This window comes from Sphaeramia orbicularis, chromosome 16 (genome assembly GCF_902148855.1).
Source record: "Sphaeramia orbicularis chromosome 16, fSphaOr1.1, whole genome shotgun sequence".
Lineage (NCBI taxonomy): Eukaryota > Metazoa > Chordata > Actinopteri > Kurtiformes > Apogonidae > Sphaeramia > Sphaeramia orbicularis.
The window spans coordinates 5,728,273-5,785,361 of record NC_043972.1 but is presented as its reverse complement, the minus strand read 5'-3'; the positions used below and the strand labels follow the sequence as shown (position 1 = coordinate 5,785,361).

The 57,089-nt window shown below is 38.2% G+C and overlaps 1 protein-coding gene and 1 non-coding gene across 4 annotated transcripts; one reads left to right on the top strand and one right to left on the bottom strand.

The window, feature by feature from the left end:
* Window positions 1-2,761: 2,761 nt before the first annotated feature.
* On the top strand, window positions 2,762-56,319 carry cep192 (centrosomal protein 192). 3 transcript variants are annotated; one of them, XM_030159298.1, is made up of 52 exons: window positions 10,291-10,504; window positions 11,784-12,021; window positions 12,363-12,476; window positions 12,780-12,937; window positions 13,850-13,911; window positions 14,121-14,262; window positions 14,390-14,505; window positions 14,898-14,984; window positions 15,874-16,023; window positions 16,821-16,971; window positions 17,095-17,267; window positions 17,775-17,897; window positions 18,725-18,880; window positions 19,170-19,458; window positions 19,975-20,124; window positions 20,225-20,289; window positions 20,868-21,092; window positions 21,622-21,757; window positions 21,848-21,912; window positions 22,004-22,285; window positions 22,796-23,645; window positions 23,768-23,885; window positions 24,098-24,266; window positions 25,229-25,931; window positions 26,180-26,371; window positions 27,064-27,212; window positions 27,366-27,596; window positions 28,958-29,083; window positions 29,242-29,382; window positions 29,483-29,546; window positions 30,491-30,630; window positions 31,050-31,142; window positions 31,518-31,636; window positions 31,773-31,970; window positions 32,456-32,546; window positions 33,146-33,325; window positions 33,422-33,682; window positions 34,296-34,417; window positions 36,039-36,148; window positions 36,406-36,568; window positions 36,714-36,804; window positions 37,702-37,780; window positions 37,873-37,996; window positions 38,986-39,091; window positions 39,195-39,420; window positions 41,189-41,265; window positions 41,557-41,652; window positions 42,629-42,748; window positions 46,899-47,011; window positions 47,149-47,275; window positions 48,074-48,132; window positions 55,101-56,319. In XM_030159298.1, exons 2-52 carry the CDS (start codon window positions 11,849-11,851, stop codon window positions 55,231-55,233), a joined length of 8,388 nt encoding a protein of 2,795 aa, XP_030015158.1. In that variant the 5' UTR covers window positions 10,291-10,504; window positions 11,784-11,848; the 3' UTR covers window positions 55,234-56,319. The 3 variants fall into 3 exon arrangements, with proteins under 3 accessions (XP_030015160.1, XP_030015161.1, XP_030015158.1); XM_030159300.1 differs by lacking the exons at window positions 10,291-10,504; window positions 12,363-12,476; window positions 12,780-12,937; ... (46 more) ...; window positions 48,074-48,132; window positions 55,101-56,319 and adding exons at window positions 2,762-2,980; window positions 3,366-3,416; window positions 3,950-4,096; ... (3 more) ...; window positions 6,184-6,338; window positions 7,528-7,681 and having other exon boundaries at window positions 11,784-12,015; XM_030159301.1 differs by lacking the exons at window positions 10,291-10,504; window positions 11,784-12,021; window positions 12,363-12,476; ... (47 more) ...; window positions 48,074-48,132; window positions 55,101-56,319 and adding exons at window positions 2,762-2,980; window positions 3,366-3,416; window positions 3,950-4,096; ... (4 more) ...; window positions 7,528-7,681; window positions 9,006-9,539.
* Window positions 12,165-12,258, bottom strand: trnay-gua (transfer RNA tyrosine (anticodon GUA)). Its single transcript has 2 exons — window positions 12,222-12,258; window positions 12,165-12,200 (listed from the first exon to the last, which is right to left on the bottom strand). It is a non-coding gene; the product is annotated as a tRNA-Tyr (tRNA).
* Window positions 56,320-57,089: the final 770 nt, after the last annotated feature.

Sequence of the window (57,089 nt, the reverse complement as noted above, 5' to 3'; positions counted from 1 at the left end):
ACCACCGTCAGGTGTGCTGGAAGAGGGAAACATCTAAAACATGCAGGATAACCGACCCTTGAGGACCAGAGTTTGACACCTGTGCCCTAGGCTATTACTGTAATAGCCTATAAATAATGAGAACTCTAAAAATTTCTCTGGGTTTTAATGCAAAAAGTTTAAATTAAATATGAAAATATTTATATTTACAGCTATCCTTTCACAAAGAATGGGAATAACTTGACCAACCTGAAATATCCATCCATTATCTGAAATATCTTAAGAAAAATAAGTGCAATTTGAGCAATATTATGTCATTTATACATGCAAAATTTTGGAGTTTGAAACTAAAATGAATTTGACATCTTTGACTACATTTTGAATATCTTCAGTAGAATTTTTGCATTTTGCAAATTCATTTGTGGGCCAGATAAGAAACTTTGGTGGGCCAGTTTTGGCCTGTGAGCCTTTTGTTTGACACACCATGCTTTTATACTGCACCAGTAAATGATTTTGGCCAGTCTGTTTGTTGGACATATGTTGGTATGACAATATTTTGACATATCTGTTGATATGTGTGACTTTACATGTTTTTAGGACAGTAATTTTTATAGGGATTCAATGTTGCTAATACAATGAGTGAATTGATAATGTATTTGTAATTGTAAGAAAAATAGGAAGAGTTAAAAATTAGTAGTAAATCATGGTTTTTTTTATGAATAATTTCTTTTTCAAAAAAGTCTTTTAAGATCCCATTGAAAATCAGCCTAGAATGTTGGCACATGTACACAATGAACAAACACATAATTACACAAGTCTGAACCACATAATTACAAAAGAAGCTCTGTTTATGTTAGCAAACACATTCAGTAGCTCAAATTTGAAAGGGAGACACTTAACTATTAAACTATAAAAAGTCTGACATATTAACCATCTGAATAAAAAGAAAAAAATTAAAGTTTCAGATTCTGCCTAAATATAAAGATATTCATGTAAAACTGTAAATGAAGTTTAATCTTCAAATTAATTTAGTGGATACTTTTATTTAAAATTGCATGGTTATAAAGTCCTGCATACACACAGAGAGATTTTAGTAAACATACAGTACTTGGTAAAAGGTACACACAAGGACATAGCATACACACCAAACATATGTAGAAACTGCAGCTTTTTTTAATGACTGTGACATGATTAAAATTGTCTGAAAATCCTCACATAGCTGGCCAAATTGCAAATCAGTGTTGATTTTCTATCTTTAATAGCATCCAATTTGATGCAATTATAGAACAAGCAAATCAAATTTCTTGTTAATATATGATAATCATGACTAAATTGTGTATAAGTAAAGGTTGATGTGCCAAAAACAGTGATATTTATCTTTTCAGTGAATATTTAAGCGCTAGAAGACTGTGCATACTTCTGTATAGCAATACACATAATAGTACTTGTAGCAGCTATTTGTCATCAAAATTAAATCAATTTAAAAGTGACTGAACTTAAGACTTTAACATAACTCAAATAACCACTAGATGCACCATGGGTTTGTGGTTTACGCAGTCAAAACACAATGTCCATATCATAGATGTAGTTCAAATGGTTTATTTTCAAGATTTCGCAGGCAAACAACAACTAAGGCCTTTTGTCATGTCTCTCCTGCTCATCCTGTCTGATCTTCTGTGTGTCTGGTAAAAAACCATAGGCCCACCCAGGTGCATGCTGCTCTATCTTTGTGCTCCCTATTTATAGCCAGGTGCCCACGGTCTAAACCAATAAGAAAATACAAAACAAAAAGGTGCTAAATACCAAAGAATGAAAACAATAACCATAAAAATTAAAAAAATATATATATTCTAAATATTAAACAAACAAAAAATAAACAAAAACAATTAGCAAAAAAATACTAAGTTAGTAAACAAAAAAGGTAAATTAACTTTAAACAAAAAACTAAACTGACAAATAGCTCCTACAGTACTACTACTACTACTACTACTACTACTACTACTACTACTACTACTACTAATATATGGATTATTAACCCTTTCATGCACAAATTATGAGAACCTTAATCAAATTTTTTTTTCTGAGTGTTTTTATTCCTCTTTAGGCATGAAAAAAACGATGTGATTGAAAAAAAAAAAAAAAAAAAAAATTCTTATGAACCTATTTTTCATGAAGTTGCAAAAATGTCCAATCAGCTGGACACCACACGTTTAATTTTTGATGCACAGAAACATGTATTTACTGATAAATTGCGTGAAAACTTTGGGGAGGGCTTGTGATTCTGGGGGTTTATGCTCAGGAGACGTCTACATAATGTTACCAATTCATGTCAGAAAAGATATGTAGTGTCTTAAAACTTTAATAAAGTTATGTGTAAAAAACAACAACAACAACAACAGCAACAACAACAACGAAAAGAACAACAAAATCCATGAATATACAAGAAAACAGCTGTAGAATAGCTGTCCACTGTAGTGACCAGTATACATGAAAGGGTTAAACTATTTTGGGGGATCATTCTGTGCAGAAATTGACCAAAGTATTAAAAAAAATATTTAAATAGAAATGTAAAAATCCTGATTAATATAATTAACATAATAACTGTTATTTAACACCAATTATGAACAGTTCCCTCTTCCGTACTAATTATTTAGTAGTTAAATAACGTCCAGAAGAGGGCAACCAGCTGCCGTTACACGAAGAAGAGGAAACATTAGAAGAAGAAGCAGCAGCAGCAGAAGAAGAAGGTTCAATGTGACCGCGCCCCCTGTGGTCAACCGTGGTCATTACATTGACAGGACGGAGGCGCCAAACACGTTCACTCAGTGCACACATGATAGGCCTGCTAGCCGGCTGGAGGTAGTGTAGCCTGAGGACTGTGGTTTTAATCATGTTTGTAGCTCGCAGTATCGCAGCGGATCATAAAGATCTCATTCACGATGTGTCTTATGACTTTCACGGCCGGAGAATGGCAACTTGTTCCAGTGACCAAAGCGTTAAGGTGGGTTTAAGTGCAGTATTTGTAGCCATATTAGGATTAGCGGCATTAGCTAGCTAGTTAACCATATTATCATCAGTATTTAACTGTTTATTGACTTTCGTGTGCACAGTGGATTTCATTAGCATTTTCTGTCGATAACTGTGGCACATACACAGCTTTATCGTCTTTCATGTTACTAATTTTCCATATAGGCAAAGCTGTAGCATGCAAGCTAGCCTAGCTGCTGTAGCAATATTGGATGTAAACACTAAGATTTAGGACTTTAACACGGAAATGATCACGTTTCTCAAGATTAGGAACCCACTACTCTTTAATGTCTGAAACTACTTAACGCATATGTGAACAGATGCACTATGACTAAAGTATTTTTGATGTTTTTCCTCAGGTATGGGACAAAAGTGAGAATGGAGAGTGGCACTGCACAGCCAGCTGGAAGGTAACTTACCCCCCTGACCCTGTTTAATTACTTGAAGAGGAGTAGATAAATGATTTGTAGTGGTACTTGTTCAGTTGCATGCCTTAAAACTTAACAACAATGGCTTAAAACATGAAACTTAAAATTTAGGGTAAAATACAAACTCTGACTGGAATAAAGGCTTGATGTGATTGACAGAGATACCTGCACAGGGGACATTATATTTATGAATTTAAAAACAGGTAAAAATCATAGTTATTATGGTTGTTGAAGGGGTCAAACTTTGGAATAGTTTTAATTATTAATTAATAGAAACATATAGACATGTGGGGGCATGTTTCTTGTGTTTTACTTGTAGACAAGATGTAACTGGATGGCCAATCTGTTGTTTTTGCCTATAATTAATAGAAACTATCTAATGTTATTATAACAGAATGTATGATTTTGTTTGACTGCAACATGCTATTTCTTTCCTTATCTTTCACTCCTGTATAATTGTGATGCAGCTATAAGTCTTCAGTTTTAAGTTAATTAAATTTTTTTCCTCTGTGCAGACACACAGTGGATCAGTCTGGAGGGTGACCTGGGCTCATCCAGAATTTGGTCAGGTTTTGGCCTCCTGTTCCTTTGACAGAACAGCTGCCGTCTGGGAAGAGATTGTCGGGGAGTCAAATGACAAACAGAGAGGACTAAGTCACTGGGTTTGTCCACCTTTTAACATTCATTTAACATTTCCACGTTACATTAACAACAAACACCTATTCCTATTTGTTGAGTCGTGTGCATTTTATTAGCTGCCCTAACAATGTTCATATTCAGAGAAGTATTCAGTGTAATGGTCATTTCATTTGATCAGCTGTCATTGGTGTCATATTGCCTTTACTAATATAAATGTCAAGTGTTATCTGCAGCAGTTTGATTTTAATGCAGTGGCATCAATTTACATAACTTAATATAATATGAATACAAATAAAATTACATCTTCTGCTAACTTGAATTCTGTCAGATGTAATAATGAAAACAACTATGATTCCAGTCTTCTTCACAACATCACTGACTCCGAAGCCTTTTATTGTTACAATTCAGAGACAAATAGGGGCAGAAATAACATGCTCTGCATTTAAAGTAGCATCATCATCACACATTGCCTGAGCTAGTTAACCATTTGATTTGTTTTCAGAAGCCTCCTGTTTAACAGAGCAGTGGTCTGTTCTGTTTTAGATAAAAAGAACCACACTAGTGGACAGCAGAACGTCAGTGACAGATGTGAAATTTGCTCCTAAACACATGGGTCTGATGTTGACCACCTGTTCAGCGGATGGTGTTGTGAGGATCTACGAGGCTCCTGATGTGATGAACCTGAGTCAGTGGTCGCTGCAGCACGAGATCTCCTGCAAACTCAGCTGCAGCTGCATCTCTTGGAATCCCTCTAGGTGAGACCTCAACTCAACAGATCATACATCACTGTGCTGTAACGTATATGAATTAGACATAAGATAACTGCACTTTGAAGTACAATAATCAAAGGATATTTTCAAGTTTTACTGTAATGTTATGCATTAGTCGACATTAATGAGACTGCATGTACTTCTGTCCATCTTTGTCATATGATGGTTGTCCCTTCAATATGAGTTTTATTTGTATTTTGCACAAGAATGTCTCACTGCATGATTGGAAATCATATCAAAACTGAATTTGTTGTTGATTTGGTACTATAAGCAATAACAACAGCCAGACTGTGTCCCTGGTTCAGCTTTTAAGAAACAACACTTAAAAAAAATGGTGTGACAGAACAACATTAAAATCAGCACAAAAGTTTGCATAAAAGTGCATACATGTTGACACAGGTCTAGAAACAGTCAAACAATGCTGCAAGGTTAGGAAACAAAATTTAGTAATTTTCCTGATACTTTTTTTTTTTTTTTTGCCTGTTTTCTATAGTTTGGGGTGGGACGCAGACAAATTAATTTTCATATCAAACAAATATGATTCTAATGTGGCCTGATTTTGTAGACAGAAAACCTTTTTTGCAGACTGTTAACTTTACTACTTTAGGCAGTCTCAGTTGAATTTTAGCACAACTATGTTAAATTCAAGAAATGCTCTAATTGACCTCTCAAAAAACAACTTTATGTGAAGCTGAACTCAAAACCTGTGAACTCTGACCTCCTACAGACCTGTTAGATAATACAGATGTTTGAAGGTCTGACCATGTCGTCTTTGTTTCTCTGCTTTTCAGCTCTCGTGCCCACCCGCCAATGTTCGCAGTGGGGAGCGATGACAGTAATGTCGCGTATGGTGGGAAGGTTCAGATCTATGAGTACAATGAAAACACACGGTAGGACATGTAGAATCACTTTCAGAAATCTAGAAATATGAACAAATTCTAGTTGTGTTGTAAGACCTGTTTTATTATAGTTTTTAATTGGTTTCTTACTGTCATTAATTTAGGAAATATGCCAAAGCAGAGACTCTGATGACTGTCACTGATGCTGTTCATGACATTGCATTTGCGCCAAACCTGGGAAGATCTTTCCATGTGCTCGCTATCGCAACAAAAGACGTCAGGATATTTAAGCTTGCTCCTATGAGGTGACGAGTTCAATATTTTTATTATGTGAAAGTATCAGATGATAATGCATAATACCCACATAAAGGCTTAACAACTGAAATAGTTGAACACATCAGTAAATTCAGATACATTTAAAAAAAAAATACACAATGAATTTAAAGGATCAAATGTATGTCTAAACAGTTAAAGATTTCCTCTGTTTGGGATCTTTGACAGAAAGGAGAGCACCTCCACAGGACCAACCAAGTTTGAGGTTCAGATCGTGGCTCAGTTCGACAACCATAACTCTCAGGTGTGGCGTGTGAGCTGGAACATCACCAGTACTCTGCTGGCGTCGTCGGGGGATGATGGCTGTGTGCGACTCTGGAAAGGTGGGAGACTTATGACTGCTCATTTATCTTTTTATTTCAGTGACAGATGTATTGACTGAACAAAAGCTGTTGTAACATGGAACAGCTTCTCCATGAGATGAATGATGTCTTTGCCACTGTTTAATATATTGATCAAGGCATAGGACTATAGTAGCAACTTCCAAATTAAGTTTTCTGTACATTTAACCATTGCTAAGTAATTTATCACTATTCATTATATATTAGCCTCTGCATTTTTCACTGAAGATCAGGTATTCCATACTCTATTTGTTATTTTAGTGTAGATGTATGTATAAGCTCAGAGTAAATACAAAGGTTATTACATCAGTGTGTGTGTGTATATATATATATATATATATATATATATATATATATATATATATATATATATATATATATATATATATATATATATATTCAGATGAAATGCAGTTTTTCATCTTTCATAGTTGTTAGATATGACCCATCTGGATGTTCAGATGCTCCATAGTGAACGTGGAAACACTGTCATCTTCTACATTAATTCACCAGTAAAACCAATGGAGAGTAACAAATGGAAGCTCATTTCTAGGTTCACTTAATGATATATTTTGACTTTTTCTTAAATTTTTGCTGTTTGGCAGAAGAACCTTTGAATTTACTCTGAACATTTATGAACATCTACAGGATTCGTAAATTAAAAATAGGAAGATACTTGATTTTCGCTGAAAACATGCAAAACATCATAAATGATGATAAATCACTTAAGTCTGTAGGGAAATTGGGTCTCTGCATTTTACCCTTAAGATACACACAATAGCAATAGCATTAGCACATAGCACACACATTTTGGGCAGTGAGCTGTGGTCATGGTACTGACAGGAGATTTAACCTATATGTACCTGTTTTTAACATCAGGGGAAACCAGTGCAGTCGTAACATTATTTCAGTAAAGTTATGATTATAGGAGTATTCTCACAGTGTGGATCTAGTAGTCCTACATTTAAAGGATCTAAATTATTCTTCCACTCCTGTTACTAAATATTATGTAACTACCTCAGAGATTCAGACTAGTTCTGCAAAAACAGCCCTAGTAAAGATAAGAAAGAGCTGGAACAGACTGAGCCTTGGACTATCACTGTGAAATGTTGAGCTTCATAATGATGTTTCAGGCTGTGCTGTCACTTACTATTCTTGTATCCCCTCACAGCAAACTACATGGACAACTGGAAGTGTACAGGGATCCTGAAGGGCGACGGCAGCCCGTTGACCGGGTCGTCTGGTCAGCCCACCGCCATGAGCACTGTGGTGGGCTCCTCAGTCCAGGCGTCCCAGAGCGCCCTAAATGGGATGTCCGCAGGAAGGTAGGAGGTGTGGTGTGTCTGACGCCACTCACCCAGCCTGACCCAGAGCCAGTCAGAACTGACAACTCACTGTGCCTCACACTGACTGGGATGCTGCCGCAGCGCTCTGACAAACTCCTCCGCTCGAACTGACCCAAAAAGTGCACTCATGCAAAGAGCTTGGCTTCTGGTTTTCTGCATCAAACCTGTGGAACTGAAGGTGTTGTGGTGTTTAACATCTGAATGTGATAACTGTGGTTTCACATTTTCAGCATCAGGGCCAACATGTTTTTCTTACAAAAGTTGAATAAATCTGTAAATAAAAATGTGACTATTAATGCTATCTTTTTGGGAGGGGAAATTGTAAAAATTAATCTGATTAATTTCAGACTAAAATACTTTATTCATGACTTTTCCAATAAGATAAGAAGTTAAATGCCCTTGTCCTCATTACACTGTAATTTCAACGTGTCCCTAAAGAAGCATTGCCAACCTCTTTGCTGAGCTGAACGGCTTAAATGAACCTCATTAACCAACTCTTACAACAACAGAAGATTGTATTAATGAATGCAGACAGTAGGTAAAGTTGTGTTGTAAGCAGATAGATCAGTTTAATGAAATGTTGAGCAGAAATTTAAGGTGGTTTGTGTCTGTATGTGCGTTCTCTTTAACAACATCTGACCTAATGACGCTGCTGTCTTAACTTTTCTTTTGTTTTTTATACTAAACACGTGAGCCACTGCTAATCTGAGTAACAACACAAGCATGTGTTATCCAATGTGTTTGTAACGCAGTGTGAATTTTGTAATTAAATGTGTAAAAAGGACTTTGCATAAGGTTTTTCATGAGTTTCAGTTGGTGTGAAGTGGGGTTTGTGGGAGTAATGTGGTGTTGTACTGCTTGTTGCATGCAGGATTGGCAAGAGAGCCCCCTTTGCCCCTCCCCTGCGGCATCTGACTTCTCCAAAGATATACCAGCAGCCTGCATATTACTAAATGTCAGCTCTGCATCAGCTACCATTTACCCCTGTCTAAATGCATTTGTACTGTATCATTCTGTTTACTTTGAGGGCTACACACTTCTGTTCTGCATACCATCAGCTTTCTTTGATAGGACACTGAATATGTACTTAAAAGAACAGTCCATCACTGTCCTTGTTTGCCATTCTCATCTTTCCCCTCTTTATTTCTTGCACATTCATGCATCCTTGAACTGCCCTCCCTTTTAATTTCAGATTCTTCACTTCCTTTTATGTGTTTCCTCTCCCGTACTCCATTTTCGTGTCGTCCTTTTCCTCCCTGTCCTCGTCTTTTTTTGTCGTGTCCGTCTCCATCCTCTGCTTCAGGTATTTCTTTCCGCCTCTGGATCCTCCCAGAGCAGGGACTAGGTATGGCCACCTGCTGCCCCCTTCCTCCCTCATAGAGAACTGTGATGTTGAGCCCATACAGCCTCAGCAACAGGTTCTACCACACAGACTGTCCTCTAGAGCTCTACTGCCCTTACCAGAGGCTGAAGGGCAGTAAAAACAACCACCATTCATGCCTAATAAAGGTCTTTTTGTCTTTTTTTCTCTGTTTTGTCCTACTTGTGTTCCTGTATCTATGCTCATAAGTCAGAAAAGTTTTTGAATTGAACACATTAGAAGTCAAAAATCTTAAAAAGGGCTGTAATTTTCTTTTATTTTTCTACTGTTTTGATTCGAGTGCGATAACCATTTTGACAGTTTGATGTATGGCATTTTCTGTGAATAATAAACATTTCTTCCATTCAGTTTTGTAATGTATTTAAAGCAAATGTTTTGTTTTGGGGTTCCGAAACAATGTCAAAGTCAGGATAAACATTGCACATGGTTGAAGTCAGAATAAACACCACAATACATAAACATAGTGCTATTTTTGATCTTTTTCTTGAATGACTGCCATGTGGAGCATCTCCAGAAATAGGACACGATTGCATGATTCACCGTCATGCTGTTCCTGTATTAGAAACAGCTCTATTGTATTTTTGTTTGTTGGTGCTTCTGCTCTATCCTAAGGGTTATATATGTACTTTGGTCTGACAAAAGGAACAATTGTATTAAATGGACCACTCCAGTTCCTGTTTTATCTGATGCTACATGACTCAAAAGCTGGAATGCAAGGCAGTTCTCACAGCAGGCAGCTGTCTGCTAACTAAGCCATTCTTGCAGCTGCTTGGCAGAACACATGATACAACAAACTCCCCCCTTGGCCACTGAATATCATACTGTGCCTCGGTTTTGGGTTGCAATGTATGCTTAGAAACACTCTTCATTCCTAAATTAAAATGAGAAAACCTTGTAAAACAACTTAATTTTGCATATTTGGTCTCCTAATGTCAATACCTAAAATTTTAGGTGAATATAATCCTTCACATTATGACTGGAGTCTAAATTACTTGTACACTCTACACCACATTCAGAGCACAGACACTCAATTGATAAATTAATGGGCTGTTTTCCAATCTGTCTTAATGTGTTTACGCACAAATGAATGACGTGACTCCCAGCCTATTCGGATTAAGAATTTACCCCCTCGCGGCTCCACTGTCCAATCAGAGCAGCCTAAATTTACTAAGTCCCGCCCTCTTAAGATGACGGTGAGGCGGGCTTCCTGTGGCTCTTGGGCGCTGCTTAGTTCTCAAACTCCTGAGTATTTGTGTGCAGTGTCTTTAGTTAAAGCAAAAATGAAACACTCCAGTCTTTCCAAAGTTACTTTTGGAACTTAATTAAAGCTCGGGACGTGTGTGCACGAGCCACGAAAGCCAAAACAAGAGGAGAAGTGGAAGAAGAATTGAGGTCGGGCCGCGTCTCAAGTACCGTTGAATGTGAGTGAGTTGAAATTAAACGTTTAACGTGATGAGTGGATTCATGCCTTGATGAAACAGACGGTTTTTGAGGAACTTGACCAGGTTAACTAGTGTGTTTAACTAGTTAGTAACCCTAAGCATACTTTGGATAAGTTCTGTTATTTCCTATCCCTTGACTGAAACTTCTTGAAAGGAGATGGGCGAGTTACGCTAGCTCATATTTGGAGCTTGACAAACCCACTTGTTTTTAGCAGGTAAGCTAGCATGAAAAGTTAGCTACTTTAGCCTAATTGGCTAATTACTTCCAATTAGTTTGGCGGATAATTCAAAATGTAGAAACGAAACAACACTACAGTGTCTAAAATCTCTAGATTATTGACTTAAGACTAGTGCCACTGATCCAAAGTACAGTTTCAGTAGAGTTTGAAGTAAAATGTCCTCCACTTATAAAGATATCTTTCAGCTGCATGGTTATGAAAAGCTATGTCAGATTGCTGATGTTTAGAGAAAGAATTACTTCCATATGACAGAGGTGTGGAAGAATTTGTAATATTGTAATAATACATGTCCTCTTTAACAGTACCTTTTGTGCCTTGTAAACCATGAGTTTACAACTGGTGGAAGTATTTGATTTGATTTAGTGATTTATTCCGAATGAAATGCAATGAAATTTAACATATATGCACTAGCAAAACATACATACTAATACAAATATCAAGAATCCTAACAATCTTAGAAGAAAAGCACAATAGTTCCATTTACATGCCCGAAAAGGAGTGGGAAGAAGTGCAATTTATTTAATCCCACCCTCTCTCCCTACAATATTATTGATGATATATGTCCCTCTTCCTTTTACATTACATATTAACTACATGTGCTCAGGTAAAAGCACCCCAGTTTAGTGCTACACTGGGTGACTATATGTTGTTTTTGATGAATATTACTGCTGCTTTTGTGTGTATGTTGCAAGTTGCTTTTGTAGATGTTTCAAGTTAAGCACATTTGACCTTTTTTTTAAAAATACATTTCAGTGGTTTATGATAGGACAATGTTCACAACCCACAAACATCCTGAATTTTCTTACCAACACCAAAACAATTAACACATCTGGAGATATGTAGTCTCCACTGGATGTAATAAAATAATAAAAGTACTGTAAAAATTATAATGTGAGAAGTAACTAAAGCTGTCGGATACATGTAGTGGAGTAAAACATACAATATTTGCTCCTGAGATGTTAAAGAGTTGGTGTAAAAAGTGACATAAACTGACCTGTCCTTTATTTTTCACTTTATAGACTTTACAGATGGTCTTCACTTAAGCTGAGGTCACGCCAGTTTTGGCTCTGCTTAACTCAAAAACATGGCAGACAGTTTTTACAAGCTGGAGGATGAAGTCTTTCCAAGCTTCCTCAGCAAGTCCCTGGACAGCACCATGGGCCGTGCCACGCTGGGGAATGTGACACTGGGCTCAGGCCCGGGGCTTCCAGTGGCTGCCTCTACAGTGGCTAAAAATAGACCCGGGTCTGACAACAGGTGGGAACGGGCTGCTGGTCTGGGCAGATGTGGCTTGTTGACGTCCTTTTGGTGTTTTTTTTTTTTCTGAATCATCACACAGGGCATTCAATTATTGAGGGTTAGATTAGATGGATCCTTTTGGAAATAAAGGTAAAAATTTCTCCTTCGAGCCGGATTCGAACCAGCGACCTAAGGATTTCAGCACCAGGATATATCCTCTACAGTCCTCCGCTCTACCAACTGAGCTATCGAAGGGGCAATTGTGACCCATATCTGATATAGTATTACCATTCGTAGGCTAAAAATTTGTCTGTTAATGTGGTGTTTTATGAAAATAACATAATGCTCTCGTTTTCCAGAGGAGATCCAGTTGAAGCATCATATCTAGAGGGCAGAGAGCTGCAGCAACTAGCAAACACACGTTTGTCAGTTGGTGAACAAGCCAAATTCGCTCTCAGTTTCAAAGATGACTTGTGAGTGTATTTGTTACTTGTACATGTTTATAATGTGTAAAGCCTGTTGGGGGGAAAATATATTCTGTTCTAGTTCTTGGAATAGATCTTTCAGTTTTACTTGTAATGAAAATGCATCAAGTCAGGCTTGTAGCTAAATGATTTTTGTTTCTGTGAAGTTGGTTATTTTTAGTTAGTGGTAACTAATGCAAGGAAGTTCTGCTTTCAACTTTTCAACTAAATCTTAAAATTAGTTTATTAAAATGCCTTTTCTGCTCTGTTTTTATGTTGCTGTTATCATATACACCCCCCTCTGTGTTCCAGGGATAATGCGGATGACTTCATTGCAGCTCATCGTCTGTCAGACATGCTGGTGAAGATAAATTTGGAAGAGAGTGCATCCAGAAACCAAGGCTCCATACTGGGGCCTCCACCTACACAGATGGGCTCAGTTCATGGTCGTCCTACAGAACTAGGAACAGGTAAAAGCTCTTGTTCCTGTAAATGATTTTTCATGGTTCCTCGCCTGTACTTACACTCAGTAACCCTACTGTTGTCAAGAATACAAGCTGAAGTACAAACACATAATAGTAAAGTTATGAAAGGTTCCAATGCTTTCATCAGTTTGAAATTGGTTAGTGGACTTGAGGAAAAACAGAACTTGTCTGATGTGTTGCGGAGGAATATTACCAGATTTTCTTAACTACCAGTCTAAATCAACCCATCTAATATGACTCTTGATACCTGTTGTGTTATTATGGTATAACTAGCACATTGACCCATTCTAGATGTCGTAGTTTTTATGCTGTTGTGTATTCATGCATGCTGTACCGCATTTGTCCAGCAGTCACCGCCAAAGCGTTCGGGCCATAGAAATGTGATTGTAAGGCTATTGTATTACAAAATTACTAATATCTCCCAAACTGTTGGTCCCATCAACTTGCTGTTTTCACTACTGCCTTCCTTGACCAAGAATCCATAAGTATACCAAACAACTGCAGCGGTCAGCTCTTTCTGGATTTTGTGTGACTCCCAAGACGCATACACACACGCACACAGAGACCACTTGGCTTTTACAGTATAGATCAGCACAGATGCTATAATCAGCGCAGATGTTTTTACTAGTACTAATGACAATTCCTTTAGAGCAACCATTGCAATACAGAAATTGGTGATATTATTCGCCACATCTCTTTTTAACAAGTCAGAGAGTTTTCTTTATAGACTTATGTTAAAATCTGCTATTAATTCGCGTTTGTACTTGTGGTCATTAACAGCAGGACAGATTTGTACTTCCTAATACAGTTAACACACCTGATTGTCAGACACATTTTCAGGCTGGTATCAATAATCTCAGCAGGACTCTAATGCTTTGTTTCTTTTTCCTCTCACAGAACTGTCAACAGGGCTTCTGACATTCGCACAATTTGGGCATAAAGAAAGTGCAGACACAATGGTACACCCTGTTTTTTATATTAAGCAGCATCCTTATGTGGTTATTTCTGAGCTCAAAACAGTTGGTCATGTAAAAGCATAGTAAAATCTTGACCTGAGACTGGACAGATAATGTCAAAAATGTTAAATCTTTCATTTTAATTGTAGTGTGTTATTTCTATTTCAGCATTTTTAAAGTTATATTTTCATTAATTTTTTTTTTATCCTCAGGTTCAGCCCTTAGCAGCTACAGTTGAGGAAGAAAACATGCAGAGCGAGGGGGTGGACAGTGACCATTTCAGTGGCAGTAACTCGAGCTTCTTGGCAAATGAAAAGCTCATGTCGGTGGACAGCATGAACAGCGACATCACAGGTACAACTCACCTTCAGTAAATGACTTTTTATAGTCTTTATTTCCTCTGATCTTTTGATTTTCAGAGTATAGATAAGATTGGTGGCATGTTGTTAAGTGGTCATTTGACTATGTTTGCGGTCACCAGATGATGACATTGATTTGAACAACCTGCCAGATGATGAGCTGGAGCTGTACTTCAATAAGCTGGTTCCTCCGGCCATGCAGAGAGGCAGAGTTGATGGCCAAGAGATTCCTGCTGCAGTAAGAATCTTTTCTTTTAGATTAAGGACAGTTTCTGGAATGATCTCAGTCCCCACTTCAGTCACCAGCTACATTATCCTTATTTAAAACGTGTAAAAGGACTGCAGTCAGTTAAAATATGGCTCAAATGCTTCTGTTTTTTACTGCACCTCAGTTTTTAAGTATGTTATTCTATATAAGTTGATCTTGGTTATACTATATAATTATGACTCTTTATTGTTTTTATTTTATATTGGAGGAACTTGCAGAAGCCATATTTTGGCTTTCCATGTTTCCTACACAACGTGCAAACTTCTATAATTTTATCTTCTTGTGTGTAATGTACAAATAAATAAATTTAATATATAGAAAACAATTACTCATACAGTATAACTAACATATTGCATTTATAGGACCTGCCTGTTGCTGCTGATGACATGTCAAACCCAAGTTCTACCGAGCCAGAGCATTACAGACATTTTCTTGATGACGACGATCAGGTAAATATCCATACACGCTGTGCGGTTTTCATTTTATAGGGAGAAAAGCGAAAAATTGAATAAAAATGAATTTGTTGCTCAAAAATACAGACAAAGTCAATGACCTGGGAAATTAAGGTGCACACTACTGCAGTGCTGTTATTTCTGCTACATCAAATTCCTTCCAATTGATGCAGCATTTCTGTCTGTTTTCTTACGTTTTTTTTTTTTTTTTTTTTTTGAAGAAATCTAAAAGTAGCAAAACATAGAACAAATGGTTAGTCACTTAAATATCCTTACAAACATGGAAGTTCATACAGTAACTATTTATTAATTATATTATGTGTATATTTAATAAGCCTGATATGGATGGATGGATGCTTAAATGTTATTCCACTGATAAACAATACAAAGAAATTTGGTTCAGTAGCAAATGCTAACTTTCCTAAAGTGATGACTGCCTTAAAAAAAGTTATGAGAAATAAAAAATGAAAACATTCACTATATCTTCCCAGTCAGTCTTTGGAGGTTTAGGCCATAACCTTTCATGTTATAGTTGTATGTCTAGCTGCTAGTGATGTTTATATGAATAAATATTTGTTTTTGCATCAACAAATGAGCAGTTATACTCTCAAAGGAGAGGCAAAGATATAAAAAAAAATGATTTGAATTAGTTTTATTGTATGACCTCAGCTCTAGAATCAGTGTTAATGACCAAGCAGTTGTACTCCACATTTCTCACCCTTTCCCATCTCACCTGCACACATGTAACTTGTGGGTTGCAAAATATCAAACTGATTCTACCAATTTTTCAGACTGTACCAAGCTCATATTCAATTCCAATTCTTTCTCAAGTTTTTTTTCTGTCTTCTGCACTTCTTTATGTATTATAAATGTGGTTTTCCTTCAGGAGGATTTTCAGATGCCTGATGTGCGTCTGGCTGCTACCGGTATGGACTCGTGTCCTGCCAGTGATGAGGACACTGAGGATGAACTAGAATCTGCTAGGAGGAGAGATTCCACCAGGACGAGGCTACTGCCAAGCACCTCTAGGCAACTGGTCAGATCACTGTTCTAGTTCAGGATTTTTTCATTACTGGTATCATAGACAAGACCTACTGTGGTTATGCTCCAACATAAAGGGGTCATATTTTGCTAAACCCACTTTTATTAGTTTTTGGTACATTTATTTGTGTATTCGGGGACCATAACAGTTCGTAAAGTTGGAATTTGAACCCTCCAGGTGCTGCAAAGCTGTCTTTGTATTCATTCCGCTAAAAATCAAGCGGATTTCTACAACCTGTTTCAATTCCTTCTTAATTTGTTAGGTTTTATAACTAGTTAGGTCATGACATTTGCACATATAAGGTCCAGACTTTCGACGAACATTTCTCCGAGTACGCCATAATTGTTTGTCAGCAGCAGCGGTTGTAGTCCATACTGAAAATATGTCCAAACTTTGAGCCAATTACCTAAAATGTTCAGTTGTTGGTTGTATTAACAAACACAAGTGGCTCAACAGGACAGAAAGCATGGTCAGCAACCTGGAGGGGGTGGGGTGTCAAGTGGCTTATTTGGATTTAAAGGGCCTGTGTTCAAAACAACCTTTCTCATGTCATTAGTCAGAAATAGGGTTGAAGATGGACCTGTGGAGTTGAATTAATGAAGTATGCAGACCCAAGCAGAGCATTTACAGTTTATGTAGACCACAAGGAAATGTTTTAAAATGCTTAATTCCATTTAAAAAAGCAAATTATCATTCCTTTAAGATTTGATGTTTTCACCAGTTTCAGGATGCACTGCACCACATGTTTCCCATGGGGCAATATTTGTGTCTTTGTGTCCGCATCGATACAGGTTGGAGAGAGTAATCGTCCCAGTTTCAGGCCAGGTTTGGAAGGGGGCAGCTCTGAGGATGAGTCTTCCAGTGGCCTTGGTGGTCCGTCTCTGTCTGGGATTGAACATAGACGGTCTGCAGAGGGACAAGTTATCAACCCACCTGTAACAGGTCTAACAGAGTTATTTAATTTGGAGAAATTTGGGTTTTAGTTTGAAAAGTAGCTTTTTGAGGCTGCTTCTGAGAGAATATTTCAATGACAGCCAGGTTTGCTGTGCTTCATTGTTAAACCAGGTGATGGAGGGGGTGGCGATGGGAGCAGCGGAAGTGAAGAAAGTGGAAACGATGGGGGTGTTTCAACCATTCCTCTGCCAACAACTACTGTCCAAACCACCTATGATGCACTGCGTGGACTGGGGATTGTGGGTGAAGATGAGCGCAGTGATCTGAACAGTCTGCAAGGACATGTAAGGATTAGACTTCCAGACATACTCAAGCTTTTGTTGTCAATACTTCAGAACTACATTATTATTTTGTGAGAAAGCAGCCACAAAGGATTTAAGAGTTTTCTCTGCTGTGATCAATAGAGCTTCTCTTACCAACATTCTGTTCATAAAGAGCTGAATTATTTTGTTTTATCAACTTTTCAGTAGAACTTTAACTGTTTTGCTTGGTGATTTAAAATTCTTCCATGGAAGGGAGGTGTTATGTTTTAAATGGGATACATGAGGCAGTCTCTTTATATACCGTTTCTTTTTTTTGCAGACTTAAAATCTTTTTTTTTTTTTTTTTTTGCAGTTAAAGGACATAATTTATTTGACTCAAATCTTATCATTCCTCCCTGTTATAGCCTGAAGTATTTGCTCCACCATGAGCTAAGGGCATCACTGTATCTTCTCTCTCTTTCTCTCCTTTGACAATGATAAATTTTTGTGCGACGAAAACCTTCAAAAGTTTTGTTTGTATGTTTGCAGATGGGTGACCGTGTTGGTCCAGTAGGAACAGGGGAGGCCTGTTCTTCTCAGGGTGTATTGGGGGGAGCTCAGAGGGCATCTTCAGTCAACTGGAGCATCATTCTAGACCGACAGGAGGCGCTGGTGAGTGTATTTAGATTACTGAAATGTGACAGGAAGTGTGCATGTCCAGTTATAGTCGGCATTTACATTAGATAATATCTCGGTTCATATCTTGTAATGAGTATACTGTGGATTTAGAGAATATGTCAAAGCAAAATCTATGACTGAACAGCTTAAACCTGTTTCTGTGTAGGATATTTAGATGCTTCAAAGGGGTCATATTTTGCTAAACCCACTTTTATTAGTCTTTGGTATATTTATTTGTATATTTGGACCCTAATAGTCCAAAAAGCTTGAATTTGAACCCTCCAGGTGCTGCAAAGCTCTTTTTATATTCATTTTGGCAAAAATCAAGTGGATTTCTACAACCAGTTTCAATTCTTGCTTAATTTGTTACGTCTATTACTAGTTATGTCACAACATTTGCACATATAAGGTCAAGACTTCCGATGAACATTTCTCAGAGTACGCCATAATTGTTTGTCAGCAGCAGCGGTTGTAGTAATTACTGAAAGTATGTCCAAACTTCGACCCGATTACCTAAAATGTTCAGTTGTTGGTTGAATGGGACAGAGCAGCACAGCAAACAACCTGGAGGGGGTGGGGCATGAAATGGCTCGTGCATTTAAAGGGACAGCACTTGAAACGACCTTTCTGGTGTCATTACTCAGAAGTAGGGTTGAAAATGGACGTGTGGAGTTGAACTAATGAAGAATTCATACCCAAGCAGAGCATTTACAGTTTATGTCAACCACTGGGAAATCTTTTATAATGCATAATTCCATTTTAAAAAAAGCAAAATATCACTCCTTTAAACAAATTGATTATGGTTCTGATCTGAAAACCAGGATGCCATGGAGAGCACAGAGTCTGGACCTACTGTTGATCGACTTTTGGACTCGGTTTACCTTCGAGGTGGAGCTGGACTCAGGAGGCTTCAAGACTCTACAAACCTCACAGTCTCCCACTTTCAAGGCACCCAGGGGAGCTTTCATCTCTCCCAGGTTTGATGTATTATAAACAAGGATTTCTAAATTCTTAAGTATAGGGTGTATATGTAAGTATATAAATATAAGTATAACAGTCTGGTCGGACCATTTCTAGATGTGTAATGTTGCAGTAATTTTAGGGATTTGGAAAAACATTCTGTTGAGTATATGACAAAGATGATATTTAAGGATAACACTTCTAACATGAAGTTCTTTTGTCAGACCAGACAAGATTAACTAAGTGGAAGGCATTGGTCAACTCTTTTTTCATAGCCCTGTTAATTGTCACATCACCCTGCATTAGGTACTGCTCCCAGATTGTGTTGACAAACAGACTGATGATGATGATGAAGATGATGATGAAGCCGTCGATGTGCCTGATGGTTCGAGGCTGTCGCTAGGTTTAAGAGGAGGACCCTGTGGCAATGCTATGGCTGCTGAGGCCTTGGGCAGTGGCAGCGAGGACGACAACAATCTGCTTTCCACTTCCCTTGAAGCCAAGTATTTCTCTCAGAGCTTCCACCAGGAACATTCAGATTCAGATGATGAGTGGAACAACTGTCCAGACAACTTAGAGCTGGAGTTTCAACAAGGTTTGTCCTGCTTAATCACTGTATAATTTCTGTATTGGACCAATAGTTTCTGAATTAGCACCTTAAGTGTTTTTTGGGTTTTTTTTTTGTAAGTGAACTAAACACAGTAAGAGCTGATGGAGGACTGTCTTTTTCAAGGCAGCTCTAGAGTTTAATTGTTGTCTGAAGCAATATTAATGGTAACAACCTCAGTTTGAAGGTTAGTTTTTTATTCTGTAATAAGGTTTTACTGCAAAATAAAGGATGGGTAATTTCGTATCAGAGTAAAATTATAAAGTTATCACAAGGTTAAATATTTTAACGGAGAAAAGGGAAATTAATGAGGCTTCATTTTCTGGAAGTCCTCCATATAGTATCACCTGGTTGAGGCAAGGCCTGAACCCTAGTTGCTACTAGTAACTGTTTGTCTGGTGTGTGAATGTGTGTTTATGTGGGCAAGTGGCTGGATTAGAGCACTTTGAGTACCTTCAAAGTAGAGAAGTGTGATAGAAATGCAAATCCATGTTCCTCTTTCAGGTGCCAATGCCACTCATAGTGTTGTGTACCAAGATGAAGAAGGCCAGTGGGTCACAGACCTCGCTTATTACTCATCATTTGAAAAAGAAGTTGATGGCAAGACATCAGAGAACGCCATCCAATTTCAGGCTGAGGACTTTGTGTCTGCCGGTTTGGACCAAATTCATACTTAAATATATAATGAAATTTCTGGCACGGATTTGCTTGTGTTTGAGCAGAATATTGTTAATGAAAATGTCCTTGTTTGCAGGTGATGCTTTAGAAAAGATAGCCAAGGACCAAGAGGACTTTGAGAAAGAACACCAATTTATGCAGGTATAGGCAACAGAAAAAATGGCAAAAAATTAACTAAAAGCTCAAAATACTGGGTGGGTGAAAAGTAACTAGGCATTAAAAATTGGTAATAAAATCCATATTCCTATTACAAATTTATTGAACGAAATGATACATCTTCTTAGTTACATGGGAAAATGAAAGTAAATCTTCAGATTTCAACGTAAGCACCCGTGGCATCAATCTGTTTCCTCAAACGGCCAGGGATGGAATCAACAACCTTCTAAAGGATGTCGTCTGGGATATCATTGAGAACCTCCTGAACCCATGAATAAGAAATACGACAAGAAAATAAGAAATCGCCATTAGTGTTGTCTGTTTAAAAATGTTTTCATCATGACTTCAGTGATACAAAAAATCCTATTACCAATTTCTAATTCGTAGTTACTTTTCACCCACCCTGTATATATAAAGTCTTTCACCAAGTTAATAAATAATTGTGATGATGTGTTATTATTGTCCTGTTAATGTAATAGACACAAATCTTACCCGCACCGGTCCTCACTTTCTAATGTAAAGCTTGATGTTGTGTTTTACTGTTTGAGTTTTGCTGTTCACAGGAGGAGCAGATTCCACCAGCTGGAGGAAACGGCACCTTTCAGAGTGATTCATCTTGGAAGGTTCCCAACAGCGGCCACATCCTGATGAGGACCTCCCAGGTCTCCTCAGCGTTCAAAGAGGATGACCAAAGTTACCTGCGACTGTCATTTGGGCAGTTTTTTGGGCAACGCTCCGAAGCCCTGGGCTGTCTGGGAGAGAGTGAAGATGCGGATGGTGTTAAGCGGGTTAGTGAAACTGTTTTGATTATTTAACATCTTATATCATCTAATAGTTTTCACATTGTTTGACCATCAGTAATGACCTGTTTTAGAGAAATGCATAGAAATATCAGAACAGAAGCAAAGAGATGTACTGCTGTGCCACCTAAAAACACCAAAAAGTGCTGTTAAAGCCACTAGACTCCCATGACAAAAACAGTAAATTTAGTTTTTTAGTTTAGTAACCACAGTGTTCTGCCAAGTATTTTTTTTTTTGTTGGGTGGCTTTATAGAGCATGATAGAATGGATCCAATTTCCTGTCAGAAAGTGCTTAATGACATCTGAAGTTAGAAATTGGTGAGAATACTTTTAATGTAATATAGATTTAAGCTGACGATGGTGATGGCTGTAAGGGTTTTATTTGTTTTTTAAGGCCTCTCTGTCTTGAAAAGGAATCAAAATCTAGCTGGAACTGTCATCTTATTTGCAAAGTTAATAGATAGTTTGGTGTGATGGCCTCCCTTTTTTTTTTTTTTTTTTTTTTTGCTCTTGCAGCCATCCTTTGGCTACATCATCAACTCTCCAGAGAAGAGGGAACCATTTGCACTGATTCACCCTTCAGACTTCTCAGACACCTCTCCTCACAATGACACTGTTGAACTCTGTGATGCCGACAAAACACTCAACACAGGTGTGTTCGCAATACTACCCTCTTCAGGTTATTTAAAGCTACATTTCTCTTGTTTTTAACATTATTGCTTTATCATAACAACCCTTGCAGAGGACCTGGACAAAACCCTTGAGGCACCACGTGAAAGGATGGAACCAGAGCCTTACAGAACAGAGGTGCAGAGAGATTATGTGAAAAGCTTTGCAGCAGAGTGGCTAGTGTGGCTGAATATGATAGAGTTTGACAAATAACTATTCCTTTTTGTAGGACCATGCTGCCTATGCTGATCTCCCTGACCACAGTGAAGGCTCTGGCTCTGAATCAAACCGTGGAAATGAGAGCTGCATGTCCCCCCACAATAACAGTAGTCATCTAATGCTGAGTATCAGCACAATTGCCTCAGCAATTGCAGATGCATCCATCAGCACTGACCCATCCCAGTTGGCTGCCATGATCATGGAGCTGTCCAAGAGGAGTAAGGCAAGGAGTCGTCCTGAACCTGTCGGACCTGGCATCAGCACTGTGGAGAATCAACACCCAAATGATAATGTCAGTTTAAGTGCGAGTTTCCCACCCCAAATGTGCAGTTACAGTGGTCAGACATTTCATTAGCTTTGTAATTTCATTAAAGCCTAAAAAATACAATAATTTCTTCTAGGCTTGGCATATGTAGTAAATATAAAAAGTTGCCTTTCCCAGCTACAAGACAAGATTTTCATAATCATATAGCAAAAACAATTGTACTTATATGGGGGACATTTTAACAAAAAAAAAAAAAAAAAACCCAAACCCTGTCCCTTGCATCCTTGTAAACAGGTCAGTAAAACAAATCACTTCTCTGCACATGAGAAATATTTTACTTGGAGTATCACAAATTAACCTAATTTTAGAAGATGAATGGCAAATTACTAGAATTAAATAAAAATGGGAAAATTTTCATATGTATCTGTTAAATAATTGCATTAGTTGACCATGAAAAAATGACCTCGACACTAACAGATGCCTTTTTAAATATTCATGATGATAAAAAACAAAGTCAGTGATCTTTTCTCTACCCAGACCCTTATGGAGGACCAGAATACTGTGTTGGATGAACTGCATAGAAGCACCTGTGTCGGAGAGGTCAGTGCCTTCGACATGGACAAGTACCTGAAGAAGACTGATGTCTCCAGCAGCAGTGATGCCTCTGTGGTTCACACCACCTTCGACCTGACCGGGTGGACTGACAACCCTTGCACACCTTACAGAAACCCCCAGAAAGACTGTCCCACTGAAAAGGGAAGCACAGCTCAACCAGTGGGCAGCGAGTCTGCACATATGGTCAAAACTTCAAAACCTCAGGAGACAGATGGAAAAGCAGAGACAACCTTGAACACTACCTCATCTTCACAAACATTTTCAACTGGATTATATCCTGTTAATGCCAATGAATCGAAAAGAAGCTCCATCCCTCGCCCTCATGGATCTTGCAGCTCTGTCAGAAGGTCTGTGGGCTCAGGACAGTCGTCCACACTCGAGCCTCATCCAGACAAAACAGCAGCATGTGATAATGACTCTTCCTCTGCTACCAAGTCAGGAACGGCGAACCATCAAGCATCACAAAGCAACATAAAGTCCTCCTTAGAAACACCACAAAACAGTGACAGAAGCCCTGTTCCCTCCCCTGACCTGCTAAGAACCACATCTGGAAGGAGGAAAGGCCCGACAGGTCTGCCCTGCGTTAAAGGTTCCTCACCCTCTGCAGTGAGAAATAAGAGCACAGGCAGGGAACAGCATGATGGGTCGAGTAGTTCGTCAGGGGTAAAAGTGACTAGTGGTACGGCATCTGCTTCACATACTCGTAGCTCCGTGGATAAACATGTTGGATTCTGTTGTGAAAATGTCCAGCCTCAAGTTGAATTTGCATCAGGTAAGTAAACAACTGAAAATTGCAGCGGGGATCTGGACAGTAAACATACATTAGATATCCATAGCATGTCATCACCTTATGTTATCTGTTCTCTAATTTCACCGACATTTTTTTTTCCTCAGATCTACCAAAAGGTTTATCTGAGCCCTTTGTGGAAGAAACTCACTGTGACTTCAGACCGTCCACTTCTCCCCTTATTCACTCCTCTCCAAGTCAGACGTCCCTCCCTACTGCTGATGGGTACTGTATCTTGTGTCAACTTTGATCATATTAAATCAGAAAGAACTGAAAATCAGTAATTACTATGTCAATTTAGGATTGAAATTTTGTTCAAACAATGCAAATAAAATGATTCATAGAGAAGAATTAATATGATATGTCTCCTATTGTGTTGCTACTGCATATTATCACAACAAACATACCACATTTTCATCATTTCCATTGTTCCTCAGGATGGTGTCACCATCATCCAGTGGAGGCCCAGCAGACAAACGCCCTGGTCTTGATTACTCTCCTCAGTCAACATGCTCCAGCCCTAGTCTCAGCAGACTCACATACATTTCAATGAATGATGGCACTGTCGTACCTACACCTGAGAGGCGAAAGGCACCACAAGACAAGGTATTGATTACACTGTTCTAATTTTTGCTGCAACATCATTGAATGTGTTGTTCTGGATTCCAGTCTTGTTGCATGAAATGAGAAAAGACACATTATGATTGTTCTGTGCTTTGCCAAATCATTTGACATTTCGACCTGCTATAGTAAACATATTGTTGCAATCTTCATGTTTGTTTCTTGAGTATGACCACTTTTGTGGCACATCAATTTAAAAAAAATGAAACATTTTCATGAGTGGAACAATCAAAAATATTGTGGAAATCTGGACAGATACTAATATTTAAAATGACATTTTAACTGATAGCTGATACAATACTAGTTTTTTGTTTCTGTTATCCTAACTAAACTTTATGAAAGTCTTGCTGTACATTAGCCCAAATATAACCTTTAATGTAACACAACAGATAAATATAGGCAACTGCCATCTGTGAAATTACATCTTGTATACTCATATCAACTGATGGCCAATATTCAGCTCCAGCCCTCAGTAAGATGACTACTTATGATCTGCTTCAGAGCAGGAGCACCATACAAAAATGCTGAAATATACAATAACCCAGTGGCAGGCAGATGGACTTTAACATGATTCTGTGCAGATTTATGTAGATATACTGAGCACACGAGAATGCACTTTTAGTGTCTGTTCATAAAAGTGTTCATTAAATCCTGATAAAACTCCTGAAGGGAGTAATGTGAAACTATTTCTTAACTGGTGTTTCTGACTTGAAAGCAGTTAAATGGAAAATTTTAGGTACACCTAAATACAGAAAAATTCTGCACAAGTGTCACTAGTAAAAAAAGTAAATGTGGAACTACATAAACTCTCGAATGTGGCAATAATGACTGCAGACCCAACACGAGAAGGTTTAGTCAAAAAAATAGATTGATTGGCATTGATTAAATATTGTTTAATACTTGTATTGGTTGTGTTTGTACTGAAACTGCTGTTTGTCTCTTTTCAGAATGACTGTAACATGTTACTCAGCACCACCATTGTCAGATTCAGCCCAACTCCACCTCTGGAACCAGATTTACAACCAAACATGGACAATCTCGGCTTTCCTAAAAGTCTTGACCAGGTGCAGCCACAGCATTCTAAAAGTCTGGACCAACTGCCCCCACAGCAGTGTAAAAGCCCTGAGGCCTCGCGGAGTGGGTCTGTTCTGAGCTGCACTCGCAGCCAGAGTGAATGTAACTACCACTGTCCTGCTGATAGAACTGCTGATCTCCCTGGTGGTTGCAGGACTCACAAGCACCTCTCTGAGTCTAACGCAAGGCAGCTCACTAAAGTAGACTCCGGCTATTGCAGTAATCTGAACATTCAGCAGCAAACCAGCAGCACCACCGCTCCTCAGAGTTCCCAGCAATGGGGACCCCCGAGTTCAGTCTCCTCATCGGTGTATGCCGGCGGCTTGGTCATGCCCTCGTCCTATTCCTCTGATGGATTTCATTATGTGCCCATCCCAAGTTTTAAGCCCCAGTGCTCTGGCTTGGTTGACCTCCCTCACCAAGGAGATATGCAGTCTCTCCTCACTGGACACTCCCTCTTCACCCCCCAAATGGCTCAGCAGTTCATGGGACCTGAAGCTTCTTTACATCCCAGTGTTTATCACATGGGAGCACATGGGGTTCTAGGAAACAACCGCTATGGTATGCCATCTTCAGGCATGTCTTTTTTTTTTTTTTTTTTTTCTTTTTTTTTTCCTCCTTACGTCTCTGCTAATAACATACCCAGCAATGCATGTTAAATAAAAAACAATATTCTACCTCGATTAACCACACAAAGGCTAAACTAATAATAATAATAATACATCACACTTGTATACTGCTTTTCTGGACACTCAAATACGCTACACAAACTAAGAAAATAAGCTTTTATGTCATTCTCGTTCTGTTACACTACGTCTCCTCAGGTTTACCTAGCAGTGATCTCACAGTGAGACCCATCCATTCCACTTCAGGTTCTCTGGGGATTCCTGGATCTACTGGGACCCATCACTTACCGAGACCCCATCAGAGTCAGCAGGAACTGGGAATGATGGGAAAGCCGTACAGTCAGTATGGTCCAGAGCCATTGGTTGCAGGTTGTGTTGAGGAACTAAGAGGTAAAAATATTCAGTGAAGTGTGTTTAGACCAAAGGAGAAATTAATTTTTTTATGTGTGGGGCACAGTTATCATTTTATTGTCCATACAAACACATAAATGCATATGAATAAGTGTCCGTGAGTTGAAAATGTTTCATCTTGAGGATGAAATTTGCATAAGTGTTGTGAAAGCTTATTAGTGGTGAGATTCACTGCATGACACAAGAGGATCAGGAATGGGTTTGAATGTAGTATCACCAGAGAGATTTAATGATTCAACACTTTGGATGTACACAGACAGACTAAAAAAGGAGAGATCCTGGAGCACAGTGATCAAGGGCATGGGATTACTTGGGACATTGTGAAAATATATGCATTATTTGCCGCCTTGTATCAAACTTAATAAGTTAGAGGTGTTCACCTTCCTGTTGGCTGTGAAGGGTCAGTATCTCTAAGCTGTGAAATACTCCAGTGGCTGCATCCATATAAATGACACGAGGTGAAAATTCTCCTCACATTTGGTCTGAACATGACTTAATATGATACAGACTGATTTGTTTTTGTATTTTTCTTCTTTACTTCCTCATTCATATGAAGAAGAATAGTTTGTTGTCCATGGTAACAGTGTTTATGGACGTTCTGGACCTTTATTAATATGTTTATTCAAAGTACACTCTTCCTAGATTCAGCTAATCCTATTTCACATTCTCAGGTCAAGTTGTAGTGCCAGAAGAGCTGCGATTCCCTCATGCTTGCTGTGTAGGAATTGCCTCTCAGACGTCCCTCAGCCTCTTTAACCCCTCTGAGAGGTGGCAGCAAGTGTCAATAACCATCACCAGTCTGGCTATTGATGGAGAAAAGGTCAGCAGGGAGCACAGACGTGTTCTGTCATCACTTTCATAGTTACCCAATAAAATGATACATCAATAAATCTGAGTTATTCGGATTCAGCTCACAGCAGAAAAGCACTTCATTTTTTCTTAATGGTTATGTTTTCTATTCCAATCCCTACAGGTAGATAGCTCGCCATACCACTGGCTAATAGTCAAGAACAAGACAATTATTGGACCGAAGAGTACAGAGGACCAGAAGGTGTTGTTCATCCCTCCACAGGCCGGTGTCTACCAGTGTGTCCTCAGTGTTTGCTCCTGGCCTGCGTCTGCAGAGTCCGAGGTGGCTGCCAGGGCCAGTATCTTTGCCAAAAGGGTGGTGCTGGTTGCCATAGCAGAGAATCCTACTGTAGAGGTGAGTGTCTCTTGCTTGTTTCCATTCCTTGGGAAGAATAAAATGCAGTCTACCTAATGTTAAGCCCCATACGATCTTAAACGTTTACAGTGTATTGGATTCTGAGGTTTATAAACTTAAAATTATAACTTTTAATATGTTATAATTTACTCTTAATATGTATTGATCAGCCTGAAACAAAATAAAATCCGAAGTGATATGAAACCCTTAAACTTGTATTTTGAGCTGCAAACAGAATTCATATGTTTGAATTCAGGTTTGGTATTAATTTTAACATAGTACAGGATTTCATCAAGACATTTCACAAATTTAGATCAAAGCCTTAAAAGAAGATACAGAGAGGAAAACCAAAAAAATCCTCCAATAATAAGCCCAAGGCGACAGTAGGGAGGAAAAACTTCTTTTTACAGAAGGAAAATCCTCTGACAGAACCATGCTCCGGGTCGGTAACCATCTGCCTCGACCAGCTGGGGTTAGTGGACAGAGGAGAAAGAAATGAACAAACAACGCAGACACTGGACAACAAACAAACCCTGGACAGGATGGAGTCCAGAATCACATCAAGAACGAACAGAACCAAAACCAGAGATACCACGTGAAAGGAATATGAACAGAGGGAAAGTAAAAACTACGATAAAGGGAAGACACAAAGTTAGTGACAAATAACAGTGTCATATACAGTATAAAACATAGAGAGAGGTGCATCATGGGAGCCCCCCCAGCCTTGGACTTTGCAGAAACAAAGGGATAGTTCAGGATCACAAAACCTAAATATAGTGAACATGTTAATAAATATAGAGTCTGCGTTGATCTTCTTCACCTGGAAAAACTCACTTACCCTTTCAGAACCTCGTATTGTTCTGTAAAATTTCTTGTGATTGATATGGAACCTGAACTCCTGCCTCACATCCACACCTGGACATTCAGACACTGATCATCTCTGTCTCAGCCTCTGGAATGGCTGCAGTACAGGCTTAGCATTACACATATTAGATAAAAGTAGCTTTACTAGAAACCGTTAAAGTGTAAGCGTAAATTCAACAGGACATTTATAATACCTGTTGAAAATAATTGAATTGTAACTCTGCTGCACCTGCCAGACACCCAATTCATTTGTATCTTCTGTACTTTTTAACAGTGTGGACATAAAAAAAGATCTTAAATTGCATTCAGTGGTTTAAAAAGTCTTGTAAAGCTTTAACTAGTTGAAATCTGTAGGAATACTGCTGTATAGCTCCAGGATTAAACCCCAATTTCAAAATCTGATGCACAACAGAATAATTTACAGCAGAATAATCCTCGAACCTCATGTACTGTAATGCAAGCAGTTTATGAAACTGATCTCTAATTGTGATTCTCAGGTTGAAATGGGCAAGACTGGCTGTTTGGATTTCGGGGACCTGCCAAGTGGTAGTGCCAAATCCCTTTCTCTCAAACTGCTCAACAGGACCCATGCCACAGTACCCATCCGTCTAGTTCTCAGTGCTGTGAGTCAGACTATTTCTTCACATTATTACACAACACACAAACGAACAGTGTGGTATCTAACATAATTATATTCTTACTAATCTGTCAACTAGTCAGTTATGTAAAATGGCAAAATATAGTAGTTGTGTGGTTTTCACTGTGTGTCTTATGCCTCCAGAACGCTTCAGCGTGGCGATGCTTCACATTATCCAAACTCCCTGTTACCATGACGTCGGAGGCTACACAACAGGCCGGGCACATGACCCCGATGTCCTCGCCCTCTGTGATGAATCATGTGATGCACGCCAGCTATGGAGAGGTGAAGTGTTGTGTTGAATTTTTCAAAAAGACCTCAAAATGTTTTGGGTAAAAATGGTCATGGTTGGGTTAGTCTAATTCACATACTTTTATCCTATTAGAATCCAGAGAGCTTCATGGTCTGGGTTCACTTCAAAGCTCCTTCAAAGTACACGGCCTCTTCAGGTATGCGTATTTTTAAAAAAAAACAAAAAAAAACCCCTCAAATGTCTCTAACAGTTTGAAGTGCTTGCATCATTGATTTCAACAACCAGTGGTACGCTAATCTGGAACAGATATAAAAAAAATAGGACCAATGGCCCTGTAGCTTACCGGCCAAATTAAAAGCTTTGGGAAATGTATCCAGATGCCATTTATTATCACCCAGTTCTGTGTATTTATTATATTACAGAAATAGCCCATGTTTTGGTTGTATTCCAATCAGATCTGTAAAAAAATCCAATTCGAACTTGATATCATTGATACTGATTTATTGGATCAATCCACTTCCTATCTGTTATAATGGGAAAATTTTTCAAAGTTGCACCAAATCCAGAATCAGATCTGGATGGAAATAATTTCAATACCTTGTGTTGGCATCATCATAAAGAAGCTATATACCAAGTTTGAAGTCAATCAGAACTGTAGTTTAGGAGAAGAAGACGATTGAAATGTTTTCCCCATAAGAGCCCATGTTAAATTTTCTGTAAGTTCCAGATCCAGAAGAAGATCCTGATCAGCATGTGGACATTATGTTTTGGTCATCTCCCCATCAGGGCTGGACTGTAGAAATTTACACTGGATATAATTTATATTTACTGAGTTATTACATCCATCCGCTTCCTATCTGTTATAATGGGGAAATTTTTCAAAGTCGCACCAAATCCAGAATCAGATCCGGATCCAAATAATTTCACTAAGTTTTGTTGACATCATCATAAAGAAGCTGTATACCAAGTTTGAAGTCAATCGGAATTGTAGTTTCGGAGAAGAAGACGATTGAAATTTTTGTAATGGATGACAGATGATGCCGACGGATGCTGCATGACGACAGTAGCTTACAGCCTGTCTGCCGGTAAGCTAAAAAGATATCCTCCAATTCAAGCAAACCTTTTCGTTGTTCTTTCCAGGAGAACTTGGCCCAGCTGATGAGTATCTCGCACGAGTGGACGTTGAAGTGGACTCTCCTGGTCCAACACATGTAATCATGAGTATTCCCCTCAGGGCCAGGTCTGGGTCGGCTCGGGTCCACGCTCCTAAAGACCTGCAGGTACTTTACTTTAGTATGCATGTGTTCTGAAGGTTAAGTGTTTCAGCGGTTCTATAGACCAACACCCTGAAAATGAACTCATCTGAAGGTCTGTGTAGAGCTTGTAAGACTTTGTCAGGTGATTAAAGTCACGGTTATTGAAGGACATTTATTTTGTAATTCGTTTGCTGTAGACTGTCTGAGCTTCACTGTCTAATGAACCAGCCTTTAATATATTAACATCTATAATGTTCCACCTAAATCACATTTTGTTGTATACATCATGACTCCCTAATTTATCACAAATGCATTTAGTTGTATTCGATTTTTAGTTGGACATAAAATCAGTTTTAATTTTCTTGTTTGATTTCCTACTTGCTCTGCTTCTCTTGGCCTTTATGGAGTTGGCAGTGAGCTACTCTTGTGCTTCTTTTGTCTAGACTGTCAGCCTCTCTGCTCCACTGGGCAAATCTAGTCAACAGACGCTGCCGTTAAAGAATGCAGGGAACATTGACGTGCAGCTGAAACTCAAGGTAATTCTGACCTTTACTTTTCTTATTAGATCTGGGGTTTGGGTAAGCCCCTGTGACATTTTGGACTCCGACTATGTGGGGATTCATTGATATTTTGCTCCTGTTTTCTTGTTTCTCACCTTTTTTTTTTTTTTTGGATTACTTTCACACATCACTGCTGCTGTTCTTTACTTTTTCAAACTTTGTGTCTTTCTACTTTTTCCTGCTACCCCTCCCTTTCCTGCCTCACCTTCCCCATTATGTTTACTCCATACCTCCTCCTTTTTATGTATTTGACATCTTCCTCTGTACAGCTTTCCCCTATTCAAACCATTGTTTATTTGGTCTTTTATCTCAGTTTTTTTAACCTTTGTGACTTTTATTCCCCGTTCGCAGAGCAGTGATACAGACGACTGTTTCTCTATTACACCTGATGAACTGTCACTAAAAGCGGGGGAGGAACAGGGTATTGTGATCACCTTCAAAGCACAAGGAAACAGGAAATGCAGAGAAAGGTTAAAAGACATTTTGTGCATCTGCAGCTTACATTTTTGACTTTTTTTCTGGAAAGTAGATTCACTGTGTTATAAAGACAAATGAAATCCCATCATTTCCCATATACATTACCTTTACTCTGTCTTTGTATTACAGCCTCCTTACCATTCTGGTGTTGCCGTCAGGCCCTCAGTATGAGGTAAACCTTAAAGGACAAGTTGCTTCAGAGAACTCTGGGAAACCTGCCATCCCCTCCACTTCTGCCTTTGGCCCTGCTCTGGCCAATGATATTCCACCGATCCTCTCGAATAAACAGTTCGTAGCCTGGGGAGGGGTCACTCTGGGACGAGCTATGTAAGCAACTTTGCAGTTTTCATTAATTTCACTGTTACTTGGTTACAGAAAAAAAAAATCTGTACATGTATCAATTATTCATGGGAAAGTAATCAATACAAAATCTCAAGGCCCAGTGGTCCATCTTATTCTATTAAGTTCTTTTATAATGTTATTCATGAGAAGGGACAGAGGGGGGTCTACTGGGAGTGTTATTCCTCAGAAGCTATTTCAACATAATGCACAATTTATTTTTACTCACTGAAGAGAGGTAATGTACATACAATAGCAAGACGTCCACCACAAGATGGATATGTTCTATAGGGGTTCAACCAGACATGGTGTGATGTGGCTCTTCTATGCATTAGTTGGATGACTCAGTGTGAAAACAGCTCTTAAGCAAACTTTGTTGAGTGAATATATATAGACTTTGTATATATAATGTTATGTGTAGACCCTCCTGCACACTGTTACCACCCAATTAACACCTGTCACTGTTTTTGCAGCCAACAGAAGCTGGTTCTGAGGAACAACTCAAACACAGCCACCCAACAACTGCGCTTACTTATCAGAGGTCAAGATCAGGATTGTTTTCAGGTAGAGTTTGATAGTTAAATGCATTCAGTATTCGGGCAACTATTTAAAGTGTCTTTGTACGTCCAGGCTACCCACACTGGAAATGACTAAAAATCAAGTATTGCACTTTCCATAATTGTGTTGCATAAGTACAGAAAAAAGGAAGAATGTGAGAAAAGTCCTATTCTGTTTTGAATTGCCAATATGGATAGGTTTTTTCTTTTGCATTGGTGTAGGCCAGAGCGAGCTAGTGTGTTTGATTGAATATACACTCCTACATAGTTGCTTCTACATCTTGAACATCATCCAGGGTTTGATGTTAATTGATTTGAATGAGCTACAATACACAACTCCAGTCTTGGCAATTATATATCAACAACAGAGCAAACATAGCCAGACTGTAACACATACTAACGGCTGGAATTTAATGATTATATTTGCTTAATTAACATCTAGCTGTTTGTACTCGGGTGTAAAATATGAGCTGACAAATCTACAGAAAAGTCTGGGATTCTAAAAAAAAACATGTAGAAACATCATATGAAAACAAATATTATGAGCTGTATGAAAATGATGTGTTGATATTCAGATGGTAAGGACATGACCTGTTTTTCTTTCAGCTCCAGAGTATGTTCAGTCCTGAGGAGCGTCTGACTCGACACGGGGAGCTCTCTATTCGTCCCAGAGAGGATGTCACGGTCCACATGCTCTTTGCTCCCACCAGGGTGGCCTGCATGTTGGCCAAGTTGGAGATCAAACAGTCTGGAGTCCGGCCTTCACAGCCAGGGGTCAAATTCACAGTAAGCATGGCACATTTAGAGCTTTCTAGGACTCTCTAGACGTGTACTACTTTGCATTATAAGTTCTTCATTTGGTTTCTACCTTTCCTACCCCAGATTCCACTGTCAGGCTACGGTGGTACCAGTAACATCATCCTGGAGGACCAGAGGAAACAGGCAGATGGCTATGTAGCAACACTTGCTGACATAGCTGTTGGTCGTGTCAGCAAGGTGTGTCTGTGTGTGAGGAACACCGGCTCCAGAGCGGCTTTCATCAAAGCTGTGGCCTTCTCTGACGTACAAAGCCGAACCGTTATGGAGCAGTCTGTCATCAGCCTCGCTCCGTCACAGTTTGTTCTGAAGGAAAGAACGCAAGAGGTAGGAGAGCAGACAGTTAATATAGATTTACTGAAAGATTAATGACAAAGACAGCACTGTCTGACTTGAGTTGTGTCTGGTGTGTACACAGCAATGTTAATATACACCCTATACTAGGGGTGTCAAACATGCCACCCATGGCCCCTAGGTGAATTTATGAAATGCTAAAATTAAACTGAGGTATTAACAATCAACAGTGTTGATCATTTTAGTTCATAATATCATCACCTATTAATAATCGCTCCAAATTTTCTCTTTGTTGTACATGTGTAAATGATAAGCTGAGGTGTTGGGTTGTATGTGGCCCCTGAACTAAAATGAGTTGAACACCTGTGCTCTATACACTGTATTTACTATCTACTTACTTCTGCAGTGCATGTATGTTATTTGGTTCTTTTGTCTCAAACTGTTCTGGACGTGCTAAAAATAACAAATGGGAAGAATTATCTGCAGTTTTATTTGCTCTTAAATTCAATTGAATAAACAATTAATTTGCTTTTATGCTAATCAGAACACCACGTTTTATGGGAGGTGGAAATTACACTGCCATGTTATGTTTTGCTGTTTTAAAAAAAAAAAAAAAAAAAAAAAAAAAGCAACTGTTTGTTTTCAGGTGATTACAGTCCTCATGAAGTCCACCCAGAGAGAGCAGAACATGTGTCAATCACCCAACACCCTGCTGGCTACTGTCTGTCTGTTCTGTGGAGATGAGGTCTCCAGGCAGCAGTACAGGAAGTAAGACCTTTTTAATTCACCGCTGTTTTGTTTTTATTACAATGAATTAGCACCAGTTCCAGTTCAGACATGACTTACTATAGGTTGCAAGATTTCTGCAGGTTGTTTTTAAAAAGTCTTAAATTCAATTATCTGAATTCTAGGCATCAAAATAAAGAAAAAGGCAAATTTTGACACACCTTATAACAGGAATTGGTAAGATTTAATGTCGGAACTTGTTCAAAATAATGACCTTGATTCATGCCGTGCCTTGAATAAGAAAATGTTCAATTTGGGAAACTTATCCATAAAGGCTTTAGTGTCGCATTGGAACTTGGCGAAACGTAAAACTTCAGAAAACTGCCCTCATCTCAGTTGTTTTATATTCACACTGGGTGCCCCAGAATGATAATTTGTGATAGTGAATCACTAAATCCTCACAAGTCTTTAAATTTTAGAGTTAGCTTGGATAATGCATGCACAAATCCTGCCGTAATTCAGTGCTCTATGTTTTTCTATTGCAAAAATGTCCAACCCTCTGAACTGAATTGAGGGTAAATTCCACCCCTCTGTGCCTTATCCAAATAAAGTTCATAACTTTGTAAAAATATTCAATCTCTCCAAAAGTGTCCGATTGAAGAGTCATTGAAGACATCAGTCATTCAAATTCAAAGAAACTGGTACTACTGACTAGGGCTGCACGATTTTGGCAAAAAATAAAATCCCAATTTTTATTTATTTTTTTTCTTCTAAATCCTTGATTTTCGATTTTTGGGTAAAACTACAAAAGACAACAGAAGTCAGCATGTCGTTTTCATGAACAGCCCACAATGCACGGCACTGCTCCCTACCTCAACTCTGTGATGGTATCATGTAATGGGCCCACTAAAGTGACACCAGTGTAAGTCAGTGATGGGCGTCAGTCATGCGTGCGTGGACCATGTGGCATAACCGATCCCCATACGGTTATATTTAAATTGGGGGATCCATGCATGGAAGAGACTGACCCAGAACACGCTGGACAGAGTATATCCCTGGAGCTGGGGAGAGGACTGTCTGGACTCCTCTGCTGAGGCTGCTGCCCCCGTGACCCAGACCCGGATCGGGAGAAGACGGTACGGTACGGATCCGTGTGGGACAATGTAAGATGAGTGATTCCTCACGCAGTTACATTTGAATTGTGGGATCCATACTTGAAACCATGGCTTACATTGGTATCACTACTGCGGGTCCATCACAGGTTTAACATCTGTAGTCATTTCACAGACTTCTGTGAAAGACCGCTCTCACAGATAGGAGGAAGAGCCTACGGTAGGTCATAGGTGTGCGGCCCAGAGGTACAACAGAGATGAAATCGATTTGACGATTTCCCTTTTTTAAAAAATTGTCCTAATTTAAAAATCCGATTTAGATTTAAAATGGATTAATCGCATAGCCCTATTACTGACATTTATTAGATCAGTCATCCCTAGCGGTTTCTACAATAAAACTCTGCGGAGGCATTCCTACTCACTGTCTGTATATCATCTGTATGTTACATTAGTTCAACTATAGACTGACTAATATGCTGAGAGTTGATCTAAATCCAGATGGTTGTGCTTGAGGAGGCTGTTTTCATCCCCTCTCCCTCCTCTTGTTCCAGATTGCTTCAGAATAAACCGGAGGCTGCACGGAAAGCTCTCTCTGAGAACAGCCTGCTGAAAAACGTCGACTTCAATGAGAAGTTTCTTGGAGAGGAAACTGTTACAGAGCGTAAGATGCTGTCATTGTTATTGGATGAAAAGGGAAAAATATGTTTTTAAAAAAACCCTGATGTGTTTGAATGGAGTTTGAATTGAGTAGATGAAATTGAAAGTAATAATCTGCAGTTTTTTCATGTTTTTTTTTTTTTTTTATTACTGATCGACTGAATTCCTTGCTTCTTTTTATGTCTGGGTAGACTTTTGCAGAACAGCAGCTGTATACTTTTGAAGTTTGCCGTCTTACTATACCTGTTTACTTTCCTGTAGCCTATGACCTCCCTCAGCGTCCCAGTGAGGCTCACATCTTCTACGGAAACATGAGCAAAGTGGTGGTGTCTCTGCTGGGCAGCACAAAGGCTGGTGAATGTGAGCAGAGTAACCACACTGAGATGCTGTTGCCCTCTACTCAACGCGGCTCAGACACCGACAGGTAGTTCCACTGATTTTAACCAACAATATATCCTGCTTATTTTTGCGCATTGATCTAGGAACAGTCCTTTTTTTCCTTTTAATTAAAAAAAAAAGTTGTCTGATACAACAGAGTACATGGTTTAATGTTGGCGTTTGATTCCCAGTGGTTTGGCAAACGGCAACGTGTCTCTGGATGTGCTTCCAGTAAAGGGTCCCCAGGGTCCAGTGCTGAAAGTGGCAGAACCTTCCTTAAAGGTACTTTTTCAGTGGATCCTTATAAAGAGTGTTTTTTGGGCCACACAATTCCAGGAACTCCCTAAGTGTAATTGCCCCCTAGGAAATTTCTCTGAGAGCCATTCTCAGCCAATCAGAACACTGAAGCAGAAGTGAAGTAATCCGGTTGCATCTTCATTATCTCTCTTCATTGCTTCGCTGTCTGGTGGATAAATGAGGTGGCAAATTCAGAGAAAATCCTAATGAAAATTTGTGTATTTTGTTTTGCTCCACCATTAGTCAATTTCCTTTTGCAGTTTTAAGGCTTGTGTTAAGCACCATTTACACAGGTATTGTTTTAAAGTCATTGACTCTGGTCATTCAAGGTTCCTTGTGTACGAGTATTTAGATAGAAGAGTTAAAAATTATCCTTAAAATGGCAAGGAAAGGCAAGTTTATTTACATGGCACAATTCATTCACTTGGTAATTCAAAGTGCTATAAATAATAATAAAAGATGTTAAAGACTAAAACTATTAAAATATAGAATCTATAAATGGAACATTAGAAAACATTAAAATAGTTCAAATAAAAAGCAAAGAGTGCAGATAAAACCATTTTAGTAGCCATATGCAGAGCTAAAAAGAAATGGTTACAGCTTGGACTAAAACATTGTCAGAGTTGGAGCTCGTCTAATATCGTCACAGAGACTATTCTGGATTTTGGCAGCAGAAAACTGAAACACTGCTGATGTCAGATGCCGTGTTGCGGTTCTAAAAACTATCATCCTTATTTCCTGCAGTGTGCACAAACACGAAAAGGGGCACTTGTTCCAACAGCTACTAGAACTGTGTTACTAAGATCTGCATAGTGTCTAATAAAGATTCTACATCCAGTGTGTAATTCCTGAATATAGAAGGCCTTTTTCTCCTCTCCACAGGTTTCAGAGACATTCCACAAGCAGGTTGAATCCTGGACCATCCACCCAGAGCAACTTCTACTTGCAGCTCCCACTATCAGTGAGTACAGTCTGAATTTCAGCTGGGCATATGCAGTGGCAGCAAACATCGGTAACAAACAAAAGACTATCCTCATGTTGCTCTTAATGCAGATGGAGCCACCACCACCAGTAAAGTTCAGATCCAGAACAACACGTCCAGAGAGCTGAGCTTTGATTTGTCCTGGCCCGCTCACTGCCTCACCATCACGCCACAACATGGAGTCATTGAGCCTCAGTAAGATTGTACATTGTACTCATTGAAGGAAATGTGTTGAATCAAAAAAAGACAGGTTTTTAAGCTTAGAATGATTCTTTTGTCTGTTTTTATGCTTAAATTTTTCTTATCCACTGCCACATTAACATCAGTTTGTCATTAACTTTACAAATCTACACAATTATATTACATTTTATACTTGTTTCTAGCAGTTTTAAAAGACTGAGATGCCAATTACACAAACTATCAACTAGATTAATGCCCTGTACACAGGACAACAAAATTATGTCAATCTGCAAAAGTTAAATGTCGTTTAGTCCACATGACACCGGTGCTGTCAGTGCCCTGAAACAGTATTCTTACAGAATGGGTTCCACAGTGGAAAAATCTCCCAACACCGCCCTTGTGTTGTCGTATGGATAGACAAAACACCACTTTTTGGAAACAATGACGCCATAGTACCACATGACCAGAAGAAGAAAACCCCAGACGTAATCTCATGCACATGCTCAGTGCATTCTTCTGTGACTTAAGTATATCCTGTGGCTCTGTCTGTTTATGTACAGCGCCACATATAGGTGTGACATGCATATTATACCATTTTAACCCATTTTTTCCCGTTTCCACCTGGACACAGATATTTCTTGAAACGACACATGTATGGACGTGAAAATTTTAGAATCAGCAAAAGAAAAATACAGTGAGTGTCATTGTCCGGATGTAGCCTGAATGAAATCCTGCAGTGGAAGAACTGGAGAAAGGGCCCCCCCTCCCCAATATCATACTGTGTGCATGTACAAATACATTGTAAATACTTATATAATACTTCAATCAAAACTGATATAAATACTACTTTTTTTCTCTTTGTTTTATTTTTCATAAATGTTTATTTTTCCGTTTTGTCTTTATTTTTGTATTTGCTGCTGTCAAACTGAGAAATTTCCCCTTGGTGGGATCAGTAAAAGCTTTCACATTTTACTTATTCCATCTTATTTCTCCTTTTAACCAAGGTGCCACCTACAGATTTTAATCAGCCCCAACCCGTCACTAGCGAACAAGTCTGCCCTTCTGCCGTGGAGTGGACAGATTTATGTCCAGTGTGATGGTCAGCAGAAGGTAGAGCACTCGTCAACATGTCAAGACTCAAATGTTAATAAAAGTTGATGTCTGTTGAGAATATACAACCGTGCAGCAGCTCAGTATGAGTCTCCTGGTTCAGTTTATTAAGGTCCAGATTCGGGGGGACTTGGCTCTGGATGTGTCCGCAGCTCCAGGTGATGCTTGTCTGGCAGCTCTGGCTCCTCAGGCCGCGACCCCTGTGGCGCCCGTCGCCCAACTCATTGCTGCCACCAAACCCTTACTACCTCTGCAGATGTCGCAAGCCCAGGTGACCGTCAGCAATAAGACCATCATTTTCCCCACGACGCCTTCAGGGGAAACATCAGGTACGTCCGCTCCATTTGTCAGGTAGTGTTCTTCAGCTCCAGTATCGGCTTGTACACATGTCAAAGATTTTAATCAACATATTCCATTTACTCTAATTCTGAAATATACTAATATTAAGAACTATAGATAGAAAATCTTAATTCTGAGTTTTTGTGCAATTTATAAATAGTATGTGATACATCATGAAAGATTTTATACTCAGAAGTTTGTTTTAAGATAAAAAAAAAAACATTAAAAAAAAAAAGTGAACAAAGAAAAATTCATCATTGCATCATATATTGTTATATCATTCTTGTTATATTATGTGTATCTCTTTATGAAGATACAGCAAGAATATACAACAAATATGTCCATAGTATTAAACACAAACCACAAATATCAGAAGTAAATGTCTTAAGCAGGTTAATGCCAGTATTCAGTGTGAACCCCCCAGAAGCACAAATAATAATGGATGAAATCTGGTGTAATAGTGCTACAGATCTCACAAGCTCTGTCCAGAAGAGTAAAAGATTACATGCAATGTTGGTATCATGATATGAGGTGTCATATATATATGTCATGTTATGGGTTGTTTCACAAATTTACATCTTTGAATCTATGTTCAAAGGTAATGAATTGAAGTTGAAAGACTTTAAAATGCACACTATTTTTATATTTATAATGAATATTTCTTTGTAAAGAGGGGGTAAATAACAAGAAAAACATAATAAAGTAATGTCCTTTTAAAGATCTGCGTCAACCAAGAAGTTTGCAATTGGTGAATTGCTGTTTGGCTGTTGTTTCCTGTACATTGTGGTTCTACTGAGATTCAGAGACTAAGAAATGCATACAGTTGCGAAAAAAATGAGTAGACCATCAAAAGTTGTCAAAAACAATGGTTATGCAATCAAGTACAAATTCCTGTGTGTATCATGTGACTAAAACAGAGAGAAATGAAAACATGGAATGCCTAAAAGCACTGTTTTTGTCAGTACAATGCCATAGATAATGATGTAAGAACTGAATTCTGCTTATCAAGAAAACCATGGAAAATGGATATCAGCTCTGAAATTAAACTCTTATGAGCTATTTTTGTTGTTCTCATTATATTTGTCCTAACAAATGTACCTTTAGTTGTACCAGGCATTAAAGTGAACAAGAAATTGAAGAAAACAAAGTGTGGTCTAATAATTTTTTCCGCGACTGTATGTGTGGTCATCATCTCACAAAACCAACTATAGCTTATTCAATGTGATGACATGGAAAGGCCTATCACTTGTAAAATTCTGAGTTATATGCCAACTGCTAAAAGTTTGGTCATTTTTCCTTTCTGCAAATTTTTAAGTAAGTCTGGAAGTTATTATTTGTAATGATATTTCTAGTAGTATCATGTATATAAGATTCAAAAAGCCCATTTTTTTTGCTTTTGTGACTATTTTTATGTCCTAACTGAAGTAGCTCCTTGGTTTATGGCTTGTCTGAGTTTTTCTCATGTTCATTCTTCTCATGTTTGTTTGTGTTGCCTTCATGAACATTTCCTGCCTGCATTGTTGCTACGTTTAAGAATGTAAAATGTCATCCACATGATGAAACATACAGCGTGATATGAAACACAAAACAAAATAATCCTTACGGAGAAGTCCACAGAGACTGAACATTAAGTAATCATGATGAAAACAATGTGAATGAGAAATAGTTGATGATGGTGTTGTAAGTCCTAGTCTGTGGGCAGCCCACTGTATGTTTATTCCTGAGGGAAACTCAGACTGTGCTGCTCCTGTACTTCAGAGGCCCAGCTGGAGGTGGAGAACGGGGACGTGGAAATGAGGTGGTACCTGTCATCATTTGCTCCTCCATATGTCAAGGTGCTTTTTCTTTAGCTTTCTTTTTATTCCAAGCGCTCTTATGTTTCGTTTCTCCATTTCTTGACTTTATTACCTTTTTCCATGATAAACAAATGCATTTTTCTGCTTTTGTATTTTCAATTTCTTTATCTACTTTGCATCTCATTGATTGTAGTTGGTGCACTAAATTAGCTAAATTATTATATTTTGCCTTTTGACTTTGACCATTTTTCTGCATGTTCTTGAATTACTTTTGAGTGCTATGTATGATCATGAAATCAGACTCATTTGTGGTTTGTCCTCTCCTCTCAGGGGGTTGACAACACTGAGGACGTTTATCGAGCCACCTACACGGCGTTCAGATGCTCCAGGGTGTCTGGAACTCTTGGAGGCCATGAGAAGATGCAGGTAGGTCCGCTCATCCGCAGACAAATCCACTGGTGATGTTGAGGTTTTTAGATGGAAGAGGAGCCCAGACTCACTTTTAGATACAAGATTAAAATAATCATCCCAACTTCCAGGTAGTTTTCAGTGATTAAAATAAATACTTAAGGTTTGAACAGGAATAATACAATGAAAACTAAGACTGAAAGGTAACTACATTACTGCATTAACTAGAATAATGCATATAATCTGCAAACTGCAGTGAACATTATAACACGAACTAATGCAAAATAGAATCACCGGTAAAATCAGTATTTCAAAGCTTTTGTTAGAATACACTGGTTTTACTCAATACAAGAATATTTTTAATTAATCTTTCTTTCACAACTCATACTTGACATCTTTTTCAGCATCTGTAAGTCAAGGCTGTCCTCATGCCTGTAAAATGAAACGCAACTTAACAATAAAATGAGTCAATAGTTAAATAAGAACTAAAGGTACTGGTGTATTAGAGAATCAGATTTATTAACTAAGTTTGTGTCATAAGAGCATTATATACAATATGGAATAATGAAAAAAATATCCTTTTCTCTTTTGCAAAACTGTACAAACTGGTATTAAGTAATAGTGCAGTATAAAAACTATAGTCAAAATGCAGGATGAACATTCAGGGCCAAATATACACGAGGTAGATCATTTCTCTGTTACAGTTTTTTTTATTCAACAGACCAACTGCTTGGAGAAAGAAACTGTCCTTGTATCAGTTAAATAAAGCTACAATGAAATCAGAAACTAAATTGAAAGAAATAAAACTAAAAACCTGATTTGAAAACTATGTAAGTGAAATGTGACTTATTCAATGTATATTTCATTATATTTGTACATGTGTAAACCATGAAGCAGTTTAGTTTGATTTTCTGTTCAATGTGCGGATCTTAAATAACACACAACCTGTGTATACGTATTAAAAACATTTCCCCCTCTACCGTTTCTCTCTCAGGTGCCCATTACTTTCTTGCCAAGGGACCGGGGGGACTATGCCCAGTTTTGGGACTTGGAATGCCATCCGGTGTCTGAGCCCCAGCAAAAAACCAGGATTCGCTTCCAACTCTGTGGCACAGTGAGAGCTAATTCATTTAACTTCAAAGTCGCAACACGGGCTGTGTTTCTGTAGGAACTGCTGTTTCTGGAGGAGCTGTTATACGCTCGGAGCCTGTTTTCAGACTTAATTTAGCTGAAATTAATTTGCTCTTTAATTCTTTGTGTTAATGTGAAACAATTCCTGAATTTCAAAACACTGCGAGTATAGCACCTTACCTTTTCTAAAACCCAATCTACACTTAGACCGACTCATAACTGCCCTTATCGTGCATTAAGTGTTTAAAAGAAAAAGCGAATTTAATTATTTCTATTAGTTAAAGTCAGTACCTTGACTGTGTCTTTGTACTGTTAGTGACAGAACTTCCAAATGAGAAAAGTGGGATGGGAAGGAGAGCCACCCTGCTGAGATTGGCCTGCAGGCTTTGCGTTTGTGCTGCTTTAATGTGAAGTGTTATGACAGACCCAGTTAACTTAAGAGCATACATGCACAGCAAGTGGGATGTCAGATAGATTGCTTCACACAAGTGGGTTAAGTAGCTAAGATAGGAGTACTTGTTGTTGGATTACTCCTTAGATGTGGCGTTAAATGCTCTACTTTGTAAAACTTTGATATGGATATTACGCACAAGGGTAGAGCTAAATGCTCTCACATATTCCATTCACACTGCAGGCCTTTTTGGCTTTTCATTTCTTTTATATGGAACCAATATCAGATTGTATTATGAACTGGTCCACATGATGTCACCTGAAGTATTCTGTTACTAGTAAAGATGGAGGTGTTTAAGATGATGTTCAGTTGAAGCCAAAGGATTAGTGAGCAAATGATAAGAATGAAGCAAGGGAGATCATTAGGGACCGAGCCGAAAGGTAAGGCCCTCTCACGCAGTGAGAGGCCTTGCCTGCAAGCAAGGCCCTATTGTTTTTCGTTCGTTTTTATATTATTATTATTCACACACCACTTTGACCTGGATTTTGACCCCCTGAACATGCACGAAAACTCACCAAATTTGGCACACATGTCAGGCCTGGCGAAAAATTTGATAAAATGAAAAAATTAACCCCATAGGTGCCAAAATGGGCTCTCTAGCGCCACCTATGTGAAAAAAACGGCAACTGCCCTAGTGGCCAGTAGGAATGTCATAGAGAAATGAAACCAATGCCAAAATGTTGGTTGGACAATGCTCTACAAATCATCCACTGACACTGATGACCTATCTCCAACAGGAAGTTCGCAATATGCCTTTCAAAATAAAATTTTTAAAACTAACTCCGATGACATCGTTTGTCGTATTGACTTCTAAATAGCGCCAAAAGATACAGTGAAATGTCCTTAATAAAACGATTTCACACCTTTTCCATAACTGTCTTAGTTTTTTTTTTACAAGCCTGCAAAGTTGCGATGTTTGGAACTCATTTTTCACTTTGGAGTTTTTCCCCACATGTGACATATCTACGCGTTCACGGGACTCAGCACAACTCTCACATCCAAAAATTTTTGAGATAGGATGTACGGTTATTGATTTATAACAATTTGTTTCTTTTCATACTTTTTCCACTTTAGACTGCCATTTGACCCCCTTAACATGCTCCAAAACTCACCAAATTTGCCATGTATGTCATGACTGGTGAACACTTTCATACAATATCAAAATTAACCCCTTGCATGCTAAAATGGACTCTGTAGCGCCACCTATGTACTAAAAAACACACAAAATCGGCCCTAGCGGCCAGTAGGAATGTCACAGAAACATGAAACAAATGCCAAAATGTTGGTCTGATTGAGCCCGACAAATCCTACACTGACACTCATGAGCTAACTCCAACAGGAAGTTGGCAATCTGCCTTTGAAAGTTACTCTACGTTTCTGCAATTAGTACTCAGTCATTCCAGACTTTTGAATAAAAAGTTATACCTCACTCAATTCCCACAAGTCTGCAGAATCCAAAAGTGAAAGAATTTTTCAGATACGACCTACAGTTATGGAATTATGGCGATTTTTTGAAGACTATGTTTACTTTCACTTTTAACAATGACAAAGTCCCTATAAAACTCTTCTTGGTGGGCAGCTGTCTATGGCTGTCCTTAGTGTAGTGGTTCATGTAGCTGCCTATGGAGCAAGAGGACCTGGGTTCAAGTCCCAGACAATCCAAACTTTTTTTTTTTTTTTTCTCCATCTTAAAACAGGTTTTACTGCATTGTATTTTGGATACTGGAAATTTTGCACACATTCAAAAGTACACGGAGTACATTTTTTCAAAATAAAACCCCAAATACCAATAATACAAAATTTCTATTACATAACTTCTTTTCATTTTTATGATCAAACGCTCAACTCTTTGTACAATGTTTCTTTATTCAAAAGTACTCTTTCTCACAGACACACATGCTCACACAATAGGGTTTTTCCAAAATAAAAGCCTTAAATGTGAGACATCATCACTTTTATGCTCAATTATTCATACAATTTCAATTCATTTTTCAAACTGATTCTTTCTCTCACATACAAAACAAATGCACATACACACAGTAGGTTTTCCAAAATAAAAGTGTCATTTTAAAGGTGATGGTGGTTTCAGCAGAGGGTCGCTGGTGTTCTGTACAGATGTAAGGAGGACGGACACTAAAGGGTGGGAACTGGTATGGGGACGGAGAGGTGTGAGTGGAGCTGAGGTGTGGACGGTCACGGGAGGCGGATCGCGGGGGAGGCGGAACGCCCGGTGCGAGGTCCCGCCCAATGCTGCTTGCAGCTTTAATTTTCTTTTGTTGTTGTTGTTGTTGTTTTTTTTTTAATTTCTAGAAGTGACTCCGTTAGCGCATAATTGTGACTGTTGACCATATACAGAGTTTTCACAGATACTTATAAAATTCTTTCAGTCTTAAATTTGATTGTCCTAAATCAAGGCCTGATTTGTAATCCATGAAACTGACATTCAATGGTCTTAAAAATCCCAAAGATAAAATTCTATTGCTATATTTGCTTCGGAAATCTTTGTGAAGAATTTGTCAAATTTGTAGTTCGTGTTGATCATTTTAGTTAACCTTTATCTAACCAGGTAAGTCAGTTGAGAACCAATTTGATATGGCCAAGAGGCTGTAGCATGAGGTAAATTATACAAAAAAAATGATTGTGGTTCAAAACCACTCACAAAGCAATTAATAAAATGAAGACTACTCTCACAATATATACATTATATACAATAAGGAGATCAGTGTCAGTCAGAAGCATTTACACTGATCAAAAACTGTAGTTCATAATGAATTATTGAAAGTAGACAATGGGAGGATGGGAGGAAATTTTTGTGTTTTTGCAACTTATTCCAGTTAGGAGCAGCAAAATGAAATGAGGAACAGTCAAAAGATGCAGAATATTTATTATTATTATAACGGAGATGGAAATGGATAGGTATGAGCTTTAGCAGCTTGAAAATGATTAATCATGGACAAATGGAAATGTAACATTGGCTGGATTGAAACATGTTCAACACAGAAAATCAACTTTTTTCCCCACCTGTCTGACAGAAAAGAAAAAGAAATCATTAGCATTGGCGCTAACTCCAGCATATTTACATGTTTATACTGAATGGGAATGTATAAATGTATTCATTAATGTGCACAGTCCCGCCTAAATAAAGATACATAAGTTCAGCAGACAGTATGAACCTAATCAGACTATGTTTAAGACTGGTTCAACACAATAATGGAGGCCTGATGTGCTGTTATTTATATGAATGTAAGGTCTTCAATTTGACTAAAGATGCTTTGAAATCTTCTTAAGTCAAAAATTTAGCTCCACCAACCCTGCAGATACCCTGATCTAGAGTGATGTAAAAGTTATACTGTTCCTACTGAGTTTACGCTGCAAAAAATGATCTGTGTCTGGCTGAAGATGTCATGGAAGTGACCTAAACCACAAGAGAAAAGATCATTTGAGTCACTGAAAAACTGGGTAAACCGCAGCATGACTGAGTGTGGCATCCAAATCATAGGTTTCATACAGATATGAGTGTAAATTAAGCGTTGTGGTGCTACAGAGGTGGTTTTGTTTGAGACAGACCGCAGCACAAACCAGTGTCACAACGTGACTTCTGTTTGCATGTTATTCAGTCCCTGTATTCAGCCTACTGTCTAACTGTCCAGAATCGTAACATTTAGTCTGTGTGGTTTTAAAGGGCATAAGGTCAGGGCCAATGGAGGGTCCACAAGAAGGAGACTGTTCTCTGGTGAAGACAGAGGCCACGGTCAAGAGCAGGAAAAAGGCTGATCCCTCAACGGGCAAAAACAGGTAACATCTGCACGGCGTAAACACATGATCCCCAGCAGGTTCTGTCTGTGCTAAAATATGAGGGAATGGTGGAGAGAACAGTTGTTTCTGATGCGCTTTTGCCTCCTCTTTTTAACTGGGGCATTTGTCATCCTCAGCCAGGAGGAGGCAGGACGGAGGGGGGTGTATGCTCCACAGGATCTGTACACCTTCCCAGCCACACGGGTGGGTGAGTCCAGCTCTCTGAAGGTCAACATCCGCAACAATTCACCCGATACGCACGAGGTAAGGCCTGCTTCCTGTGAAGGCATTTGGAGAGATTTAGTTTTTCTTGCTTACTGCAGCAAAACCTTAAATGTGCGTTATACATATGCAGCACTATTGATTCCTGACGGGATGAGCTGTCTGAGAAAAGAAGTTTAAAAAAAGGGGTTTTATATCTTCACTATAGTGTTTGTTACTGTTGTAGATGAGATATTACTTTTGCTTTTAGATTGTGATGCATTAGCAGAGCATAATGTATCTTACACTGAGCCCGTTTACATCCACACTAATACTCCAATCATTATCTGATTTCTGGAGTAATAATCTGATATGTTATCAGATAACAGCAGTAATCTGATAATGAGAATACACCTGGACTTTTCCCCAATACCCCCATGTTTCCATGCATGTATACCTGTTAATCTTATTTATTTCATTCTTTTACATGTGTAAAAACAATTAAATCATAGAAAACAGAAGTAACGTAGTGAAACAAGAGTGGAAAATAATAAGAAGTTTGAGTCTACCACCGCTACCTACTCCGAAAGAAATCTAACGGACTGGAGTGTCTAAACCAGTTTTTTTTGTTTGTTTTTTTCATTATTTCTGAAGCGCATTTAAAGACGTCAGATCTGATTATTACAAATATCTGATTACTCGCAGTTATCAGCTTTTTATGGTCATGTAAACGGGCTCACTGTTACTCCATAGCGCAGAAGGCGACAGCATGACTGAAATGTAGTAATAACCCCTAACAGTTGTCTCTGTGCTTTGCATGGATTTGATGTTTGATGTGTGGCTTCTCTAATTGACTTGCAGCTGAAATTTGTAAACCCTAGGGAGCCGTTCCACATCAAGCATTCCAAATATTCCCTGAGGTGAGTCAAATGGTTATTATCCCTGACAGACACACTCAGTTTCTCACTTCTGACTTCACAGTAGCACATGAATCGAAGAACTTGGACTGACCTCTGAATCAATGCCCGACTCTGTTGGTCTTTACTTTTTTGTTGTACGTCCACAGTGAGGTTATGTGCTTCGTTAGTCTTATGTATTTTAATGATTTTCGCTTTGAGTTTAGTTTTAGTTTAGCATTTTCATTGTTAGTTTAAGTCTTTTTCTTGTAATCAAGGACCCAAAATGACCAGGAAAAAATGTTTTGTACTGAAACTCTTCTTAACGTCCTTGGTAAGATGGGTTAGCCTTCATGTGAGTTTTTCAAATGGATGCTTCGATTCCTCAGATATTTTTTTTTTTTCTTCCTGCATGAGAAATATTCCACATACTTTGTCACCTTCCACCACCAATCGTTCGCTGTTATCTGAGACAGTCAGAGTCAAAGTCAGCCCAACTTTCATCACCATGACAGATGTGTAGAGTGTTACCACGAATTTCATGAAAAAACTGGAGGATAGATTTCATATCCACCTACAATAATATAGGCTTATGGATGGAAAAAAAATAAAGACTTGTGTACACTATATGGACAAAAGTATTGGGACACGCTGAATTCAGGTGTTTCTTTTCTAACGAGTCTGGGATACAAAACAATGACAGATGTTATACTATAGTTTTATATTGAGATAAATATCATTACATTGGTTAGTTTGGTTTAAATGGTTAAGTTTGCTTCTAAAAGGCCTCCGAGATGGGTTTTAGTTAGTATATAATATTTTACTTATATTATTTATAATAGTGCTGTCAAATAATTACAATTTTTAATCAGCTTAATCATAGGGTTGCTGTGGATTAATTTCGATTAATCATGATTAAATATCATTCATTTTTAATCTATATTAGTTGAGTTTCATTTTGCATGAGCAAACAGACTCAAGAAAGAAGGGACTATACAGTCGTGGAAAAAATTATTAGACCCTCAAAAGACATCAAAAATGATGGATATGCAATCAAGTACTAACTCGTGTGTGTCATGTGACTAAAACAGAGAGAAAAGAAAACATGGAATGCCTAAAAGCACTGTTTTTGGCGGTACAGTGCCATAGATATTGATGTAAGAATTTAAGTGGTTTTGGTTATTACCAATATATAAGTAAAATATGATATACTTAAGTAAAACCCATCTCAGAAGCATTTTCAAAGCAAACATAACAATTTAAGCCAAACTAACCAATACAGTATTTATCCCAATATAAAACTGTGATGACATTTGTCATTGTTTTGTATCCCAGAACCCTGTTAGAAAAGAAACACCTGAATTCAACGTGTTCCAACACTTTTGTCCATACAGTGTATGTTAGTCTATAACTATATATAAAATCTAGCAATATATATAAAAAACACTATATAGTTTCAGGTATTGGTGCAAAACCCCATTTATTATCCTTTTTAGTTCCTGTAAATATTTATTTTCATCTGGCTTTCGTTCATTCACAATAATGCCTTTTACCCTCCCTGAGTCATTAGCTGCATTAAACAACAGCTTTAAAGTATTTTCAGGGATTATCACCAACACTAAACATGCTCTGTGATGCAACTTACAGCCTGTGTCATTACTTTCCCATTAATTCTCAATAAACGAGGCCCTGTGAGACGGTGAGACCTGCAGGATGATGTTACTATTTTCAGTTCCCGTGGAGGCCGTTGGGAGTTCTGATGCTCTGCTTACTGAGGCGCTGGGAGGGTTTTCTGGTCACAGGTACCTGCTGTGTTCTGCTGATGTGGGACTGTGTTCAGAATGGGCACAACATGTGTTTGGTATCGATAAGAGACAGAAAAGTAGCACTCGCTACGCAAAAAGTTCTACCATTTTCAGTAAGTGACAGCCTGACAAAGTGTAATAAATGTTCACTTCATTATTTAATGACACCGAACACAGTATGTACTAAATGCTCCTGCATGTTGTGATAAATTATTGCGCATTGCGGTGGTTATTATAGGATACATGAGTTGCACTTTTAGCAGCTCTATCTGCTTCATGTTGAATAAGCTCGAGCTGTTTGATGCTGTTTTTGAGGAGCTCTGTCAAAAACGTCGTCGCTCTCAACCCTGCTGAAGTGTCATTGACTGTGTTTACATGCACAGTATTGTACCACTTTATTCACAATATGAGAATACTCACAATTTGACAGTCAAGTAGAAAGCGTATTCTGAATTAGCCTGAATTAGACTTTTTTTTCTGAATGGATCATTTTCTGAATAAAAATATGGGATATGTTTATTAGTCCAGTTTTATGAGGATTCTTTGGGCGTACATACAGCAAATTTGGAAGATGAGTCTAATTGGTGCATTTTACTGTAGACTGAGACATTTGATTGAGTAAAGACAAAGATCCTCTCTGGTGGAAATGGACGCTCTACAAAAAAAGAAAAATCCACATTTTTTTGTCAAAACAATTACACATACTCAGGGTTCGTACGGGTGCTTGAAATCCTTGAAAATCCTTGAATTTCAATGTTGTGCTTTCAAGGTTTGAAAAGTGCTTGAATTTTAGTTTAATTGTTGTAATTCTAACTCTGTGATGTGAATTTATTTATTTATTTTTAATATTAACTCAAGCTAAAGCTACCTACAGAGAGGTGATACATTTTCAAAAATAAAACTTTATGTCAAAAAAGAAAATTCCCAGGTGTTCTCAGGTTGACTCCAGATACATTTTTATCTTAAAGGGGTCATATTTTGCTAAACCCACTTTTATTACCTCCACCAAGGAGGTTCTGTTTTTGCTGGTGTTGGTTTGTCTGTCTGTCTGTCTGTGTGCAAGATAACTCAAAAAGTTATGGACGGATTTGGATGAAAATTTCAGAAAATGTTGATACTGGCACAAGGAACAAATGATTAAATTTTGGTGGGGATGGGGGGGGGGGGGGGGGGGGGGGGGGGGGGACTGATCTGCCTTGGCAGAGGTCTGCGCTCTCCGAGTGCTTTTCTAGTTAGTCTTTGGTACATTTATTTGTGTATTTGGACCCTAATAGTTCATAAAGTTTGAATTTGAACCCTCCAGGTGCTGCAAAGCTATCTTTATATTCATTCTGAATGTTTAAAATGCATAATTCCATTTAAAAAGCAAAATATCACTACTTAAATCTTTGTCTTGGTTTGAGTGTCTGAAGAACACCAAGTGGCTTCCCTTTTTTTGGATTAAACTTTGTGTTCTCCTTTAATGTCTAAACTTTTTGCTATTATGAAACATAATTTTAGATTTTTATAGCAGTATACGATGTTCGTGATTAAAAAGTAAAAAAAAAAAAAAAAAAAAAAAAAAAAGAAACTTAGCAATGTAGTCCTGTAAATATCTATTCCATCCCAGCAATAAGGTGGCGTGCTGAAAAAATCTGGAAGTGACCCTTAAAAGTGCTTAAAAAGTGCTTGAATTTGACCTTCAAAAATGTGTACAAACCCTGCTTACTCTAAAGTATTTTAACAGACGATATCGTCAGCTTTATAGAGCACATATTTGTTTATGATCTGTTGAAATACTTATTTATAAGCAAAGGTCAAAATCCTGTTTCCAGAAGGAGTTAAAAGGAGCAATAGAAGGAATGTCTGTCACCAGTGGAAAACTGAAAAAACAGTTTTTAATCAGAGTCTACATGGCTGCATGTAAACAGGAATATTAGAGGAATATTCTTTTTCATTAGTCATATAAACAGCTCTTTAGGAGTTTTGTCTTTTGCAGAATAAGGGGAAAAACATAATTATGTGCGTGTGAATGTAGTCAGTGAAGGCCCTGGGTTTGAAAGATGAATATGATGAAAGGCTGATCTCTTTGAAAGTGTTCATGATGATTAGAATTTAGTTCATGATTAATTGTTTTACAAATAATCATAATTATTTAATTGTCTTGTGTTACCAGTATATAATAAACTCAACAATATATCGATATAATATGTAGAGACAGTCCTTCACACTAATATTTAATTAAACTGTCTTTAGCTTTGATTCCAGCATACATTCACAGTGATATCATTCTCAGTAAGCTTATGCAGTGTCACAACATTACATAAGAACATGCTGCAGCTGAGACACAAATTAATCACCGCAGTAATTATCTAATGGAAAGATCTGAACTATTTGCTGAGTTAAGTCCAGGTGGGGACTTCTTTTTTTTTTTTTGGCCAGACTGTGAACATATGTTCACTATAATAAAGAGGAATGCACTGAAACAGAAAAGTAAAAATGACATTTCTTTGGCTATTAAACTTTGTAAACAGCATAGACTTGACAAATCTTTTTACGCTAAGACCAGAAGTGGCTGTAACCCTGGTCTCGCCCCCTCTGCTGTGCATCATGGGAGCTCAGTTTGGAAAAATTATGAAAGGTGGTATGTGAATAAGGTTAATGATGAGACGCAAATATTTGTTTGATCCCATTCAAACTGCCCCATCAATGACACGTACATGTTTGTTCCTTTAAAATGTATGTTTTAGAAGCCATGAAAGTGTCGATTAGCTCAGCGTATTTCACTTCTGTCTTTGACAATGTGAAAAAGTATTAAGTGGTGAAAACCAGTCATAAATCAGGTCATGTTGAAGATATAAAGACGGCTTAAAGGAGTGATATTTTGCTGTTTTAAATGGAATTATGCATTTTAAAACATTTCCCTGTGGTCTACATAAACTGTAAATGCTCTGCTTGGGTCTGAATTCTTCATTAATTCGACTCCACAGGTCCATCTTCAACACTATTTCTGAGTAATGACATCAGAAAGGATGTTGTGAGCGCTGGCCCTTTAAATGCACATGAACCACTTCAGGCCCTGCCCCCTCTAGGTTTTTGACTGTGCTTCTCTGTCCCGTTCAACCACTTGTGTTCATTAATACAACCAACAACTGAACATTTTAGGTAATCTGCTTGTTGAGTTTGGACATATTTTCAGTATGGACTACAACCGCTGCTGCTGACAAACAATTACGGCGTACTCAGAGAAATGTTTGTCGGAAGTCTTGACCGTATATGTGCAAATGTCGCGATCTAACTAGTTATAGATGTAACAAATTAAGCGGGAATTAAAACGAGTTGCAGAAATCCACTTGATTTTTGCTGGAGTGAATATAAAGATAGCTTTGCTGCACCTGGAGGGTTCAAATTCAAACTTTATCAACTGTTAGAGTCCAAATATTAAGTGGGGACTGCCAACGAAAATTAGCACTGGCGCCAACTTCGGCATATTTACATGTTTATACTGAAATGGAATGTATAAATTTGTTCATTAATGTGCACTGTACCACCTAAATAAAGATATAAATAAATAAAATATATTCACAAATAAATGTACTAAAGACTAATAGAAGTGGGTTTAGCAAAATATGACTCCTTTAAGTGACTGAGAACAGACTACAGAGTGAATCAGTTATTTACTTTTTTCTCGATTTGTTTGTAATGAGGTCCCAAGGGGCAGGACTCCAAAGTTAAAACTAAAAATGTACAGATGAACATATGTGTTAATTACATAATAAACTTATTACATTGTAGAAAAGTAAGACCTCTGCTTGTGTAATAACCGTGGCAATGCGCAACAACTTTTACATAACACTGGGAAATCTATAATGTGTCATAGTCGAGCTGTGTTTTACAGAAATATATGAGGTGAACATTTGTTACATAATATCAAAAATCAGAATTGGTAATATCAGAATCCGACAGTTGAGACCATCCTGTGGCGTATTTGACCTGTTTTTAACCATATGTCGCCGCAGCCTGAACTGGGCCCAGTCCTGTGTGTTGTGAGCTCTGTTGTGGAGTTGTAGCTGTGTTGACCTTAGCATGTGGTGACTCAATCATTTATTCTCATCATCGCCATGTCCACAGTGAACATCATGTACCCACACCGCTCCATTTAACCTCAGTGTGTTCTGCCTTTTGTATTTTAAGGTGATTACTCTTCCTGGTCTGGTGCATCATGGTTTATTTTGAGTAACATTAGGCCCTAGACCACAGGTGTCAAACATGCGGCCTGGGGGCCAAATCTGGCCCGCCGAAGGTTCAATTCTGGCTTGTGGGATGAAAGTGCAAGAAAGAACCTGAACAGTCCAGGTTGTCCAAATCCTTTTGGTTCAGGTTCCACATACAGACCAATGTGATCTACAGTAAAAATAACAGCACAATAAACCCATAGATAATGACAACTACAAATTTTCTTTGTGAGAAATTTAAGTGAAAAAAACATAAGATTACATTGTGAAAATATTTACATTTACAAAACTATTTTTTTCCACAATAAAATGCAAATAAATACATAAATATAAACAAAGAGGAACAACCCTAAATGTGCAATTTGAACATATGCTGCCTGTTACTAAATGTTTGGTGCATTTATGGATCCACTGTGATCTGTAGTTATGATGATGATGATGATGATGATGATGATGATAATAATAATAATAATAATAATAATAATAATAGATGTAATATTGTAGAAATTGTTCATATTTTAGTTCCAAACTGAAATTTTAACAATATTCTGCCTGTTAACAAATGTTTATGCAGCACTGTGTGTAAATGTCCATGTATAAATAATAAGTCGAGGCAAAATATTGTTAAAATGGAACTAATTTTTCAAATGAAATTTCTGTTTTTTCAGGTTATTCACATCTCTTTTGTAAAATGTAAATATTTTCATAATTTGAGGTTGTTTTTTTTTTGTACTAAAACAAAATGAAAAACTTGAATTTGTCATTATTTATAGGTTATTAAGTCATTATTTTACTGGTTCTGGCCCGCTTGAGATCAAATTTAGCTGAATATGGCCCCTGAACCAAAAAGAGTGTGACACCCCTGCCCTAGACTGTATTTTTGTGTAGTCATACCTCTGTGTTATTTATTCATGTCCGTTTCATTGAAAGTTGATCTATTCATTGGCTGTCATTCTTGTTCCCCGTCCTTTAGATCTCAGCACTATCTGAAGCTGCCCGTCCACTTCAAGCCCAGCGCTGCAGGCAGCCACGCTGGCTTGCTTCTCATCCAGTCAGAAACAAGTGGAAATCTTGTTATTCAGCTAACCGGTGAGGCATCGCCTTGAATTCTCCATCTACCATCCTACGCCACCTCCTTGTGCTGGCTGGCCTGCTATGGGTGGACGCTCTTTTTTTTTTTTTTTCTGCACTATTCATCATGGGACGGAAGTGTAACGGGGGAAAGAACAGCAAACTAAGGGTGAAATAAAACCGAAATCCTTCCCTGTCATTATACTTGGAGACGTTTCAATGATGTGGACTGATGAACTGGACGTGACTGAGACTCTGCACTAACCCGAGCCCATCTGCGACCAGGACCTAGGCACAGGTGTCCTCAGCTGGCCCGTGAACAATTCCTCTGCCTGGAGCTCCATGATTTGGTCTGATTGGCTTACAATTAGTGCGCTCTGTTCTGGTCATTCAGAACGCTAATGACTTTTGTCACTTGACTCTCAGTGTGGCGTTTGCAGCGTTGTTGTTATTATTGTTGTCAGATGGTAGCAGCACCATTCGGGACCGGATCTGGATTCAGTCACTTTAGTCACTGCAATGATTCAACTGACATTAAGTCTACATTTCATGAGACTTGACTTAAAAAAAAAACAAAAAAAAACACCTGGTGGCTTGTGTCGACTTCCCAGCATCCACCATGCCTCGTTCCAAACAGTCCAGATGTACTTAATTTAGCTCTGATCAGGGAAGCTCACAGCAACATTAGGATGGTTAATGATTGTTATTACATGCTAAAAGAGTTTCCTCTGGTGGGGCTTTTGTTCGGCAGCTCGCCAGGCCTGCTTAGTATGGTTACCATGGCAAAACCGTGTTAATCACTGTTCCAGTCACAGAAAATTACCTTCCCATTTCCTCTTTTGGTTCGAGGGCAAATGCCCAAAATTGCTGGAGGGGTATTGGATTTACGTCTGTAATCACTTCTGGAACTGGAAAATGTATGTAAACTTCATCAACAGTGTGTGTCGTTAACCTGTTAGACGCCACAATGTAAAACACTAGCATGGACTTTTCGATATGAAGGCGGGGCTTGATCAGAACACGCCCTGACACATTTGATTCACCATTTGCACATGCCTTAAATAGTTTTATTATGTAATATATTGATGGATTTACATGTTTTAAATAAAGGTTTGTGATAATTAGCTTCTCTGTTTAACTGGATGACACAATTTTTAAAATTTTTTTTTTTACTTTGTTTTATGTTTACCTTCCAGTTTTTTTATGGGATTGTATTTTATCAGTATTACACTATCTTATTAAAAAAGTTTTTCAAGTTAAATCCCCTGGTGTCAAACTCAAGTATAACACAGTGTGATACGGATCGTATTAAATGGGAGTTGAATGTGACTTTAAATTTTGCTCTACAGTGTCAGGTGAATATCATACATCATGAACCAAAATGGAGAAGGAAAAATGTAATGTTGCAGGTTGTTTTGCTTGAAGAATCTTTTTGCAGACGTGTCCTTTGTATTGAACAGGCAGGTCAGGTTCGTGTGTGCTGAACTCGGAGAAAAGGTCAGAAAAAGATCTTATCTAGCAGCTTTGTGGTAAAAGTGAGCGGAGTTCATCTTGATTATGAACTGAGGGACTTTCTGTGGTCAAGAATTGTTCAAGTGTTAGAACTAGATGTACTTACGGAAACTCTTTGTGGTTTAACTATGCAGTGTAAGCTAAATTGTTGGTGCAAATGTCAAACTGAGGTGTGATTAATTCAGGTGAATTTTCTAATGTGTTTCTTAGAATTAGCTTACGAGGAGTTATTGACGTAAGCTGTGACATGTTTTACCCAGCAACAAGGGTTCAACCAATCATTGAGATTACACTGGTCAACAAATTTATTGTTTGTTTTTTGAACTGATGTAGGATAATTTTGGTGTGCTGAATCCAAAAATCACATTAATTTTGCTCA

Coding starts and splice junctions, on each gene's coding strand:
- cep192 (XM_030159298.1), top strand. CDS start 11,849: ATGGCAGACAGTTTTTACAAGCTGGAGGATGAAGTCTTTCCAAGCTTC. Junction 21,093..21,621: donor ATGCGGATGGTGTTAAGCGG/GTTAGTGAAACT, acceptor TTGCTCTTGCAG/CCATCCTTTGGCTACATCAT. Junction 37,997..38,985: donor CATGGAGTCATTGAGCCTCA/GTAAGATTGTAC, acceptor CTTTTAACCAAG/GTGCCACCTACAGATTTTAA.